Genomic DNA, 71,489 nt, shown 5'->3' with positions numbered 1-71,489 from the left:
TTTAGTTCATTCTTGAAATACATATTCAACATGTCTGTAAGACAATTGTATCAATATCAATCAGTTATTGTTTCACTGGTTAAACAGCACGTAACTACAACATCATGTAAATTACTGAGCTTAAGAATTAGTGGTAGACCTATATTCAACCATAGGCTACAAAGCCAAGCAAGCTGCAACCAGTCTTTATGAAAACTAGGCTAACAACACCTTCCACACAGTCTTGATATGAATCTGAGTTGGAAAGTATGTGGATATACTGAATATATATTTACCCGAGAGTTAAACTATTCCTTTAAAACTACCCTTCTTGTTTTTGTATTATTTGGTATTCTTTACTTTTAGCTTTGTATATAATACTTGCAACAAAATACTTTGCAGCTGCACATATGTACATTTTGTGCTTGTGACAAATTTAACCACAATCCAACATATTACTTTCCAGTGCAGTAAGATAAAAGTAAAAATACAGTGAAACTCACATCATGAAACTTTGATGCTCTCTGCAAATTGTCTTTTTTTGGTAATTGTAATGTATTTAATGGAAAACTGGTAAAGAATGGTGATAGGTTAAATCTTCCTATCAATCCTGATCCCAACACAAACACCTGATGGTGAGATGAGCTGTGAAATCCCCTCTGTTCCATTCATCCATATGTGGAATATACAGTATTGGATCCTCACAGAGAGCACATGTCAATCTCACAAAGCACAGGCCCACTTACAATTACACAAGAGCCTTTGCTGGATTTAAACCCCACCACCACTCACCATGCTCACATCCACATGCGCACTCTGTCACTTCACTTCAGGCACACACACACACAAACACACACACAAACACACACACAAACTCTTCTCTGGCTTTTCGCTGCATCCTGACACGCACAATCTCTGGAAGGGTTCGCATTTACGCCCCTGGTGCCAGCTCGGCTTAGTCACCTGACTTAAACCTCCTGCAGGTTTAAGGCTGTGCTACTTGGTGCCAGTATATCTTGTCACGCGCAGCTTTCACTTTTAAGATAAGTTAAAAACGGCTGTCCTCCATCCTCCATTTGGCTTCAGTATTTGCTGACATCTAGATGGAAATATTCAACATTTTGACCTTTCCTTGCCCCGTCTCATTGCTGGCATGGGCAAGTTGGCTGTAACTAATATGGTTGTGCAACCTTAATAAAAAGTAATGAACCAAACAATATTGGTCAACATCAAATCAAAGAGGCCAAGATATCCTGTTTTAAAAAACATTACATTCCTATATTAACAGTACCATCTTTTCATGAGACACTTCCTTTCTGATAATCACCCACATCTTTTAAACTCCTCCCCTCCAACTTTCAACACAGGCTTTTATTCCAAGCTGGGACAACCCTGGTGACATGGGGTCATTCTCTTAGACCTGACAAAGCTCCTCCAGAGCCTAATGTTTTCACAGGGTGAGTAAACCTAACCATCACAAGGAAATTGAACTTCATGTGTAAAAGATAAAAGTTCAGAGGAAGCAGGCGGAACCACTTCATCAACACACACACACACACACACACACACACACACACACACACACACACACACACACACACACACACACACACACACACACACACACACACACACACACACACACACACACACACAGCTGCCATGTTCTCTCCGGAGGACCCTCAGGGAGATGCACTCTGGAGGAAACCTATTATCAGGTCAGGAGCAAACACACACTCGACTGAAATAAGGCTTTCATCGTTCTATTTAAAGCTCTGATGTAGCTGAATGAAGCAGAGCAGAAAACCGACAAACACACACACACACACACACACATGATGGGATGTGTGAGTGTGTGTAATGATGTATGTGTATTACAGGTAGATAGATGTGTGTATGTGTGTGTGTGTTTGACTGCGCAGATGGTACCATCAGCTGCTGTGTGTGTGAGCCATGCTGCTCATCACACTGATGATGTCCCACATCAGCCCAGCAGGGCCACAGCACAAGTACGATGTCACACCTAAAGTAAAATATCAGCAGCAAAACCTGGGCAGTTTTTCAAACATGATTAGCCTTCCTATCGTAACAGATTTCACTAAGTTCAGCTTGTTTGTGTGTTAATTACAAACATATATCGTCTCTGGCATGATGTGTTCCTTTGCTCGGCCGCCAAAAATGATTTGTTTTGAAGGAAACCGCTGAGAGTGACGAGAGGAGAGATGAAAATAAAATCTGAGCATGTTAGAAACAACAGCTGAAAAAAAAACTGGGATTGTTTTTCACCACTACATTCCTCCCTCATTAAATCAGCCACATGGATTTCACTGTATTGTTTGGTGAAGTTTGTCTAAAGCCATGAATTCATGGGCAAACAATGAGGAGCAGCTGCTTAAGCACTGACCGTGTGTGTGTGTGTGTGTGTGTGTGTGATGACGGCATTTTGACCTGTTTGAAGGTTATTAGTTGAATCAGAGGGTTAGTTTCCTCTACGTCAGTGAGTGTCACAACGATAGGAGTTTAAAGAGGAGTCAGCTCCTTAAACGGAATAAGAATTATGTAATGTAATGTATGCAACGGCATTTATGTCCATGATGCCCTTGAAAAATATGTTCCCAGTGTTATCAAGCTGCGAATGAGCAACTGCATCCGGGGAAAACGGCTTAAGTAGCCTAACCATCCTGAAGCTGCTAATAGTCACAATAGCTGCTTTCAGACATGCACAGAACTCCAGGGATCCTCCGGAGTTTCTCCAGAGGAGGTGTTTGTGTGAATGCAAATGTCTGAGTGAGAGCCTTTGGAGTTTCTGCTGACTTCCTTCACCTGGCCCCCCAGTATGAAGTCCACAGAAAGTCCACAGATGTCGATGTGCGGACACAGACACTTGTAACATGCGACAGACGCAAAAATTAAAAAAAACTAAAAGAAAACAAATGTCTCCAAATGAAAACGCGGAGCCATACACGTAGAAGACAGACAGTGATGTCAAGAGTTTTTGATGATAAGGGCCGTTGATGGTGTTGATGAGCAGAAAACAAATCCATGTGACATCTGCAGCTAAGTGAATACGTTACTTCCTGCCTCTGCCTGCCGCGCCACCCTGCGACTGAATCCTCTGGAGAATTTGTTGGTGCTCTGAATGCGTCAGAGCAGAGAATCTTCTCCTGTGTTGTTCATGTGTGTGTCCTTTTGAGGACATGTCTGAAAAAGGGCTAATGTGATGAAACTGTCTTGACATGGAAGTGACATCAGATGGGTTTGCAGCTTGTATCTTTTAGATGAACTATCTCATCGTTCCGATCATGTCAGTGATCAAAGTTTCATACTCAAAGCACTCATAGAACGTTGAAGACATTGGTATTCATGTCTTGGTGTTCCACCACACTGAGGTTCCTGAAATAACACTGAAATACTAACCCCCACTTATACTGTTGTTTTCTCGTTGAAAGTAAATGAAGTTTCTATAAAGGCCCGAGTGTGAGAGACTTAAGGAAAAGACTTGGACGCTCTTGCACACAGTCTTCTGTTTTCAGTGCAGCGAGAAGACAGAGGTCAAACCAGGAACTTCTAATTAGAAAGGAGGATCAGCAGTCAAGCAGCAGTGAAATTCATAGCAGCTGAGCAGTTAGTGCTATTTTTAAATATGAAAGTGAACAGCGGCTGCTGCTGTGACTTTTGTCTTGCATAGCTTTAAAGCTGCAAATGTCTGGGTGCATGTTTCTCTGAGGCGGGAGGCAGAGACAGATCAGGTCAGTGAAACACCAGATGGTTTCTGGCTGAATGAGGACAGATGTGCAGGACAAACTGAAGCCAGTGAGAAACACCAGAGGTAAGCGGTAGAGTGAATAGTTGATATCATAAACCCACGTAGTCTTATTATCAAATATACAAAAATACAAATATTTAAAAAAAATTTTTTTAAAATGCATGTTCAAACAAATCTGCTTTCATTGCATCTAATGTTACAATACATTTTCTAGTCACATCACAACTCTCCCTGTTCTTTCACATTTCAGTTTGGTTTCTCTGCCAATTGTTCGTCCTAACATCGTGTGAACAGGAATTCAGTTTCACTACAAGTTTCACAGTTTCACGATGGACAGAGAGGACTGTGGTGGACAGAAGAAATACGATTAATCAATCAGAAAATAAAAGCATATTTTTATTCTGCTGCATATTTTATTATTTTAACCTATATAGTGGACTCTTTGTTTCCTACAACGCATCTTGAACAGTAGCGTACAACCAATGGTCACTAACTAGCCATGCAATGTGGAGAGACTAGAGAGGAGAGGTCAGCAGGAACAGCCCAACCTGTCATACAAACCTAAATATGAACAGACCAGCTCATCACAGCACAAACTGCAGCAAACAAGTTCATTTGTACTTTTAAAGATGGTCACTCAATGCAGTGTAAAACAAACATTCAATTGATTTCAGACTGATGTCTCTGGCCACTGTCCTCCTGTACTGACAGGTCAAATGGTTGTGAGGACAGTGGGAATCAGTGAAGTGTGCAGTAAGAGCCCACAGCCATGCTGGCAGCTCTGTAGCTGCACTTAGCTATAGTGGTTACGTAACATGGTGCCACTGACAATGCTGATGTTTGGCAGGCAATGTTAACCATAAACAAGACATTAGTTTAGCTTGTTAGCATGCTAACATTAGCAGTGATTACAGTGGTCGTGCAGGTACTTGATCCATAGTTTGTGTATAAAGATGGATGACATGAGAGGCCCCCAAAAGTGAAGCCAAATCATTTTGATCAGAAGATATCTAAGTCTAAGTTTTGGGGTGAACAATCGTGGCATCCCAGGAGCCACATCTTGAGATAAGATAAGTTAAGATAAGATAAAATAAGATAAGATAAGATAAGATAAGATAAGATAAGATAATCCATTATTAGTCCCACCATGGGGAAATTTGCAATGCTACAGCAGCAGGAGTCAAAAATAGGCATCAGTAAGTAATGATAAGTAACATGCAAGACTTAAGTGTAAAAAAAAAGTGTGAGGATATTCATGTACAGTGAATGGATTGCACATGAACCAATGTATTGCACTAACACCCTCCATAATGGGTGTGTGTAGTTCTACTGGGAGGTGGTTGTACTGCTGCAGGAAGGAAAGACCTGCGATACCTCTCCTTCAGACACTTAGGGTGGATCAGTCTGTTGCTGAAGGAGCTGCCCAGTGCTGTGATGGTGTCCTGCAGGGGGTGGGACTGGTTGTCCATCACACAAAACAGCTTAGCCATCATCCTCCTCTGTCCCACCACCTCCACTAGGTCAAGGGGTTATCCCAGGACCGAGCTGGCCCTCCTAATCAGTCGGTCCAGTCTCTTCCTGTCAGCAGTTGAAATGCTGCTGCCCCAGCAAACTACTCCAAAGAAGATGGCCGATGCCACCACAGAGTGATAAAAGGTCTTCAGGAGTGTCCCCTGCACTCCAAAAGACGTCAGTCTCCTGAGCAGATATACAGTCTGCTCTGGCTCTTCTTAAAGAGTGTGATGGCATGATCCATTCCCGGGCTGTTCGCCGGGCCGGTGGTGATGGGTGACTGAGAGCTGGGGGCTGTGGAAAGGGGTTTGGAAGAGGAGGTGGGGCATTGTACTGGGGGAGCAGGTGAGGGAGGTTGCAGCTGGACAAGCAGGATGGGGGAGGGGAAGGCGCCTGATCAAACTTGTCAAAGAACAAGTTCAAGTTCAAGTTATCCACTTTTGGTCCCCTACAGCCTGGGACTCAGCTTTCTTATGGTCAGAGATTGTTTTCAAACCTTTCCAGAAACCGCTGATGTTGTTCTGCTGCAGCTGGTCCTCCATCTTCTTCCCCTCCCTGATCCTCCTCCTCAGCTCCTTCTGAACAGCTTTCAGCTCCTCCTTCTCTCCTGACCTAAAAGCCCTCTTTTTGACCTTGAGGAGGGCTTTCATGTCTGGATTAATCCATGGCTTGTTGTTGCAGTCCTGGTGGGTACAGTCTTCTCCACACAAAAGTTAATGTAATCCGTAATGCAGTTTGTGAGGCTGTCAACGTCCTCCCCATGATCCTCGCAGAGTTCTTCCCACACAGTTGACTTGAAACCGTCCTTCAGAGCCTCATCCGTCTCATCGGACCACCTCTTCAATGTGCGGGTCACAGCTGGTTGCCTGTGCACCAGAGGTTTGTACACAGGCAGGAGATGAACCAGGTTGTGATCAGATCTTCCAAGGGGGTGGGGAGGGGTGTTGGGTTATATGCCTCCTTGGTGTTGGCATAGAAACGGTCCAGTATTTTATTGTCTCTGGTGAGGAATGTGACGTACCGGGTGAAAACGGGCCGAGTGGAGGATGGAGAGGCATGATTAAAGTCCCCAGAGATGAGGAGGGGAGCCTGTGGCTGCTGTGTCTGCAGCCTGCTCACCACAGAGTGCAGGACATCACTGACTGCATCAGCGTTAGCAGAGGGGGGAACATATACTATCGCGATAACATGCGAGAACTCCCACGGTAGGTAGGGGGGTCTCCTGCTAACAATTCAATGTCCCGACAGCAGTGCTGTTCTTTAATAGTGGTGTGCCCATGAGTTACACCATCAATCATTCATACAAAGTAGTCTACAAGGAAGTACATGACAAAAAGTGCTCGGAAACAGTCACCAAAACAGTATTTGGGGAAAATATCAATGATTTAAATTCACTGCAGTGGAATTTCAATAGCAGTTCCCCAAATTTGAGAGTGTGTAAGAATGACTGTGTCCTGTCAGACAACAGTGAGCTAAGACGTCAGTCTGCCGCAGCTGGATGTGATCAAACACTGAAATATCAGCAAGCAGTAATGAAGACTTATCATTACAATTTGTCACTCCCACCCCGATCTCTTTTGTCCCCCCTCCCCCCTCTGTGTCTCCCTCCCCCCCGTCCTCCTCCCCTCTGCTCTGCTGAGTGCTGATAAGACTCAGGTCGGCTGCCGGGATCGTCGACCACAGGCCTGACCATGAAAACAGCCCCTCCATGCTTTTGTGTCTCACTTCATAATGTTTGGACTCGGTAACAGACTTAATCACGTTTAAAAAGTGCAGGATGTCATTGTGTGACAAAACCATACAGCAATGGTAGTGTCTCCTCTAAGAAAACACTAACACTGAGCACAGTATTGACCGGTAAATACAAATTGCTCGTCGGGCTAAACTGCAATGTTGGTCTGTGCATAGATGACATCACTGGGCAGATTTTAGCACGGCTCATTTGTTTATTTGTCCTCAGTAAGACCTTTGTGACCATGTGAGTAATACATGGATTTTCTAATATGTTATGGGGGGGATGGTTCATTATAACAACCACTCTGAAAGAGCTTAAATATGATGGTTACACAACTGTTCCTGGTCTCTCTCTCCTCTCTCTCCCCCTTCTCTATCATTTTTAAGGTCTCAACCTCCCAATGTACAGTGCCATGAGATAATGTATATTATTGGCACTATGCAAATAAAATTGAATTTTATTGTATTGAATGGAAGTGCCATGATGTTGTAGTGCCACAAAACACATCTGATTTGACAGGATACCAATCATTGTGAATTTAAACTCACTGCAGATTTGTAACTGTAAGTTCCTTTTGATTTCTTCAGGAAATTATGGCACAGTTATACAAATATTTATGAAAAAAGATCAAAGCTGTGCAAAGAGAACATCAGACAAAAATACCCTGAACTGAGCATGGATATTACATACACAACACTTGACACACATGAAAGTCAGACTGGGAGGTGGGCCACTATCTTTGAATCAGTGTGTGTGTGTGTGTGTGTGTGTGTGTGTGTGTGTGTGTGTGTGTGTGTGTGTGTGTGTGTGTGTGTGTGTGTGTGTGTGTGTGTGTGTGTGTGTGTTTCAGCTGCATAGTGAGGTCATCTATCTCACAGGTATATGATGATGCTGACGCAGCACAGCTGTCTACACACAGGCTCCATTATCACATATTTTCACCTGGTAGAAATATTGCTTGTGAGGATATCTCCAGGTGAATCACATTTGGCACTTATTAGTAAAATGCGAAGGAACAAAAATATGGTCCGAGAAACACATTTTCCAAGATATCTCTACAAACAATAGTGAGCTCATATTGATCAGAAAATGATACCTGATTATATGACGTCATAGGATAAGTGATGTCGTGAAGAAGTCACCATGGCTTCATGCATAGCTCCAAAATGCATTTTTCCAGGTATCTCTGCATCCTATACAGACTCAACATGAAGCTTACACAGATCAAAAAATGATATAGAAAGAATTATGTCATTCCGACATCACTGTGAAGTCAGAAAATGACATTGTATAGTGCTGTAACATTTTTCAACCACTAAGATTAGAGACACATTCTTCATGTTATTTTGATTGAGCAATTTCATTTGTCTTCATCATGCCATCATGTGGTATAAATGACATCATGATGATATATTATTCTATAACAGCAGTATTATAAAAAGTTTTGTCTGATTGGGGTGAATAAAGAGTGTGCAATCGTCGTCCCTCTGATTTTCATTGTTCTTGTTTCACTTGTCGCTCTCCTGTTTAGGATTCAAGCCTTTTATCATCATCTGTGGTGTTTCCATCTGTGACCACAAAACACAGGTGACCACACAACGGTACTTCCTGAGGAGACACTGAACCTGCTGCTCTCACTGTGCCCCCTGAAGCCAAGTGTACAGCCAGTGGGCAGTTATGCATTACTTAGAAGTAATGTGATTTTCAGTAAGAAGTAGTGTTAAGCTAGTACAGTTTGAGATTCAGCGGCTGCAGCTACTGATCCCAGTCAGGCTGTTACTTCAGGATTCCACCTAGTTTAGTTCCAAGGTCGAAGGGGAGTCCCTGAGGATGCGACTGCAGGAGAGCTGTGTGCATCCACTGCGGCAAAGCAGATGTTAGCAGCTGGAGGGCCAGTAAACACTCGGGGCTGCGTAATGTTAAAGCCCAATTTCTCCCTTCCTATTGCAGTGACGTGTGGAGGCTGTGGGGTTGTTTAAAGCCACCTTTGACAGCGCTGTCGAGTAACAAAGTCTTCTGTGATATGTTTTGTTGCTGAGTGATTCGAAAAGTAATGTGTTGGATGTTTTCACGAGTAATTCGGCATCAGTAGGTTTTCAAGTAACCGTCCCCACATCGATGTGAGCACAGAAGAAGGGTTTGTCCAACTACCTGCCAAGCACAACTGTGTGTTTGACTGTTCACTGATAGGAGCAGAAGTATAAGTAGTAGGGATATTGAGCTATACAATGGTATCACTTCCTGTCTGGGTCTGCTCTGCCTTCAAAGAATCTTTACAGAAATGGAATCTTAACATATCTTTATCTCATAGCTCGGTCCATATTAATAATGAATTGTTACTGGTTGTAACTTATTAAAGGTATCCATTCAAACACAAGCCTGCCCCTCTGCCCATTTTCCTGTCTTTGTTTCCTTTGTCGTTCTGCCCATCTCTCAGCCTCTGTAAGGGCAGTGTACTGAATGAAATCTACATGTAAGAGCACACACACACACACACACACACACACACACACACACACACACACACACACACACACACACACACACACACACACACACACACACACACACACACACAGCCCATTAGAGTACAAGCAGCCAGTGCACTATAACTGGCTGTAAGGCTCGGAGGCTTCGAACTGGACTCGCTGCAGAGGACATGTCAGCTCAGTGTGAGTCACTTCAGTGAGTCACACAGTAAAAACTCATGTATGTTGACCAGGGCACACAAAGCCCTTTCCGCTGTTTCACAGGATATGTATTTTTAAATGTTTATCTAAGGAGGGTTTTTAAGCATGCATGCACTTTTTCAGTAGTGCCTTAGTTCGCTGTTTCACTCAGACCCTACTTAATCATCCTATATACACATGTAGAATACTCAAAGTGTTGCACTGTTTACCTGATACAGAGTCAAATGAAAGAGTGAATGGGATTTTCCATTAGGATAATTCACTACATGTTTTGGGGGAAGATTTAATTTGGATTAAACATTTGAGTGAATTAAATAATGTAATAATGATCAGACACATCCATCCATCTATCTATGTAAGAGAGAGAGAGAGAGAGAGAGAGAGAGAGAGAGAGAGAGAGAGAGAGAGAGAGAGAGAGAGAGAGAGAGAGAGAGAGACATGAGAGAGAGTTGTAAAAGGGCTGGGAGTCACATAGCAATGCATTTGCTTTAACTGTATCTGTGGCTGTTCTGCTGTCTGCTCTCTATCTGTTATGAGCTACAACCAATCTGATGCCTGTGTGTTAAGTACAGAGCTATAGTATCATAAAAAGTACAACATATTAAAAGTATTCTAGTCCAGCCTCAGCCAGTGGTTCAGAAGTGTTTATGTAATTGCTGGAAAGTTGATCAGCTCTCCTCCGTCGCCTTTTTGTTCCAGTAAATGTGTTTGTGTGTTCACAGGAGCAGGAGCAGGATATCCTGACGTTTCCACACACACACACACACACACACACACACACACACACACACTAATACACAAGCGCCAAAAACACAATGCACACTCAGACTAATGATTTTCTCCGTAATGCTACCAGGCAGAAGGAATTGTCCCACCCTCATACACTCTTGGCTCTTGTAAAGTCACGCTGAGTATGATGTAAGTGTCTTTGCTAGTTTCCGATAATTGCAGTTGCCATTTTCCCATCCAGCGCATTTTTTAAAACAGAAAATTCCCTCTCATTCTGAGCGTCCATGGGCGTGTTGGACCTGAAATGAGGTGAGGTCAGGTGTATTGTTGGTGCACTGATATCTTGAGGCAGTGGAAAGTCATTGACTAACAAAATCCTCCTCTGAAGTCAGTGGCTCAGTATTCTGCTGTTATTTTAAGGCTCATCATCGAGATAGTAACATGTTCTCACATAGTTTCCTCTTGGACAGTAAGAGAGCAAAGGCTCATGGGACTGTTAAGTGTCCTCATTAAATGTACTTGTTTCGATCATTATTTTAGTCAAATTAATGTTCTGGCCTGGTTCATGGGGTTTTTATGTTAATATCTTCAGGATAGTTTAAAGTAAATGTTCACTTATAATGTGACTATTGGGTATGATGTCAGATCCAGTCACTGGTTCAGAGTACCACTGCGTGTGTCAAGTAATCCATCCTACCTGTTTTCTTGTATAGAATGGACGGGGATGTATAGAATGTGGGTTGTGAGCAAACATCAGATACCATCATCCAACCATCATTCCTTTGCATGAGACTCACCACAGATTCAATCCAATAAAGTGCCATCTCACTTTAAAACAGAATAGAAGATGCCACTCTGACTGGTTTTAATTTCTCAGAATTCACACTCAACCCAAATGAACCATGTGCCTGGCACAGCAAACTCTTTTTCCGCCATTAAACTAACAAAAGTAGATTTGGACATGAATCGAATGACTTGCTACAACTTTAGACCTAGAGTCTGTTAAAATAGAGCCCTGTATCTTAGAGGATACACTGTCCTCTATGTCCACATACCATAAAGAGCCCACAGACCTCCCATGCTCTCTTCTTCCTACTGTCACACACTATGAAAAGACCACACACTCTATCTCACAGTCCTCACATACACACATGCAGATCACAGACAGAAAAAAACATATCACTTCAGCCAACTGGCTAAAAATACACAACACTGCTTCAGTCTCAGAGAGATGCTCTCTCTCTCTCTCTCTCTCTCTCTCTCTCTTGCACAGCGACAAGCACAAAAAGTTGTTACTCTCTGTTGTTGTACTCGGTACACTGCAGTTCCTCTGTGTTCCTTCGGTTCTAAAAGACAAAGTCAATACACACACACACACACACCCAGCACTGGATGTGCAGGTGCTGACTCTGCATGTGTTGTCATATCAGTAACATTGCAGTAGTGAATTTTGCTGTGTGCTATCTCTTAGCTAACAAGATTTCACAGTTTGAGTGAATACAAACTGAACCTCTTAAATGTTGTAAAGAGAAAGACGCATGTTGATATGTGATGGCCAGCTCTGTCTGACTGTGGCCCTCATGTCAATCATCTGCTGCACTCCAGAGACTCAAGGCTGAGACACTGTTTCCACAAATGAGCAAAAGTAAACTGTTTTCCTGTTTTAACTCAAATTCAAAAAATGCACGGCTGCTGTAACAATATTTTTACATCGAAAAAGTTTGACTTCCATTTTTGTTGTTAGTGTTGAATATTACCAAACAAATTAGAAACCATTAAAAATACCACAAAGGTCAGCCTTGGGTCCGTGCAAGTAATATTTCATTATTTCTTCTTGTATATTTGTACGTCAACTCTCCCAAACTCAAAGTCTTGTCCACTCTGGATCGCCAGAGTGAAAAGTTGCAATTGTATTTTCAAGCAAAGCTATTTTTACAGGACCGTGGTGAAACAAATCCTCTCTATGAGGTGTTGTGTGCTCAGAGGACCTGTGCTCCCACCTCGGTCAAACACTCCAGGATAAGGCCTGCGCTAAAATACTGTACATGCATTTAGGTAATGTGAGAGACCGACGACACAGAACTCCACAGCGGCAGAAAACTTCAGCAGAGTGTGTGTCCCTTCGTGCACTTCATGTCTACACAGTGTGAGTGTTGGTGTGTGTGTGAGCCTCCTCTCACCTGGGCCATGGTGTTCAGCAGGACTTCGGCTGGCTCCTGGTTCTCAGCATGGCTTGGCAAACGTCAGTCTGGTTCTTTGTAGATGATGTTGGGCTTTTGATTGTGATAGTTCCCTCACACACACACACACACACACACACACACACACACACACGTCTGGCTTTGCTTGTGTGTTTTGAACCCACACGCTCACTTACACCTCCTCCTCCTCCTCCTTCTCCTCCTTGTCCTCCTCCTGTGTGACAGCACCGTCCTCTGAAACGCTTGCTCCTTGAAACACAGTCTCTTTCTTCTCTCTCTCACCACAACCTGTGAGTAATCCTCTTTCTGTCTTGTCAATTGACACAGGGGGAGAGAGAGTGTGTCCCAGGAGCTTGTATCCCTTTCTTCCTGCCCTGCACGCTCCTGTCTTCCCTGTTTCAGTATGTGTTGGGCTATAATCTGGGCTCACACTGCTCTTGCCTCTCCTTTTCCTCCTCTCCTCGCTTCCTCTCCTCTCCTCGCAGCTCTCTCTCTCTCTCTCTCAGCTGCCACCCCCCCCCCCCCCCCCCCCCCCCCCCTCTCTTCCTCCCCACCACTAAAACCCTCCTGCTTTTTCCCCTCTGTAACTGTACACAGCATTAGTGAGAGACAGTGAAGAGGAGGGGTGGAGGGATCAGCGGGATAGAGCATGTGTGTGTGTGTGTGTGTGTGTACCATGTGACCTGATGGTGTAGTAGGATTCCCCCAGCAGCTGTCACATTCATTCCTTCATAGTGCTCCAGTATATGAGGTTCATGAACTTCCATTGAGGACCAGTGTTGATAAACTGTCAATGGAGCATGGATCTGCTGCTCAAAGAGAAACACAGAGAGGGACTTACGGTCATTTACTGTACGTTTAATAATTATACACATCTATTGTCTACATGTGGTCAGATATTTACACACCCTGACATGGTAAAACCTGTGAAAAAGACATTTACTGCTGCAAGAATCAACATTTTAAACATATATTTAACAAATCGTGATCATTGTGTGAATAGGGTCAATTGTAGTTACAAACCCATAGAGAATTATCATCATCTCAGCTGTTCAGAACATGTTAGCACCTTTCAGCTCATTGTTTTGGTTCCGCTACTGACAATTCACAGGGATTGTTCCCTCATATGAATCACCTTGTCAGAGTCAGGAATTCAAAAGCATGAACACATTTAGACCATTGAACACCGAGGTTCCTGCTCTAAATATTAGTATTGCTGCAACCTTTTGGAGAGTTGTGTTACAAGCAGGCAAGCAGGGCTGAACAACCTGATAATGCTGCTCCCATGGGCTGAAAGTCTTTGCATTTTTGCTGCTCTCTGCCTGGACATCTTCACCTTCCTGCCCTCCTTCCTGGGTGAGGGAATATGACGGCTATTCCTTTGAACTGACAGTAAACATATCAAATATGCCAAATGAAGGAATATAACCTGAAATTATTGATTCTATAGTATTTCTATGGTGAATGGAACACTCCAGGGAAAATGCGGAATTCTGAATTCTCCCGCCTAAATTGTTAACCCTTCCTGGCTCATTGTCTGGACCAGAGGAGACCCAGGGGAGACTTTGTGCTCTGCTCCAGGGCCGAAGTTGGTGGGAACTTGGTTTGGTCTTTCGTCTTTGGGAGTTGTATACGGCAGACAGCCATAAGTGAACATAATTGCTCAACCATACTGCTAAGCTCTAATTTGCTGAATTTGTTCCTCCCTCTCTCTCCCATTCACTGCGTACACAACGTACACACTCAACAGCCCCTAGTGTAACAACACACTTGTGTAACAGATATAATAAATCACACACTGCTAATGCTACCTCTCATCGCTTATGAAGAAAAGACTGTAAAAGTAATTTTATAAAATGCAAGTACAGTTTCTACGCCATTGCACGTTTATCTATCTTCTATTGTAGTCTATATATACTGGTCTTTGTCAATGGGACACCGTCACACTCTCGAAAAGGGGTCAAGTCAAGCCACAAGAGGGCAGTGAAGTGCAAAATGAAAGCAAAATGTTGGCTAATAACTCTCCCTGGTTGAAAAGTGGCAGAGAGGAGATGAGCAGCAAGGCACATTTTGTAATGCTGTATTCTTTGTGTGGAAATAAAAGAGTTGTGGTCAAAGTAACATCTAGTGTTACACACGTCTACTTCAATACAATTCTAATGATACTACTTACCTTTTTTGTCCTGATAGAACACTACTCGTACGCATGTAACCAGTATATATATATACTACTATAGAAGATAGAAATCTAATACTGACTGGACTGGAACTGAATTTTAACAATCAGGTGTTTTATTCTAAGTGTGAAGTTTACATTAGGGCACACTTCCATGTTCTGGAGGTCATATTGAATGCATCACTGCGACAGAAGAAAAGTAGCTGACAGAAATAACAGAATATATTGACATAACGTCGCCCACTCTGTTATTTCATAGAAACACACACGAGAAACACAGTAACACACACACACATACACAAAGTCATTCTATCCTTGAGGAATGAGGAAAAGGACATCCTGTGGTGCTTCCCCCGAGCTGTATAGCTGGAAACTCCCAGCCCACAACAACAGGAACGGGCAGGCTGGGCGACCACCTCGGCCCACTGCTCCCCACTTCAGCAGTCAGCCTGATTACTGGTGTTTGAACCGCAGTTTATCGTGCTCACAGGCACATGGCCAGGAATCCACCACATACTGCAAACATAAATGACCTTTCAAGTTATTATTTTCCCACAAAATTATTGCTACTGGACTATTTAACTTGGACACCTTCTTACCTTTGGACACGGAACACTCGATTACCGTGTGTCTGGGGTCTGTTTAAATCAGCTGTGAGCTTCCCTGGAACTCAGTGTAAACTCAGATGAGATCAAGTGTGTAACTGTCACAGAGGACATGAACTGTGGAAGGTGAATGGTGCCATCTGGTGTGCAGAGATCTCATGAACCTGCTGTACAGAGCTGTACTCTGATCCCAGGTCAGACACTATATTAAGGATCCCATTGTGAATTCTTAATGGTCTTTTTTAACTGTGTAAATCTACAGGCACATATCAGTGATTTGTTTATTTTCTAAAGTTTTCAATGTCACTGTCACATCAGACGTGGGTAAATGAAGAAGATGACTGTATACACACACAAATGGATGGAAACAGTGTTGTTGCCAGTGTACTTTTAAAACCCTGTTTAAAATTGTAAATGTTTTATCTGGTGTTAAAATTTTGGGATGTGTTGTGTTGCTGAGGAGTAAGTTCACAGAAGAGTACTGGGGTTGAACAGTAGGTGGCGGTAATAACGCTGCTGATAAATGCCACCAGAAGAAGAAGGAGCTGTCTGTTTGTAGCATGAGGATCACAGACTGTTTTGAAAATGAAGACACATGAGCCCGTGTCAGTGCCTCGTAACACTGGTCAGTTGACTGAAGCGTCTCACTCCTGACAAACCAGCGGGAGTCACTGACCTGTGAGCAGCAGCTGCAGGTGGCACAGCTCCTGGGGACTGTAGGAAGTGGAAGCTAAGCTAACCATGCTAATTGAGCGGTGACTGACAGGAGGAGACAGGAAGGACAAACCGTATCCGCAGGGTAAGCGCTGTAATGGTTCCCGTTAGATTTGTCCACAGAGGATGGAGACACTTCAGTTTTTGACATAATTGTTGTGACGCTGTTGTAATGTCACTGGTGATCTTTGTGTTTAAGCCAATCTCCAGATGTTTAGATAGATAGATAGATAGATAGATAGATAGATAGATAGATAGATAGATAGATAGATTTACTTTATTGATCCCAAATTGGGAAATTATTGTGTTACAGCAGCAAGTCAAGGGTATTGCACATAGAGCAAAGTTTTAATAAAACAGATACGAAGAATTCAAATAGCTCAAAATAAGTAAATGAATAAATCAAATGTACTCAAAACTGTACAAACTCCCACAGTAAATGATACACAATAAAGTACTAGAATACACAGTGAAGTACTAAATATAATAACGAATAATCCTATAAACAAGAGACTAGATACAAGAGATGACAAACTATGTACAATAGACACGTGTGCACAGTTGCAGTAGTTTGCATTTAAAGACAATGTAATGAGGTAGGTAGGAATATGACATACTCAAATATAATATGAATATAAGATGTGCAAATTCACAGTTATTGCAGGAGTGAGCAGAGAGTTTTGGTGTGGACACAAACTGTACGGCTCAGGGTTGTGAGAGTTCACCTTTCGACCGAGGTGAGGAGTTGTACGGTGTTAATGCTGCGGGCAGGACAGATTTCCTGTATCTGACCTGAACCAGTCTGTTGGAGAAAGTGCTCCCCTGTCTGTCCACTATCACAGGTTCGTCAAAACCTTAAAAAAAATTGTTGTCACTAAAAAGTGACGTTACAATGTCGTAACGCCAAATGCACACACGTTTAGCTCTCCGCTTATAAACTGTTCCGTGAGACAATATAAACCTTTACTAAGATTTGAAACAGTGAAAGTAATTACACAGGGATTTGTGCCACGGTAACAACACGTTACCAAAGTGGATAAAGAGCACGTCATATCACAGATCAACCCCAGGCTACGCAAAGGTAAAAGAGATGTGATAGACACCACAACTTTATTTTAAGAACAGCAGAAGCTATAAAATATGTCAGCATTCAAAATACAACATGAAATACACTCAAGTTCCCTAAATTAACTCAAGAAGTCATGGCCAGCCCTGGGATAAATATAACATTGATCTACTGCAAGTTCCCCAAACTCCGCGACACAGTTCAGACAAGTCATGGCTGCAGTGCATTACATGATATTTCCTACAAAAAGCACCTGCATCATCAGATGAATGATCCCCTGCTCATCCAACACTTCTTCCTCTAAAATCACATCTGGAAACTTGAGAAATATGCAGAGAAGCTTAACAAATCCAGCAATGTTGATCTAAAAGCACCTTCACTCATTTTGCATGCAGTAATGCCACATAGGGCTCCAACCTGTTGATGTGGGTAAGTGATGCTATCACTAGAGCCTGACTGATTTATCTGTTGGCGGATAAACGTTGAGCCTTTCAAAGTATCAGCTTTTATGTTTGCCGGTATGAAAACTTTAAAAGAAAAGTGAAAAATGTTTTACCCCTTAATATCGGCATCAGCCCACAAAAAAAAAATTTAGTTCAGGCTCCAGCTGTCACATGACCAGTCACATGATTATGTGCAGGATGTTTACTTTTTAGCAACAAACAAAAGAAATCTACTGTGAGGTGGATACATACTTTTGTAGCTTCATAACACCTGATTTTGTTATGCTAGAAAATCAATGGTTTATGAAGTTTGTTATTAAGTAAACAATGATAAATTGGGAGTTCCATCTTAATTTTGTTACTTATAAGTCTACAAATATATTCAGATGATCAAGAAAGAGCAGTTTTTTTGTATATTGAATTTAAAACTCTTGCAGGTGTGACTGCTTTATTCATTTATTGACATTGAATTCCCGCCCTCAGTTTTGAACGAGCTTCGCCTCTTCATGATATTTGTTTTAAATGTCTTTCAGATCTCCAGTCCATTGTCCCGAGTCACGTGTCGTCTCTGTATGTGGACAGAGTGAAGGAGCATCTCAGGACACAGGAATTAAAGTTGGAGCTGCCGAGCAATCAGGATTAACCCGTGAGCTTCAGGGCTCATTTCTGCCTCAGACACGCCGGCACCCACGAACTCTCACACCTCAGCATGGTGAAGACAGCAAAGATGGAGCTGCTGAGAGCGCTGATCACTGAGTGTTTGTCAGCAGCTGCCGAGGAGATCTTCAAGATCGCAGAAAGAACCATCGTAGCGTATGAAGAGGAAATGTCTTGTTCAAAGTGGGTGGTGGACAACCACTGCAGACTGCTGGATGTTGCCAAGTCACATAGCAAAGGTCAGTTTGTCAGATGTTTGTTTGGTAAGGGAATCACGACTTATAGCAAATAAAAAAACCACACAAAATGATTTCTGCTCAACTGCATTCTATTCATGAGCTAACATTTGAATAGGGAAGCCAGTCTTCCTTCATCAGTCTTTCAGGGACACAGTATATATATGTAACACAAATAAATGAATATAATTCAGTCAGGAACACTCACGTCATGATTAAGCCATTTATTGCAACAAAATGTAATTACAGTTGGGCTCGGCACTGATGGTTCCACTTGTTAAGATGCTCTCTGGCCAAGCAGCTTACCAAGCTGAACAGGCAACGTAATTCAGGAAACCCCCCCCCCATACAAGAGTGAGCCCAAAGCAAGACATTGAGTAACATTTTCAACATTTGTGGTGGAGGCAAAAGTTCCCAGCAGCAGCAGTGTGAGGAAGTAATAGTGTAGTAAGGATCAGTGAGGATCATATTTGAATGGACCGCCTTGGACTACAATCAGCTGACTGTCAGATGATTATAGCCATGTCCTGTATCAACTAACACAAAGCTTCATTTTTAGATGAGATATTTAGACAGGTAAGATTTACATATCTTCCCATCTGGCTGCATTACATTACGGACTATATAAGGAAATAATGAACACAAAAAATTTCTTTGGATTTTTGCAAATGTATTCAAGTGATCTATGCTAGGCAGTTGACATTTCAAGCTGAAAAGAGCCATTTAGGACAAGTTTGTGAAATAAGCAGTTTGGTGAATCGAACTTTGAACATTCATAAAAGTACATATAGTGTGTTTTAGGATAAGAAAACGCTTTTACAGTTCAGTAATTCACACATTCACACACACATTCATACAATGCATCTATGGGAAGCACTTTTTCTATGAGGGGCAATTCTGGTTGAAAAGGTCCAGCACCTACTGTAACTCTCAATAACATCTGTAAAATGAATCTCTTTTTTTCTTCAGACTACCTCCAGATGTCTGCCACTGATGTGAAGCTGCAGTGTGCCCAGCAGCAGCCTCCTGCCAGTATCACTGTGCGGTGGGAGGAGCCAGTCAACACCTGGTCGGAGCCAACAGAGAACAACACACATCCACACACTTCTCCTGAAGATGAAAAAGATCAATGTGATCAGGAGATTCTGATCGATATTGATGAAGATGATGATATAAAGCAGGAGTGTGACCCGGACATGCATTTGAAGGAGAAGAAACTTTTTAAATGTCCCATTTGCTTCAGTAGTTTTTCTTCCAAAAAGACGATGGTACGACACGTCAAGAAGCATCCAGAGGACAAATCCTCGTCTTACCAGTGCCAGTTCTGTGACCGCTACTTCTGCCACAAGTCTGAATTCATCATTCACACCATGATACATAAAGGCTCCAAACCTTACAAGTGCCAATACTGTGACAAAAGCTTTGAGCACAGGGACGGTCTGTTCATTCACAGACAGAAACACAGTGAGGAGAAACCATACCAGTGTTTGAGTGAAACGGTGGAAGCAGAAACTCGGCTCAAATCCAGGACACCTGTGAGTAAGATGGAGGAAAAGCCGGAGCTGAGGTGTGGTGAATCAAACGTGAAGACATTCCCACTAACTATCACTCCCTATGACAGAAGTGAGTTTGAGCAGGAATCTCTGCAGCCGCTGTGTCTGTATCAAATCCAGACTGTTGCTGACATAGATGAAGAATTCTCAGCTGCACTCCCAGTGGATCACATTAAAACCGAGCCGACTGGAGCTCATGATGGAGTATCAGGCACCAACACTGATAATCAGCTGCTCCTTCCGGTGAACCCCGGTGAGCAGAGTGATGTTGGGACAGAGCCCAACCATCTCAGGATAAAGCATTCCCTGCCCAGGACACTCACAGGAAAATCTACCGAGCTCATGATGCAGTTTGAAGCCGGAACAGCACAGAAACCCTACAAGTGTCCTTGTTGCACCAAATGTTTCTCCTTGACTAAGACCTTAATAAGACACGTAAGGATCCACACAGAGGAAAAACCTTATCAGTGCCAATTTTGTGGGCGAAACTTCTGTCAGAAGTCAGATCTTGTCAACCATACAAGGATACATACAGGGGAGAGACCCTATCGGTGCCATGAATGTAACAAATCCTTTGCTCAGAAAGGCAACCTGGTGGTCCACAAGAGGAAACATGCAGTGTCAGTGCCAAAAGTGCAGCTGTAACTGTTTGGTCAGAGGTTACCACACAGAAGTATGGACGTAGCCAGAGAGTTGAAAAGGTTTTTCCACAACATCTTGGCAGAATGTGGCTCGGTATAAACCTCAATATTTTTGTGGAACCACCCAAAAGCAATGAGGGTTAATATGGGATTAATGAGGCATTTGTATTCAATGACGTTGTGGGGGTTGGGCTTGGGTGTGTTGTTTACCCCAGACAATACAGTGCACTGTTTCATAAGCTGCTTTCAGACGTGCACTGAACTCCGGAGATCCTCCGGACAGTCTCTGGAGGGGCTGTATGTGAGAACGCTAATGTCCTAGTGAAAGCCTCTGGACTTTCTCCGGCCAGCCCCCAAGTATAAAGTCTGCAGAAAGTACAAAGGAGCTGATGTGAAACACCACAAGAGAGTGGGCGTGGAAATCTCTCGATTCTTGGATGCATCGCGATGAGGACGTGCAGACGACTGCAACAATGCAGACGCAGAACATAATCGATTCATGTTTTCTGCTCAGTCATTGTTTTAGTTGTTTTCCACCGCTGAATAATTATAACAGCGCTGCTTCATGATCAGGACACACAAGTCCGGTTGTCCTGTGTCTGTGTCTCTGTCGGAGTCTGCTTCCTCCTCACTCCTCCTCTGACCTGCGCTCACTTTACACTTTAACATAAAGACCATCACTGATCACAAGTTATTAGGACACGTACAGGACTGACGTTTACTTTGAGTTCGTAGGATTCGCTCTAGAGTTTATGAGACGCATGTTTAAACCTGCGACACAACACAAGACGTAACGTGACGCACACAGTCAGGACATCAGGGTTAAAGTGAGCGGAACGATCCGGAGCCATGATCCGATTTTTGAATTGAAAACCTTATTTTGTAAATTACAGCACAATCTGTAATCCTTTTTAAAGCACTTTCCAAATAAAAACCGAGTTCATGCTTGTCTGACTGATTGTATGCAGTGGCAGATGTTTCTTGTTTCCATTCCAAAATATAGCATGTTATGCGTGTGTGAAATTTGGTGCAGCTTGATTGAATATAAGAGGATTGTTGGGCCTTGGAGGAGTTATAGTGCTGTTCTAGTTTACAGCTGTCATTATAGTTAGACTCTAAAACTGCACATATAACATTCAAACAGCAGAACTTAACAGAACCGCCTGTAGGAATCCCCCGTACAGTGATTCTCCTGGGAAATTATGTTTTCTACTCAAGGTGAGAGTAAAAATTAAGTTTTGATGTAGCTGCTGTGGACCTGAACACAGCGGCATTGTTCCCAATTGTTCCCAATGATTTCAAAGAAAAAACGTGAATGTGCTCACTTGTGTTTCCTGGGACGGCTCCTGTTTGGTGTCCCACTGCACCTCTTCACTGTATCTGATGCCCGAGGACCATGAGGACTTTATCAGACTTCACACAGCTCCCTCTGAGATGCTTATGCATGTATACAGTATTTCTGTTTTTACAGTTGCAGTATTACTTTCTAACACCCGGAAACAAGAGATGATGTGGGATATTAGAGCAGTTCTGTTTTTAAGTGCTTAAAAATAGTGGAAATTAGAGCATCTTCCATTCCAGAGTTAGCTGCTGTGAAGGATCCAGTCTTAATCACCAGCCACACCTTAGATTTGTTTAGTGATCCACATTGGTCTAGAGTTGGTCTCACCGATATCTACAGTGTTTAGAGAAAATGTTGACCAATCAGAGGTTGTGGCTGTGGCTCAGAAGGAGAGCGGTTTGTCCACTAACCTGACCGTAGCTGGTTTGATCTCCAGCTCCAACATACCATTTTGACAAGATCAATGTAATTGTAAGTTGTAAGTACAGCCCAACATTTCCCATGATTCATTGTGCTTTAGTGACAAACTGTTTTTGGAAGAGGTAAAAATACATTTTATTTTGAAATGTAAGTACTCAAACAGCTAACGGTACGCATGTTATAAAAACATGTTTTCAACATTTTTAAATCAACTGAAGAACATTTTCGTCCGTAGCTATGTTAATAGGCGACGGCTGTAATGGCGGGACAAACTCGTGACACAATAGGTAGAGCAGGCCCTCTCAATCCGGAGGATGTAGCCGACGTCGGCCGAGTAGACCAGGTCCTCTGCAGGATGTGCTGTGCCTTGTTTGTGGCGAGACTGTTTTGTCACCTGTTGTTTACAGCTTTAGACTGCACTTTATTTATGCCCTTGAAAAACCTCTCGCGCTCTGACAGTATTAAGCAACAAACTTGGGTTACCTAAGTGACAAAAAGTCTCTTTCTCCGGTTTCGACAGTCCCGCAACACTGTGACACATCCTGTGCAATCAGCCACCATGTGTCACCATGTGTCGCCATGAGTCACCATGAGTCACCATGGACAGGTAACAGCACTGTGATCACTGACAGTGAAGTCCGGGTTCTACTAGAAGGGATCTCTGTGTGTGGTCTCTACATGTTGAGGTGGAGGATCTGTTTGCCAAAACAAAACAAACTGCTCCAGTGTGATCAGCATCACAAACATGATGGGTTGGGAAGTGGTAGAGGACGGATGTATTCAGTTTTTATTGTAATTGAAAATGTTTAATTTAATATTAAGGTTTTTAAATTGAATGGTTATTCGTTTGTTTTTATAATTTTATTGTGCTATATGTGTTTCTACATAAACTATTAAAATGTACATCTGTTCAGTTTATTGTAAAGGAAGTTTTTGTTTGAACAATCACGTAGACACTAGTATTTGATATTCTGGCTCATAATCGAGGAAGAGAAGAGGTTATCTTCTCGTCATAGCTGAGAACAATTCCAACCCCAGGAGACATTTCAGCCTCCTGAGGCCTGAGGATAACTTCATTATCTGGCTTCACTGAGCCTGACAACTACACTCTTGCTCCAGAGCAGGTTTTTGTGTATTTTAAAGTTACTGTGGCGATTTACCCCAGTAAGAGGTGGACCAACCCTGAGAACCCATGCAGGGTAAAACCTGAAGTTACATCTCTTACCAGGAGTCCCAGTTTGTAGTACAGGCTTCAGGAGGCACACACAATGCTCACTGGGTCTGTGTATTTGAGGCTGTAATACAATAATGTCAAAAGTCTGAGAGTTGTTAGATTGACACATTGCAAGCATTATTCTTTGTGAATGCACCTCACACACATTCATCTTTGTAAGCAAACTAACCACGTGGCTACATCCCAACAACATAATGAACAGAAATGCAAGAAATTCAGAAAACGGAAAGTGATCTTCAGTTACTGCTGAATATTTTTTTCCCCAAAGGTGGACTGCACGCACATCAGCCAGGTTTAGTTTCAGATCTGTGTAGAAGGAAACTTCTTAAAGCTGCACAAGATAATATTTGAGTAATTTGTATTAGTTAAGTGATTTAAAATAACCTAGGTAGTAAAAAGACAGCACATATATACATACATATAAAGATACAATACTATCATTGGACAAAACAATCATGTCTTTCATGTTGTAGTTCTAGATTTGTATCTATATCTATATTTATATATTAATAGGGAGAAGATGAAGAGAGAAGAAAAGACAGAAGAAAAGAAAAGGCAAATAAATGAATAAATAAACAGTTGTTGGACGTTAGGCTCCCCATCCCCCCCATCTCCTCTCTGCCTACATTCACATTCCCTTGACCCAGATGTACACACACAAACACACACATACACACAAGGTTAGACAAACAAGCAAATTCTAGTCAATACAGATCAAATTAACATGACACATTTACAAAAAAAGAAAAAGTGAAACTAAATTATATATATATATATATATATGTTATATAAAGACAACAATAAAGGTGATGTCTGTCAAAAATAGGAGAAGGGGGGAATTTAATTGGTAATAAATTGTTAAGCATAAAAGAAACAGGAAAACAACAGTAAGACTTATGATATTACATAGGACCAGCGGGGAGGGGTTAGTGTTGAAGATATTATTGAAAGGGTGATCAAATTTCTCCAAAGGATTTTATGTTTTTTAAGAAATGTTTTAAATTTGGATGGTCGGTTAATAGATTGAGCCGGTGAATAACAGATACCTTGGTTCTATCTTTCCAGTTGGAAATGGTTATTGATATTAATATGAATGGTTTGACATGGGAATGCTGCAGTGACCAGAAGTCTGCCTGCAGGTCTCCACTGTGGGGTCACTTCCAGTCAGCTCCACTGACAGGACAGGAAATACAAGCAAAAACTACAAAATAAAATAGTTTAGACATTTTCAGTGGAAGCAGTCTTATCACTAATTTATATTAAATTAACGCGTCAATATTTATCATAAACATGAGTAAGTTATTAAGTTTGTCCTGTCTATGCAGCACATAACATGGTTAGCAAAGCCAGTGAAGCAGTGATTCTTCTAATAACAGTATCTCCATCTCCATCGATTCATAGAAAGACATAAAGCTTGTTATACATACACACGTGTGTGTGTATATATATCAGATCAGATGAGCATTGGAGTAATTTAAAGGGCAAAGCCAGGTCTCTTAATTTACTGCAATTACTGCAGGGTGGTATTATGGAAAGAGGATGAATGATTAATACAGAGAGCCCTGCAACATTAATAATGGCTGAGAGGATGAGGAGTACTTCTAAATTAAGACAGAGGGTAACAAAGTGAAGCACTAGGTGGAGGGAAGTTAATGAATTTGTTGAGACAATGAAAAATAAAAGGTTTCGATGTAGCCTGTGACTCAAGTTGATAGGATAAAATAATTACAAAATGCTTTGAGCCTTGAAATAATGGCTGCTAAGTGTCTTTGACAGCATAATCCTTTGAGACGGGTGGGGGTTGTGGCCTGTGGTGGTAATTTTGCATTGAAAACAGGGCTTTAGAATACCTGGTCAGGTAAGAGCCAGAGGAGGCAGGCATGCACCACCACCACCACCAGATTAGGAATGAAAACATGACAGTCTGTATGTTCACCCTGAGGAAGACATTAGGGCTGCATTATTTTTAAAGTAACAAGGTTCAGTGTGTTGTGTCATTTGCTCCAACTGCTAACAAATTGGACATGATCTGAAGAAGCATTAAATGGTTATCTACCTACTTATCTATTTGTATATGGAACACATATCTCGCAACTCATTTTATTTATGTGTATTCTTAGTGGGTAGTGCAATGTCCAATTTGGTGCAGTTTGGTGTGTGTGCATTAACAAAAAGTTAAACTAACAAGCAACCAGCGCTTCAATATCCGACTGACACGGACAAACAGCACAGGTTCCGATCTCTGTCATGGCGACAACATTCATAGCATCACTTCAAAGTAAAAGCAAAACTTCAGAAATAGCCGACGTGCAATGTATGAAAAAACAACACCAGTCGAGTCAATCATTCAAACTTGTATAAGCCACACGTGAACAGTAATAAAACAAATTCAACAAAATTTCAATCGATGAAAAACATAGACTATAAAATGTTCATTGTAGACAAACCAGGTAGAATAAATGCAAAGTTTTCTAACTTCACTCTGATTCATAGACTGATTAAAAAAAAACTCTGCACGGAAGGTCCAGCACACAGTATACTGACAGTATATTGGGAAACTAGTGAAAGCTCCAAATTGGCTGTGCTGTTCTCATAGAAAAAAAGTGCCGCCCATAGATGAATGTGTGTGTGAATGGCAAAAACCTGGAAAGTGCTTAGAGTGGTCATCAACACTAGAAAAGCACTTTATAAAATACAGAAGATTTACCATAAAAATGTTGTTTTGTTTTTTTATGTGTCACAGACACTCCTTTCTAAATAGAACATTTTATTCTTGTTGGTTAATGGTTGGACAACGAGCATTGGGTATCGCTGAGAATAAAAGCTCCAAATGTTCATCGCTCCTGTATTGCTATTCTCACAGGGACCCCCCCCCCCCCCCCCGATTTTCATGTTAGAGCTTTTATTCCATGTAGAGATTCTGCCCTGATAAAAGCGTTTTAAATAAAACATGTAGTGATTATTATCACCACAGAGGCAGTAGGAGAAAGGCTGGAGTGGATACACACGGGCAATCTCTGGCAAGGCTAAAAACAGACGTTTTACTCACAAATCCTGCAGAGTGGAAAGCTGAAAGCACTCAGGACCTGGAGTGCAGCTCTTCACCCACCGTATAGTTCACAATAAAAACTCCAGGGCAATAAGTCAAGAAGTACAGTTTTTCCCGTTGACTCAATATCTGATTTAAAATTTGTGCTCAACGACTTGACTCACAGATTTACATTGACTGAGTTGGATGGTTCATACAGTATATTTTTGCATTTAAGGATTTATTTCATTATACTTTCCTGAGTTTTAGTTGCAGTTAAAAGTTACGTCATTGCAAAGCTACAATGGCAGCATACTGAAATACCTATACATGTTGGCTAAACCAAAAATACCAAACTATTAAAGAAATTATACGTTGGAAATAAGCTCATACATTATTTACAGACTTGAAATTCCTGCATTCAAACAATGAAGTCCAACATTGCTGGGTCTGAATCTTCCTGGGAAGCTCTGAATCTTCCTGGGTGGGTTTGACATTTCCTGGGTGGACAAGCCAAGGAGAGCATAAGTATGGAAAATTACTTTATTACTATTTTTTGTAAACAGGCATCCCATTAACTGTGAAGGGAAAACGGGTCTACTTCACTATGTCTATCTGCCAGTGTCTGTGAAGTAAAACTGAAGACACCTATTCATTTTTATGGGAGAGACACACGTGGCTTGTCACTTCAGGTAGAAGAGTGGAGATGCCTTCCTCCAATGGGTTGAGCGTGTCCTGACAATTGAACACCTCAATGGTCCTCTGGAACACAGCATGTTTAAAATGTTACGTAAAGGAACACGGAGACAGAAACACACAGGGTCAAAGCTGCCTTACCTCCAGGCCCATCAGTAACTCCTCTCTGGGTGTGGTCAGCACGAGCTCGTAGAGTCTGTGCTTCTGAAACAAACTGCAGCCAAGACAACACGAGTTCAGCTGCAGCACTTTCATCATTAAAAACACAACATTGCCTACCGGAACACAAGCTATCGGTTATACAACGAAACCACGGTACATTGTCATTTTTAAGTAAGCAATGTAATAGTGCTATGTTGTCGACCTGTCCAACCTGCCTCTTGCCTAATGTTAGCTGGGATTGGCTCCAGCCACCCACCCCCCCCCCACCCCCAAGACCCTTGAGGGATAAGCAGTATATACGATGGAACGGTGGTAAATTATATTCCTCGTCAAAATGAACTTAAAGGAGTGGGAGTAGTGGGTTAACTCTGGGGTTTGTAGTCATGGAAAGCAACTCTGTTAATTAACTGTGCTTAAGTATTCCAGCACATATTTAAGTTTGTTTACACAAGTAATGATAATTAATGAGTTATCTTTTATACTGTAAAATGATAAGATGATTGCAAACATGATGTTTTGTCACAGATTGCATCAACCTAATACGGTATATTATAGAGTGGTTGAACTGAGATCCGGCATATCATATATAATTTTATGTTTGTATATTATTGAGTCATTAATTCCTGTCTTTATTTATTCTTAATTTGTCCATCTCTGTCGTGCATAGACAAGCTTGGAACATACGGTATATGGATATTTCTTCCTGATACACTATCGTGTTAGGATCTTCCCGTACCTGTTTGTGACGTAACTTATGAACTCTTTGGCTTCTTTTCTGTCCAGAAGTGAAGTGGTGTCTCCACCTGAAGTCCAACACTGGCATGCAGGAGCCAAGGCCTTAGCAAACTCCATCAAGTTCTCCAGCAGACCCATCTGTTTCCCTAGGGTATGATGAGAGAACACACTGATTCTACTTCTGAATGATGGATAGATGGATGGATGGATGGAGGGATAGGTAGTTAAGTAGATGTCTTACCTCTTATGTTGTCCATCAGCATGTGTAGCACAGCTGTTGTGAAGGAGGTCTGTGCGGGGCTGAACTTCTTCTCTTTAGTCCACCAGAAACCACAGACGTAATAATCCAGCAGGGCAGCTTCCTTCATACATGTCTGATGGTTCCTCAAGCCCAGGATCTCCTTCAGTTCCCTGGAGTATTTACACAGTGAACCACTTTAATGCTAATGAACGCACTGGGTCAAAATGATAAATAATGAACGAGGCCAGCATTTCTCTCTTAGGATTGTTTTTCCCGGCTGTATGAAGAAGGACTTGAAACACGTTCGTGTTGGAAAACAAAATGTCTTCAGACAGATTTGCTGGGTTTACTGTGGTCAATATTTGGTCCTTGTAGGGAAAAGACTGACAATGTGACAGTGATGTCCACAGAGTCGGTGTTAGAAAGACTGTCCTGGTTTATGCATTGATGACTGGCTCTTACAGGATCCCCATATAGATAAAAGAGTTGACAACAATGTGACTAATATATTATATATCATGTATTATATATTATGTATTGTATATTGTATATTATATATTAGTGGAACGATATTAAAACGCAGAGAGAACTTCACAAAGCATTGAACTACAGCCAGGTCCATCACTTGTTTGTGTCCCCCTGGAAACATTTCTGTTGTTGTTTTCGCTATTTGCAGCGCGTTTCTGTATTTGCATGTGTTGTGACTTTCTGCAGCTCATGTGTTGTCAAATTGATGAAGTTGTTTTCTTAATTTGCACACGTTTTTCTATTTGCATGTGTTTTCTTAATTTGCAGTGTGTTGAGCTCTCTCGGCCACTGTGAAGTTAGACAATTTTCCTAAAACATGACCTATATACAAACTTCAAGACTGTGTTATGTGCACAACAATTGCATACAGTCCCTGGCAATGAAATTCTCGCTGCTGTGGGGTGCAGATTTGCGGGGATACTCAGGGGTACTCAGGGATACTCGGGGATACTCGGGGATATTTGGATACTCAGGGATACTGGGGGATACTCGGATACTCAGTGATACTCGGGGATACTCGGATACTCGGGGATACGCAGATACTCGGGGATACTCGGACACTCGGTGATACTCGGGGATACTCGGATACTCAGGGATACTCGGATACTCGGGGATACTCACGCCTCCAGCTCGGCTGCGCTCCTCCGCTGCAGCGCCACAGTTCTGAGATGAGGCGGCTCGTCCCACAGGAGAAACGCTGGGGCCGTTTTCTTCCAACACACAACACAGTGTGTTAATGTCAGATAAACACGACACAAACACAACAAACACTTCCTCTGATTACCTGCGGCTCACTGTCCTCCACCTTCACCGGCTCCTTCTTTTCACGACGTGGCGCTCCAGCCGACATGTTGACGCTCTTGTGGTTGCCGTAGCAACAGCCCAATCAAAACGGAATGGTACTCGCAACTACCCCGTGCTTTTATTTTGAAGGTATAATCATTGTGTTTCCGGTCTGCTTTTTCTAATCTGTCCTCAGTGATTCTCAAACTTTATTTTAAAACCAGGTTAAAAACTTTTTTTTCACAAGTGCCTCTAACTAATCTGTTTTGCATTTGTATTTGTATTAAAAAATATTAATTTTCATACAGATCTATCCTTTTATTTTTTTCACCTCAACTGAATTGTATGTAAAGGTCAACATGACAGTAGCATCAAACTTTTTTGACGTTTATTTTTCCTACATAAATTATATTAATGCAACTTGGTAAGCATTAATGCAACATTACTATTATATGAATTGTTGTTGCTATCATTAACCCTTTGATACACAACATGGGTCAAAAGTGACCTGGCTCAGTTTTTATTTTCATCATTCAGTGTTTCAGGTATTCCCCAATTAACAGTTTTTTGATCATCACAAATACTTTCTAAATTTTTACTTTTGAATAAAAATCATTTTTCTATCACTACCCTTCTAATGAACAACATGGGTAAAAAATTACCTGTATTAATTTCCTGTGTTATTTCATACATGGCTGAGTGTTTCTTTGCTATATATTTTATAAATAAATGTATGTTCATTTAATATTATAAGTATTCATTAAATATCTTGTTTTTGATTACCACAAATCATTATTTTACTTTTTCCTTTCTTACTTTATAAACAAACGTAAATTTTGTATTTCTACATCAGAATACAGTATGTATTCACTGCGGAACACCTACCATTCATTTTACACAGCTGCATTTGCACATCTGATGCATGTAAGTCTTATTTTACAATCCATTACTACAGAGAAAGAGAAATATGAACAATACTAACTAGCTATTAGCTAGCCAGCTTATTTTCTGGCTAGCTAACCATAGCTAGATCAACAAAATAAAATTCAAAATATTACAGTATATACTAAATAGACTGATTGATATGCATTTGAAAATATGCTTTTGATTTTTTTATCCAGAGAGTTAGTATGGCTGGTTGCAATCATTTCAGACTTACAGTTATGCTTTTTTTCATAAAGATGCTGTATGAAGAACAGGATGAGGAAAATGAGGAGGCAAGTCTTGGTCTTGATTCTGAGTCTGAAATCTCTGATGCTGAGGACCTAGACTTTGTTCCACAGGATCAAGCCGGAGTTGTGGGTGTGTCTTCGAATCCAGCTCTTGTAAATACAAAAGGCTCCTTTGATGATATAGAAGACTCATCTTTGATGACATCAAAGGGGCCTTCTCCTAAATGAAGAAGGAAGAATGATCTATAAAAGAATGTAGCAAAGAAACACCCAGCCATGCATGAAATAACACAGGACATGAATACGGGTGTTTTTTTGTACCCATGTTGTGCATTAGAAGGGGTTTGCATTGCTTGTGTATCAAAGGGGTAATTACATCTTTATACTCTTATTGTTTTCATTATAACTAGTCAGAGCTGAAACCTGATGAAGCACAACTGTTCCTGGTCTTTCTTTCCTCTCTCTGAGGATGCTTTGAGATAATGTATATTATGATTTGGCGCTATACAAATAAAATTGAATTGAATTAGTGTCACTCTATATTTTCCCCTGGCCATCTCACCTGCTATGAACCCTGTCTCCTGTATAGTTCAGCTGCTTCCAGCCTGCAGTTTTGAATAAACTGACTGGTGAGACTACCCTTTTGTTTTTACACTTATACCTGCACTTATGTTTTATTTACTACAGGACACATTCTGCAAACCACACTGACCATTATTATTAGCGTTGAAGTCCTTCCCAGATAGCGTACGGATAGATGTTGGGCCACTTCAGGCAATGATGCAACACATCTGACATCTTCTTGTGGCTGGAACAAAATGGATGTGACTCAGCCTAATGTTGCCCACTAAAAGGGCAAATGTGGCCCAAATATCTCAAAACAAATGTGGGCCTCTTTTGGCAAACATGCATGCTGGTGTAATACTGTGCACCTAAAGTGATCCATGTGGTAAATAGTGAATATGGCCCGTTTGGCTGACAGGCGGTATTGCAATGGCTTATTGTGGCCTAGATCTGGGGTCTGCTATCTGGGCCACAATAAGCCAAAACAAATTTTGCTATACGGTTATATCCTTCTTTCCTTCATCACTTACCTCCACAACATGCTTTCTTTCCCTCAGGTTTAACTGACTATATGTTGCCCAACTTCCTGCTCCAGGCCAGTGGTGATCCTAACTTGTATTGGCCCCTGGGTGAGCTCATATGAATGAGCTCATTTTAGATAATCATAATAATCACAAATGTCAAAAATAAAGTACTCAGGATATATACAATTGTAGTATATACATATTAATAAAATAAAGAATGATCACAAATTATAACTGATCACAAAATATAAAACTGAAATTAAATTAAATTTCACAATTCCTTTATCACACAAATATAACCTTATTATTATCAATCAATCAATCAATCAAATTTTATTTGTATAGCCCATATTCACAAATCACAATTTGTCTCATAGGGCTTTAACAAGGTGTGACATCCTCTGCCCATAACCCTCAACAAGAGTAAGGAAAAACAAAAAAACAAAAAACTTTTAACCTCAGAGAGAGCCACATGTGAGGGATCCCTCTCCCAGGACGGACAGAAGTGCAATAGATGCCACGTGTAAAGGAGAACATCATCAAGATAAAGGTTTTATCAGCATTGATAAGGGTAAACATTCTGAAGCATAACTGAAGGTCAATGAATTGATGGATTATTGTCAGTAATGGTCGAGTATCTGAGGAGAAATATAATATATCAAGCAGTCTTGTTGTAATCATAGTCCATGGTCAGCAGCCACCACGATCATGATCCACCATCAAGATCGGATGCCACTATAGTCCACAGTCATTGTCCACTGCCGCCATCAGGATCCACCATCAGCTGCCACCTCGATCGTGGTCCACCACCACTATCAGATGCCAACACGATACAGGATCCGCCATTATTATCACTGTCAGCCAGCTAGATACAGGATCCGCCAATATGAAGTCTGTAAATACACACTTAAATACATTTCCCATATTATAACACTCATTCTTGCCAGAAGTGCCTCTTGCCTCTAGATTTGTATTGAAAAAGATCTAGAAATGAGAGTAGAATGAGTAGAATGAGGAGTTACTAAACTGCACAACCGCTGCCATTAGATGCACTAGATCAGGGGTCGGCAACCTTTTGGAGTGCCAATGTGACATTTTCTTGTTAATTAGTGTGCCATATCAACATTTTTTTAAATATTAACTTCTATTATTGAACCACATTAATATTTCCAACAGACTTGTCATTTTATTCCATCCACATTGGCTATATATAGAACAACACTAAAGAAACATGTTTATCTCATTATGATTGCAATAATAAGTTTGTCAATAACCCCACCAACCACACTTGCGAAAGCTTGCTTCACTCGCATGTTTTTTGGCAGTGGCAAAGACTTTGAGAGAGTTGACTTGCTTCCCATACCTGGACACTGCACGTTTGATTGATTCTCCCTTGTCTGCCTGATCTTTGAAACTTCTTTCGTGCTTTGTCTCAAAGTGGCGCTTAACACCGGACGTTCGGCACCACTGTTGTTCACCACTAGATCCTCCGCTACCCTCCTACCCCCACCTCAAGCTTTCAGTGGTGAGACCTGAGGTTGACTTGCCTAACTCACAAACTAGAACTAGGGAGCATTGCAACATGGTTAACCACACAGTGACAATGTATCATTGGCATGACGTGCCAAAGAGTGTGAGAAAGCTGATGGTGTGAATGCAACTTTTTTACTCTTGGTGCATGCTCCCCGTGCTGTTCCTGATAAGGTGGCACCATGGGGGGCTGCCCCTGTCACCCATATCTGAATCCGCCACTGCTCCAGGCACAGATCTACAGAAATCAAGTCCCATGAGAAGGGATCTATTTATTTATTTATTCTTTAGGGATATAACTTAAAAGCAGCAAGACCCTAAGACTTGTTATTGTACAGAACACAGTGATTCAAAGTACACAACTGCACATCTGTAGGCAACTTACATATTATCAAGACGGGCCAAACACTACAGCAAGCAGAAAAAACAGAAGTGCAGCAGGTTGCGGGAGGCGTGCGCCTGCTCTACTTCCCCCTCTTTAACACTGAACCCGCTCAGACCTTTCACATATACAGTAACTCCTCTGTCCCCTGCAGCACAGCTCCTCCGCTGCTTGTGCTTCCCAAACTCCGAGCTTAGCATCATGTTCTTCAACTCGGTCAGTGCTGTGGTGACCAGGTTTCTTTTTATCCTCATCTCTCTCATTGGGGTGTGGAGTGTGGTGTCGGTGAAGAAAAATGGACTCTACTGGCTCCTTACCCTCCTCTACCTGCCTCTGGTGGCAGAGCTGATCCTGACCCTGAGGAGAAGGAGTGGAAGTGGTTACAAATGGTATAAATGTAGTCCAGTTCATTATTACTAAAGGCTATTGTTATATAATTCATTATTATACACATAGTCCATGTTAATAATAGTTTTCTAGAAAGAGATTGGCTTGTTGTAAAGGGAAGGGAAGTTGTAACAATAAGTGTCTAGTGTTGTCTTATTTCCCTCCAGGTTTTCTCCAGCTATCGTCTTCTTCCTCATCAGTATTGTACCATCATTATGGATTTTAGAGCTTCACCATCAGGAGAACAAAGACAATGACTCAAGGGTATCGTCCGTGTTCTGTTTGATCTTCTTCTTTTCTGCTTCATGCCATGTGACTGTGTCCACTGAAAATATCAACTTCTTGTTCTAGTGTGACAAACTGAACTCATTGGACAATATCAAGAGTCCTTTCAGTATCTGGAGCAATGGCAGTATGGAATCCATGGTAGGTAACAAGATTATACAAATATGTATTGATGCTCATTTAAAATATGCAAACCTAATCTTTTTAACTTGTCTTTTTAAGTTTTGCCTAATAATCTTTTCAAATTAATGACAATACTTCAGCTGTGTTATCAATGTGCTAATAATTATCAGTAGTTACGATACTACTATTACAATATATACATACATAAGCAGACAGTTAGTGTAAAAGTGCTCTACGTAAATGCATGCAATCACGTCTGTATTCTTATTTATTATAATATCAGATATGAGAGTGTCAAATATAAACATTATTCGTCAGTAACTGACTGATACATGTCTTTGTTTTTGCTGCACATTTGCTTTTCCATGTTCTCACACATGTAGACAGTGGGACTCCTATACTTCCAAGAGTTAGTTCAGTCAAGGAGGCTGTTATAAGGCTGTGGGTGTTTTCCACCCTTATAACCTGAGCACATTCATAGAGACTTCTACTTTTAATGGAACGGTCCGCCCTCAACATAAACAACTACAAGCTGAATACAAAAAGGCTGTGGCACTGTGAAATATGCTCTATGTTTTAACCATGTTTTCCAGACGATAAATCAACGGTACTCCTTTAACTGAAATGTACAATCTTTGATTTCAAACACACACACACATATATATATATGTATCTTTCCAAGAAAAATTATTGCATTAGGTGTTCCAGTAAATTCTGTTATTAACAGGTGTTAACATTCAAGATCAGTTGAGGAAGATGTTGTCAAACTGTGCTGTCTTGCTGATGACAGATCAGAAAACATGTCAATGCTTTAGATACAGTGTAAGTATTTTGTACATAAGCTGTATCTGTTCTGAATAGAATAAGTAGCGTATTGATTAACTGAATCAATCAGATGAGGAGACCTGTGCAGTGACATCACTGACTCTCCGTTCCACCTAAAGAGGGAGAGAAGAACTTCTACTGTTGATATTTTAAAGGCATTGTCTGATTGATGAACATGAGAAGATGTACTCTGTACTACATGTAGTAGGGCCATGTTGACCCAGACTATGTTAAATTAAGTCACTTTAGGAACCAGAGAGCAGAACACAGAGACAAATAGCATTTTAAGTTGTGTTATTTCAACTTGAGTTGAAGGCCAGCGCTGGATAATCAGAACTGCAGTGAGGGACAGGCGAGGCACACTGGAGACGGCTGGGCAGGGCAGACAAACAGAGATCCAAACAGGCAGGAACAGAGCTAGACGGGTGGGACCACTGTGATTCATAGAGTTCCACTGAGTGCAGGGAAAACTTCCGTAAAGAATATTAGAGTTTAATTGGCCATAGCAGTGTGCTGAGGGAAGACCGGAGAGGTGGCTGGGCCTATTGCTGCCTTCAAATGGGGTCATGTTTCTTGTGTTCAGATAAAGTGGATGGAAAGTAAATATATTGTATATTTATTAGCATTGAGTTTTTCTTTAGAATTTTACTATATGAGAGGGGAAAATGTTAATATTTCAGCATTTTCATTTTTTTTTTACGTCAATATTATGCCTTTGCATTTCCCAGCTTGCTAGCCTTGAGCCTGCTAAATTGGTAGCACCAGTGACTTTAAGACACCAACAGTGACATCAATATCATCCTTGAACACCAAGCATATGCACGACTTCCCGCAGTGTAACCATGAGCTCACAAGTTTCCATTTAGAAGGAAAGGGAGGGGAAACCTGCTTCACTATAACAGACTGGGCCTCTCAAACATTTCATCTTGTTTTATGACTTCTGTCATTTTTACACACACAGATCCACTTGTGTGCCAACAAGTGGATCCTGGCCTTACACCAGGCCATGCTCATCTTACTGATCGTGGGGAAATGGCTGCTGCCAATGGCTGCAGAAGTGAACAGAGACCAGCTCTCCCAGTTACTACTCATCTTTGTGGGCACGGCGGCTGACATACTGGAGTTCACCTCTGAATCACTGTCTGACATCAAGTGAGTCACAGGGTGCAGGATGGGGAGGGATGGAAAGTAGCTGAATACATTTACTCAAATACTTAAATACAATTTAAAGGTCTTTACTTTTCATTTTCAGATGCTTTCACCCCACTAATATTTAGAGAGAAATATTTTTGTATTTCTACACTGGAGTATTGGTATTTTTAGTTAAGTAAAAGATCTGATTGCAAAGGAAAGAAGGATGTTGTTATGTTTAATTTGTTATCTCATGAAAGCGTGTGTTTGTGTGTGACACAGGGACAGCAGTCCAGCCATGGTCTACATCATTCTGGCTGTGTGGACGTGGAGCATGCTGCAGTTTCCACTGCATCTCTCTGGTACCATGAATAACTGCATAAGCATGTTCTGAAACATAATTAGATATTCTGCAGGTCGATAGGTATGTATAACAACTCCTTGTCCTGTCCGATGTACCAGACAATGTCCTGAACAGACTTCAGTATGTGCAGAACTCTGCCTCCAGGGTTCTCATCCACACTAAGCCCTGACAGCCCATCACCACGACCCTCATTCACCTCCACTGACTCCCGATCAAGGCCTGCATCATCTACAAACTCCTCCTCCTCACCTATAAATCCCTCCATGCCCGAGCCCCACCATATCTACCTGACCTCCTCCACCCCTACACTCCGCTCAGAAGGCTGCGGTCCTCAAACAGGTTTAATCTCCATCCCCAACAAACTGAGAACCTCTGGAGACACAGCCTTCTGTGTCGCAGCCCCCACCCTCTGGAACTCTCTCCCCGCTGAAACTGCAATGCTGCATCTCTGGACAGCTTCAAAAAACTCCTCAAACTCCACCTGTTCACTACGGCCTTTGCCCTCTGCCAATGCTCAACCCGCCATTGGTGCTGTTTATTTCTGTCCTGTTTTGTGCAAATTACTTTCTTTTCTCATTTGTCCCCATGGACACATGTAAAATGTCATTGGGTCTCTTGAAAGGCGCTGTATAAATTCAAAATATTATTATTATTATTATTATTATTATTATTATTATTATTATTATTATTATTATTATTATTATTATCAGTGCTGTTTGTTTTGCACAAATACATTTACACTCTGCACACTGAGAGCTGAACCGTTTCCCAAAACCCAATACATTTGCCAACCCTGTATCTTTAAGGTTATGTTCATATTTAACTAATGTAGTGCAGGATATTATTACCAATAATAATAATAATAATAATAATAATCAACATCATCATCATTATAATGTTCAGTAAGTGTTGGAAGTGATATGTTTGAGGTGGTGAATCTGACATCCGGACCAGAGTCTAACTCCACTTAACCCTTGTGTTGTTCCTGGGTTGGATTGACCCAGAGTGTGTGTGTGTGTGTGTGTGTGTGTGTGTGTGTGTGCGTGTGTGTGTGCGTGCGTGTGATCATACGCAAGCCCTGGCCGGTCAGGGTTAGGGTTAGGGTGACCCAAGGATTGTCATTATCCAATTCTCCTGGGGTAATTAAGACCAATGGATTGTCATTCTCGATTGTCATGGGAGGGGTCATTTAGACCCCCAGAGAGGGCGCTGTGGTGCTCTGTGGGGTCATTTAGACCCACGCCTGATTCCAATTGAAATCAAGGGGGGGTACATTAGACCCACATATAAGTCTCAGTGTGCCACTCTCTCACGGACCATGGCACGATGTCGCGTCAGGAGCGTTTCACCAGAGAACAGGTTCTCCAACAGCTATTCTCCAAGCAACCATCCTCTGAACCCGAAGAGGACGCGAAAGAGCCAGACCGAGAAGCGGACGGACAAGGAGATGGAGAAGCAGACCGAGAAGCAGACAGAAAAGCAGACCGAGAAGAAGACAGAGAGGACGGAGACAACGGCGACAACGGCGACGAAGACGACGACGGTGACTACGAAGACGACGATGGTGACGAAGACTACGACCCAGTGGGTGATGCTTCTGCAGATTCTTCATCCTTGGAAGAAGAAGAAGAAGAAGGAGGACAAGACCACGGCGACACCACCACCACCACCACCGGACTCGTGAAAAGAGAGACCTTCCCGTCAAGAAACGGGGAAATAACATGGTCCTCGAGGGCGTACGGCCGAGAGGAGGGCCACTGCTCCTCCTCCTCCTCCTCCTCCTCCTCCTCTTCCTCCTCCTTCCTGCTCCTCAAAGCGGGGTCCCCCGGGGCCCCACGATCCATGCGAAGTCACGCACCGGTGACCTAGCCTCGACGTTCCACCTGTTCATCACACCGACGGTAGAGAACATCATCCTGGAGATGACGAATCGGGAGGGTCATCGAAAATACAGCGACGAATGGAAAGGGATGGACAAGACCGACCTGCGCGCCTACGTAGGGCTGCTGATCTTAGCGGGCGTGTACAGGTCCCGGGGCGAGGCCGCCGCCAGCCTGCCCTAATATGGGGTGGGCTATGTGAGGGGGCCAACAGCCGGGGGAAGCAGGGACAACACAAGGGTTATCTTAACCTAACTATATATACTATATATAAATCTGAGCTTGCCCCACCAGAAAAAACTTTTACTTTAGAGACCCTGCTTTGTGTTTGTTTAGATTAGCAAATACTTCCAAGAAGGAGGATTCCTAACTTAAAGCAACTTTTAGTATGTTTATTGGTATTTCTCTAATGGAAATATTGCAGAATACATCTTAGCTACAGGAGCTGGTGTCAACATGTTTTCTCCTCTGTTCAACAGTCATGACTGCCCCCTCAGAAGACCTCTCAGAACCTGCTCCCTCTCTATTCTCCCAGATCAGGACTGAGGTCTGGAGCACTGTGGAGGCTTTGTTTATCCAGGACGGGCCTTTCCTGGTGGTCCGCCTCATTGTCTTGATCTACTTCAAGGTGATCCACCAGATGCTGATCTTCTTCGCCATTAAAAACTTCCTGGTTGTCATTCTGAACATCTACCGGCTTTCTGTCCTTGTCTGTGACAAGAGCTCCCGAGTGTCTTTTCTTTCTCATTAAACATTCACAATGGTTCCTTAACACTTGTCTTCTTCCTCGTCTTTGATGGTACATTGTGTTTCTCATGGTGTTAACGCTGCCAACTGTTGATTAGGCGAATATGGTGAAACTCATTGAAAACAGGACTCCATAGCACTACTTGTGGTCGATAACTCCACAGGTTTACTCCGGGTTTAAATCTGTTGACCCGTTACAAAGCCAACCAAGCAGGAACCTGTGAAAGTGTTACAACATGAAGCCCCTGCACGGTTTAACTCAGACTACGTCAGCATTCAGATCAACCTGCAGCTTCCAGGGAGGTTTCAGAGAGATCATCATATTGTAGAGTCTTGTCTCTGTGATTGCTAATCTCATCCACTTCAAACCGAGGAAGTTTCATTTGATGTCAAAGTGAGCAAATTGTCAAACCGGGTAACAGGCTCACGACAAAAGAAGCTTTTGATTTCCACTTTGACACCAAATCCTCCATCTTGTTGGTCAACTCCCCTCTGTTCATGTGATAAGACTCTGTGATGTGAGTCTGCTGCTAGATAGATAGATAGACAGACAGACAGACAGACAGATAGATAGATAGATAGATAGATAGATAGATAGATAGATAGATAGATAGATGGATGGATGGATAGATAGATAGATAGATAGATAGATAGATAGATAGATGGATGGATGGATAGATGGATGGATAGATCAATCAAGCGTTTATTGTTATTGAACAGCTGTACAACGAAACTTAAGTGCAACTCCACAGTTAACCAACAGTTAAAAGAAAACAAAGATAAAAGGTCGACCAACAACTCGTCATGTAAAAAACAGTCGTAAATAAATAGATATTGCATAGACGATTATAAGATAAACTTAGTATAGCACTTACACCAGGATAATATAATATTTATGCACATTACCCATGATACTGCATGGGTAATGTGCATAATGCACTGCATAGATAGATAGATAGTTAGATAGATGGATGGATGGATACTTTATTGATCTCGAAGGGAAGTTCTGAGTATAGACGAGTTTAAAACGTACTTATAATGTGACCTTTCTCATGATAATTATCGATGTTGACTGATATATAAATGTTTAATTTGATATACTTTTGGTCATATGATCCAGCCCTAGTTTGTAGTAGTGGTCGTCATCGTGACAGTAGGAGGGTTGAGCTGATGACGTGCTGTGACATTGTCCATGGAACAAAACAACACTGGGTCATGTTTCTCTCTGATAATTGAATCAAATGAATTGAATGAAATGATCCAGTCAGATCGGTAGGAAAAGTTCTGCTCTCAGAGAGGCTGATCACACACGTGGCTCTGAACTGGATCCCAACGAAGCGACGCTCTCTCACTGACGATCTGCTCGGTGCTGAAGTGTGACATGCAGTCCCGGGGACTTGATCGTGTGTTAACCGTGACTCTGAGTACACAGTTGGCCGATTTGCCTTTTTTCTCGACTCGCTCATAACAAGAATCGTTGCCATGGCTGCCACAACCCGCAGCTCCCGCACGAACCGCCCCACGCACCGCCTCCGCCGAGCCGCCTCTCCCCGCCCCGGCTCCCTACGTAACATGTGGCTCATCGGTAGTGGAAACCGGAGCGCAGCCGCTGTGTCCACTGACCTGGATCGAGCGGAGCGGAGCAGGCTCTGGATCGCGCTCAGCTGTGGAGAGGAAGCACGGCAGGTAACTGAGTGCACACACACACACACACACACACACACACACACACACACTCGGAACATCTGTATCTGGCGTCTGATCCACTCACGGCTAACAGTAATTGTTCATCCCCTGGTTCAAATCACAGCCAGGGCGCACACGCACAGTCACTATCGCTGATACAGAAATGATACGCGTGCGTCGCTGCTGGATAGAAACGCCGGGTGAGCCGGGAGCCCTGACAGTTCGCTCCCTCCTCTGCAAAAAATACATATTATTGTCCGTGATGGTGTCCACCGCCCACACTCATGTGTCCTCCCCAGCTGGAGGACAGATGTGAAGTCTGGGTCAGGGCGCCGCGGCGGCAGACGGATCTCCACCTCTGATTTTTCTTATCGCCAGCTCAGGGTGGAGATGGAGTCGGGACCGGGAGGCCGTGGCTGCCCGTCACTGCTGCTCCTGCCGCCGCCGAGCTGCAGGAAGAGCACCGGCCTCCTGTGATCGCATCCTCCGCAGCTGCACCGGGACTGCTGGGGACCCGGACCCCGGAGCACCAGGCTGACTGAGCACCTCTACATGGACCCGCAGGGCGCAGGGTAGGGGGGCGGCAGGGGCCTCCGGGAGAGACCAGGGCTTCGCAACTCAAGTGTAACTCCACTAAGGCTCATGGTAAGTTATTGTAATATTCATTCATATTCCATCACGCATTTTACTTCAGTGAGCATCACTGCTTCCACGGCTGCATGTCCGCGTCCAGCTACATGGGGGCATACCCACTCACTAATTAGACCAAGAATAGAAAATATAGAAACACAATTTGAGCAACACAACAGCAGGTTGTCTCAGCTGATTCTCAGTCAGGTGCAGACATCATCATTAAGAGACTGCATCCCTCTGTAGATGGAGCGAAGTGTTAAATTGAAAGTCACAATCACACGTTTGCTCTGTCCACAGCACCGGACACTCCTCTAGCTCTGCATTAGCAACTGGTGATATGGGGTTTAACACCCAGGTTGGATCCTATATGTTGTAACACAAGATTAGGTCATAATACAGGTTTGGCTCAACGTCTGGATCAATTCAATACAGTTCTATACAGATGTGAAAACAGCTGTACAGAGTTTCCCGTGTCTTGTTAAGTCTGTGAAAATAACTAGTAACATCACCTTGACTCGTGAGGCTTGGGTTTTTTTTTAACAGAAAACCTGCATTGCAAACTGGAGGTTTGGGGTTTGCAGGATGTGGGTATACTCATCAGGAGGGCTGGTCTGAGGCCCCTGGGCCATCCAGCAAACAGTGGTGATAGAGCATCCTGTCCCCTGAAGGGTCTGGGGCAGTTGCCCGCTGTCTTGTCTTGTTTTCCTGGGTGCACTTAGCTGGTAGCACCACTGCTGCTGCTGTTTTGGGTGATTTGTATAAAATGAGTGCGACACATTCACTAATGTCGTGTCTGTATTTAGTGATATGCAGTATCTGCAATGTCAATATTGGCTGATTTGTTGTTATCTTTTTCATCATGTATCTGTATCAGTATTTCTGTGAGTTCGGTCAGTGAAGGTTAAGGGCAGAGGCTGTCACACCTTGTTAAAGCCCTATGAGACAAATTGTGATTTGTGAATATGGGCTATACAAATACAATTTGATTGATTGATTGATTGTTTCACAGGTCTTGACCATTAAGAGCTCTAGTTAAGCCTGAGTCAAAAATGAGTGTATTGGTGTTTTTGAGAGGGGGCGTAGTTGAAAATCAATTAGGCATTGTAGTAAATGATGCCAGTCAATGAACGAATGCCCTGACCAGTCCCAATACATCCTCAGCACATCCCTGTGTCCTAAACACCCAGGATCATGTGTCCTCATGAGCGCTCAGTTCAGTGTAACAGAAATATAAACAGCAGGACAGAAAGACATTATTCACCCACCTCAGATTGGAAAAGCGATGGATGTTTCTACCTTCCACAAATCAAACGTTGAGAAGAAAGTGTGACAATCTTTCAGAAATAAACTTTATCTGGAGTCCCTGTAACACATGTGAGCTAATGAAAAGCTCTGATGCCATGAAAATGTCTCGTTTATACGCAAGCCCGTGCATCAAATTCCGAACAAAGAAACCTAATTAGAAAATCTTACGTCGTGACACAGCACATGGTTGGTCAGCTGGGATAAGTGTGTGGCGAGCACATGATCTCGGCTGCTGCGTGTGCACGCCTGTTTTTTGTATTTTATTTCATGGGATCTGCATAGGACTTAATCAGTCATGCTGTGTCCAATAGATGGGTTGTTCAGTGGAACGTGATGAGAGAGCATGCTGTCCCGGAGAGAGAGAGAGAGAGAGAGAGATGAGAGGAGGAAGACATGACAGTGTCTCTAAAATACAAGGCCTTGGAACACAAAGGAAAAGCGAGTTGACGCTGTCGTAAAGACTGAGCCAAGTTAGCTCTTGATTTCTGCCTCCACAGGAATCTTCAGCTTGAATTATGCACATGCAAGAGTGAGCCCCAGTGAAAGGGAAGAGGGACTGAACTGTTGTTTGAAGGCACATTTTGCCTCTTAACACAGAGGGAACGCTAGACCTGCCTTGGAGATGCACATCACTTATACTGTATGAGTCACTTTCTCTAAGCTTCCTCCACATCCCTGCCTCCACAGCTCAGTCATCGGAGCTTGGTGCAATAATATCAGTGCATTTATATATAACATACATAGTTAATGGTGTATTTGTTGGCCACTTCTTGAATTCTCGAACCCTCGCCTTTTAAAGAAATAACACTGTTAGACACATGAACGCATCTTCTTCATTCATTACTGTCATTACTTCAAACCGGACTTGTCCATGTCAGATGAGAACCACTGGGCCGTGCATGGTTGTCCTAATATAAGGAAGAGAAATGATTCAGTCAGATAATTGGAAAAAAGAAAAAAAGATCCTGTTCTGCTTTCAGAGAGGCTGATCCCACGTGTGACTCTGAACTTGATCCCATTAACATGTATTCACTGATGATCTGTTACACATTTCAAAAACTTGTGACCTCTTGGATTTTACATCGCTTAGTTTTTCTTTTTTAAATGATAATCATAATTGTAGATTTAAATGAATGTTTTAGCAATTTGGGAAATAACTCTTCGACATAGCTTTGCAATAAAAAGGTCTAACATGACCCATTGCAAACAAAGATAAGCCAAATTATTTGGAAGACAAGTCAAAGTCTCACTGGTAATATTTTTGTTCAAACAGCCGTTTAGATGTTTGTTCCTTCCCCCGGATACGACTCATGGGAGCATCTCTTCAAAAAGCGCCCCCTCTGGCAGCAGGCATACGGGGCCTTCATCGCTATGACGACAATAATAAATTTGCGGTAAAGGTTGTGGAGCGGTCATAGATAAAAGAAACAATGATGACTGTCTGTTTCACTCAGAGATGAACAGCAGTCTCTTGTGTTTTGTCGACTTATCCAAACATCACAACTCCCTCCTAAGATTTTGAGACGCTGCCTCTGCACGCAAAACATAAACTACATGCGTGTTCTTTGGATCAGTAGTTGACTTGTGACTCTCACTCTGCACAGTATTAGGCCTGATTACATGAGACATGTATTCCACATAGTGAAAGGCATGTACTGTATATGTGCTTTTACAGACTCTGGGGGTTCTTCTTAGTCTATGGTCACAAACTTTTCTAGTCTTCATGACCACTCAAAGCTCTTCCCAGTGCATATTTGCTATACACCCATTCACACACACACACACACACACACACACACACACACACACGCGCGCGCGCGCACACACACACACACACACACACACACACACACACACACACACACACACACACACACACACACACACACACACACACACACACTAATACAGTGCATCTATGATCAGCACTTTCATCTATATCACTCACACACTGCCAACACAGGGACGATTTGGGGACGATATCTTGCTCAAGGACAATCTGGCACGTGGAGGCATGGGGGAGACTGGGATTGAACCTACAACCTTCTGGTTTTTGGATGACCCGCTTTACCTCCTGACAGCCACAGATGCATACGCACTATTGATACACTATAGTCTCAAAATTAAGGGAGAAAAGTGCAGTGCCATTCAAGTGATGTGATCTTTTTATGATGTCACGAGTGACAAATTCAAAAGGTAACAGCAAATACAGTTTACAGTTTAAACCAAATAGAAGAAGGTTTGTGTGTTGATTTTAATAGGAGACATCAGTGCATACTTCATTTCCTCAGGTCTTCAGAAATACAAGCTCTAAGTCGAACCATGGTATGATGTTTTGCTTTTACACCACATGTCAAACAATTCAACCTTAGTTTGATGATCCTACACACATTTTCCCTGTTGTGTTGTTTTGGATTATCCAGGGTTTCTTTGATAAATGTGGAGCCTTCCTCTGTAATGTCCTGTCATGGACACCAGGTTCCCTGAAAGTCTCCCTGTCCTCCTTCTATCCAGAAGTGAAAGCCAAAATATTCTTGATACAAACGCTACCTGCACAGAAGTAACCAGGGAACCGCAGTAGTAATGTCCCGCCGATACACATGCTCCACCAGTCGCAAGTCAGTTTCAGCTGTCAATCGTGTCGTTTCAAGTTTTTATCGCATCAAATAACTAATTAAAACCAAAGTTACTGGAAAAGTTATCACTTATAAAGTACATACATCAGTGTGATTAGAACTACCATGGAGGAAGGGGGAGGGGGTTATGATTTTCTACACAGCCAGCCACCAGGGGTCGATCAAAACACATTTGCTTCACTTTTGCAGAGCTGCCATGTCGTCTATCTTTATATAGAGTCTATTGGCTCATGAACACAGATGTAAAACAGCTCCAGTGATTCCTTTGGGCCTTTAGCTGTTTCTCTGAGCTCCTTCTTGGACACACACACACACACACACACACACACACACACACACACACACACACACACACACACACACACACACACACACACACACACCCACACACATCTGACTCCAGTGGGCTTCTGTCAACCGAGGTGCTCACAGATTTTATTTTTATTAGTTAAAATAGTGTGTTTGTTCACGCCTGGACATTTTTGAAGGCAGATATGCAGATAACTTCATGCAACTGCCACTTCTACATTTTGAAGTATTAGAAGCTGCTCCCTCTGTCAAACAAGAGACTGGACTGACCTGCCCACCTTCCAAACATGAGTCACAACCATGCTCACAACCCACCTCTTTAAACTGATAACAGGATTAGATCATTTTATATCTCTATTCATTTGTTTTTATTTGCTTTCTCTATTCCTATGGAAACCTATGGAAAGTATCTTTAAATATGGTTAAAATCACACAATAATATGATAATAATTATATAATAATAACAATAACAATATAACAATAATGTGTATTGTTGTTAATATTTCTAGTTGAGCAAAAATAATACACGCACAGGGGTTACATTTTCCCAGTGAGTCGGTTTAGGTTTCTAAACCCTGGTGTCATGTCAAGAGATTTCATTAATGCACTCGTACTGAAAGAGGCTTGAGTAATTGTGCAGGCTTTTGGAAACATGCAGCACACTCCAGCCTCCAGCAGCAAGTCTCCAGGCTTCATGAAGTCACTCTGACGAGCATGATTGAGGCTGGATGCTCAAATCCCAATGGTGCATGGAAGCATTGTTGCAGCAATGCTGTCTGTATGCACAGAGGAAACATTACAATTTTTTTTTTATATGCACTCTTCTAACTCTTTGCTTAGTGCAGCATGTTGGTGTTAGCATCAGAAGCTGTAGATTCAGTGAATAAGATTATTCAATATCTTTGGAAATGCACTTTATTGGTGAGCGAATGTGAAGATAAATATTAGTCCCATGTAAATGTATTATGTACTTCGCATAGTGTAAAGATAGCTAGCCTGACTTCAAACACATACAATTTGTTTGCTTTACTTGTGGAGAGAGAGAGAGATTCTGATGTTTACAATTTGCATGCATTCGCATCATCAGATAACTCTGGGCAATTGTATTATCTTGCAGAATGTGACCTGTGGCATACACAGGAGTATGCATAGCGTGAGCTGCATGTTAGCAGAGCACCAGCAAGCGTGCTCCATCACTGTTACGCAGGATGCACTCAGGCACAGCATTGAGTGGTAGGTCACCCGCATTTTGGATGCATAGTCACTGGAAGTAAAATACAGGGATAGAGACTCGAAGCCGAAAAATACTGTGTGGGTCCATTGGTGTTTTGTGCTGTTACTGTGTGCAGTGTGGTCAGCTGGACTAATGAAAATAGGACTGAATCTGTTCCATCAAATGACTGAAAAACATAGCTGAAATCCTCTTTGTTTTGTAAATTTGGGTTTGTGTGTGTGTGTGTGTGTGTGTGTGTGTGTGTGTGTGTGTGTGTGTGTGTGTGTGTGTGTGTGTGTGTGTGTCTACAGAATTAAAACGCATGGACCGATTTTTAGCTAACTTAATTTTATATATTACTTGGGGTGGTATCTCCAGATGATCAACTTTTGGAGCTGATCAGTCAAAGGCCTCTGTCACCAGTTTCAGTCTATATACATTTCTTTTTTCAGAATTATTTGAGGTCAATGTGACCTTTGACCACTGGAATCAGTTCATCTTTGAGTCCAAGTGACAACTGAGTGACAAGTGACAACAAAAACATGTTTTTTGAGGCCACCGTGACCTTGACCTTTGACAACCAAAATGTGTGAATCTAATCTGTGAGTCTAAGTGAACATTTGTGCCAAATTTAAAAGAATTCTCTCAAGGCGTTATGATAAAGTGTTCACAAAGCAAAAAGGGTTTTTGACCTTTAGCCACCCAAATTCTGATCAGTTCTTGAATTGCAGTGAATTTTTGTGGCAAATGAAATGAAATTCCCTATTGGTGTTCGTGATACATCACATTGTACAGCTCATGCAGGGCATGCATCGTCCCTCCAGTGCTTTTTATTTGTTTGAGTGACAGAGCAGTCTTCCTCCAACCAGAGGGTCGGTGGCTCTAATCCCAGCCCCCGCCGAAGTGTCCTTGGGCAAGATGCTGAACCCTGAATGGCCCCTCATAGATGTTGAATGCACTAATTGGAAGTCGCTTTGGATAAAAGCGTCAGCTAAATGACATGGAATGTAATGTAATGTGTGAGACACCCATCTTAGTTTTTTTAAAACATCTAAGTTACATATAATGCTTTCGGACTCTGATGTTCACATTAAGGTTACTAGTGCAGGTTCTCCTGGCCTGTGATAATGCTTCGGATCTTCTTCACAATTATTTTTGTCATTATAATAATAATAATAATTACTTTATTGTATAGCACTTATCCAAACAAGGTTGTGCTTCACAAAATATATGGCAAAAAAACGAATGAATAAAAATAAAGGGTATTCAATTTAATTCAATTATAAGCGCCAAATCATAACATATTAAGGGTGAGACCTTAAAAATCATAGAGAGGCCCAACAGTTCCCACAATGAGCAGCACTTTGGTGACTGTGGAGAGAAAAAAAATCCCTCATTAACTGGAAGAAACCTCTGGCAGAACCAGACTCTGTGTGGGCGGCCATCTGCCTAGACCGGGTTGGGTGAGCAGAGAAAAATGAGGAAAAGAGGAGAGTTGGGTGGCAAAGAGGGGAGAGAAGAGAGGGGGGAGGTAGAGGTGAGAGAGACCAGGAAGTTGAGTCACCATCATATTTAAGCTCTGTCAAACTGCTAGTTGATCTGGACCAAAGATCATTATTTCTGTTTTGTTTTAATTTAGCCAAAGGACGTTAAATGACATCCATTTTTTAATGGCAGTTAGGCACTCTGTTAAGACACTCCAGCTACTGAAATTGTCTGGCTTAAAAGACAGGTAGACTTATTCCTAATGGCAGCATGTTCAGGGAAAATAAAATGGGACCAAGAATAGAACCTTGTGGCACCCCGCACATCAGTGGAGCCGAGGATGAGACATAGGTTTCTATTGTAAACATACAATTCTTTGTCTGAGAGATAAGAATCGAACCATCAAATGCAACACTGAGGTCAAGGAGCAATAAGATGGAGCAATCACCAGCATTGGCAGACATCAATAAATCATTTGTAAACTGAAGAAGAGCTGTGTCGGTACAGTGTCGTTTGCAAAATCCCGACTGGAATTTATTGAAAATGTTATTATTGTCACACACAGCTAAAAGTTAGATTAGTACCACCTTTTCAAGAATTTGGGATATGAATGGGGTTTGGAAATAGTCCTGTAATTCTGTAGGAGTGATTGATCCAAATTTTTGCTTTTTCATTAAAGGTAGAATGCCGGGTTTCTTAAAATGATCAGGGACACAGCCAGAAGAAAGAGAGCAATTCATAATTATGAGAAGGCTAGGACGAATAGCACCGATCACTTTTAGGAGTGAGGTGGGTAGGATGTCAAGAGGGCTGGAAGAAGAACGCATGTGAGACACAGTATAGATGAGGTCAGAAAGAGAAACTTACTGGAGAATGTTTGGAATAACAGTGGTAGTAGGTATAATATTATTCTGATGTCAACCATCTTATGCTTAAATAAAGATAAAAACTTTTCACAGTCAGAATTTAATATGGCTAGCTGGGGAGCAGGAGCAGGGTTTATGAGTCTATTAATGGTTTTAAAAAAGGAATCTGTGATTATGTGATGCTGGTGATTAGTTCTGAGAAACAATTTGCTTTACTTTACTTTTTTCATTGTAATAATAAAAGGAAAATGTACAAATGAAACATGTGAATCAGCAAACTTCTGACAGATCTTTGCACTTATCGTTCAGATCATCCTCTAATTTTTTGTTACTGAACAAGGCCATAATGCGTTTTTTACTTTATTATCATCAATTTTTGTGGCTCTAATCAGTCATTGTAAGCAATAATTCTATGTACTATTCTTCATTGTTCTTTTTGTAAACTTGTGTCAACCTGCAGGATTTGAAGAGAGTGTTGTCCTTCCCACCATACCCTGGGGATTACCTGCATCCAGTGGTGTATGCCTGCACTGCAGTCATGCTGCTCTGTCTGCTTGTCTCCATTATGACCTATATCGTCCACCATAGGTAAGAAGAACATTTGTAGAACAATTGCTATGTGGTGGAGATCTGAAAATTAGCAAACAACAAAATTGTCTTTGTATATTTATTAAGAAGACGCTTTTGCCAAAGGATCGGCACAGAGCTCTGCACAGCTCACTGTCAGAGAGTCGAGAGCCGATAAGAAACAAAGTCATTATTATCCACTTATAGTGAGAGAAATGACCTTGGATGAAGCAGGTGGTTTCCTTACATGTCATAGGGAGGGAAGGAACACCAGATAAGAGCTTACTGGAATGAACAATTTGTACCAAAGAGGTATTTGAGAGTAGCTGAAAAATAAAGAAAGAAGAAACATTCTTAAAACTGTCTTAATACAGTAGTCACATGCCAATATGTATGTTATTATTGGTGGATGGACAGATTTATCTACTTTCCAAACAGTGTGGCTTAGAAATAGGCAGGATTTTAACTTCTCTCTTTTTTCAGTCAATACACAATTAGTTTTGTGCATAAACAACCAAGTCCAACATGTTAAGGAAAGAAGGAAGTGTGATGCTGTACCCATTTGTATTGATCTCACTATGTAGAACAGGTTGTTCATTTCTCAGAAGGTCAGGGGTTCGATCTTCCTGTCCACATGTCAAATAAAGACAAGACAATGATCCCAGAATTGCCCCTGATGACCGTGCCAACAGTGTGTGACAGGGTGATTGATAGAGACGTGCACTGTATGAATGTGTGTTTGTGTTTCTGATTGGCTGAATTTTAAGTGGTCACTAAAACTATAAAAGCACTAAATAAATTAAGTCCATTTACCATTGAATTATTTTCTAAACGTTTGACTGAACTGGTGAATGATTTTGGTCCAAATGCTACAAATTATTGAAAACTGTGCCACAGTAATAGTTAAAAGCTTACCTAACATGGACTTTATTAACATTATCATTGCCATCTTATCAATGCTGTAGTTGTAATTCAGAATTTCAGAAATATATTTCAGAAATTATTTCCATTAGTAATTATTATTTCTGAATTCTTTCCAAATACAGCTGCACAGTTTTGCCCTGAAGTACTTCTCAGTGTGAAAGATGACACAATGTTACAGTTCAGCACTACTTTATTCTTTTTCTCTCACTTCATGCACCCAACATCTTTGTAACTTGTAACTCTGTTCACCGTTTGCAGTGTGATCCGCATCAGCAGAAATGGCTGGCACATACTCCTCAACTTCCTCTTTCACACGGGACTAACGTTTGGAGTTTTTGCTGTTGGCATCAATCAGATCAACCTGCCTTTTGTGTGTCAGATTGTAAGTATTGTGTTTTCTCGACTACATAAGTGTGGTGATATTTTGATGTTTCTGCACAATGTGATGGTCCTGAGAGAGCTGTTGATCAAGCACTTCCAGTCGGTTCTGAGTCAAATGGGCTTCACACAAGGTGCCGCCTGGTTTGAAATGTGGTTGAGTTTGAGGCTTGCTGTACACTATTGTGTGGCTGTTTGGATGTTACATTTCCCCTGGTTCAAATACACATGGCGTTGTTTGTAAAAGTTATTCACTCCCATAAGACTGTCAGTGTGTTCTTGCTATGCCATGCTGCTGCTCTGTGAGGCTGTAATAGTGCAAAGTGGTGCTTTCAGCTGAATGCTAACAGCAGCGGACTGACAATGCGCACTTTGGCAACGCTAAAATTGATGTTTGGAAGATGTAACTGTTATAAAATGTACCCGTTAACTGGATACATTTGCAGATTGAGTCTGGTTCTGCTGGAGGTTTCTTCCACTTAAAGAGGGAGTGCTTGCTCATTGTGGGAACTGTAGGGTTTCTCTCTTGTTTTTATGTTATGTTTTCATTTGGAAATTAAGTTCAAAGTATATGCTATTAGATAGATTACCAATTTAAGGAATGATTTGATATTTCGGGGGAAATATTTTCAAATGTTATTCTTCCTGCGAGTGAGATGAGAAATCAAGTATGAAGCTGGAGCCAGCAGACACAAGTAGCTTAGCTTAGCATAGAAACTGGAAGTGGTGGGAAAACACTGTAGTTGTGACCAGGACATTCAATTTAGTCTCATAGAAAAGATTGACCATAAATCTTGGGATTTGAATTGATATTGAAAATAAACAGAAGAAGTTGAAAATCTAATAAAATTGATAGTGTAATTATTTTAAAACAAGATTTATTACAACAATTAAATAATAATGTAATAAAGGCAACTTTATTAGAGTACTATATTGGCAGAGGATGGCTTTGGAAACATCATTTCCTTGTTGTTCTTGTAAATAATTATATTACGACAAGAACATTGATCACAACTGTTGGCCAAAATAAGAGGGATTTATACACTGTAATAGGAGTGGCTTAGTATAACTCTCACACACAAGACCCTGATGTTGAAGTGTGGGTGTGCAGCATGTCTGCTTTGAAATATCACTTTACAATGAGGAGACAATGTAGTCGTTCAGAGACCAGTGAATTAACAATAAAGTCCCACTTAGCATCCAGTATCAGCAGCATCTACAGTCATCTGACTACCTTTGTTGTCGGCTTCACTTAGCGATCACACTTGCAAAGCGTCTAGATGTGTCTGTTTGTTTCTTCCCGGGCCATCAGCTGGGTTGGGTCTTGCCTCTCTTGCCAGGCCCATACTTTTATTAAGTGATGAAGGGATTCCAGTTGATGACATGAAGAGGAATAAATAACTGGTTACAACACCAAATTATCAGAAAAACAAGACTAGGCTACTTTACAATGAAACCAGTACCAGTGTTAATGTAAAAAAGTACGCACTTTGTTGTTCTGTTCTGCAGATGAGGGGTCTCTCTGTAATGCCGGTGCCACGGCACAGCAGAAGGAGGTTATAGTTAGTTTGATTGGTAAAATGACAAAGGTTACTAGGTCACTTGCAGTGATATACTGTAAATGTCTCAGGGCAGAGTTCAGACAGGAATGTGATTGTGGAGGCATTTGAAGGGTTTATCTCAGGATGATCCTCACAACTGAGGTTCACATTAACAAACCTGAATATTGTTAATGTTATGAGTAGAGCTTGTGCCTTTCCTTCTATGAAAAGTCACAATGTCTTACCAGCATGGGAAGCAGAAAGGTCAATTTAGTCAATTTGAACATTTTCACTCAGCACAAAGAGCAGCAGGGTAGATGGGAATATTAGTATTGCATGTATTTGGTCATCCTGTGAGGAACAAGATATTTCACCCTGAACCCAAGTGAAGTCATCCTTAGATTTACATTCACTATGGTTCAGTATATTTAAATGGACTGCAAATGAAAATGTTGTCTATGCCAAGTAACATAAAGTGCTCATTGCACCATGGGAGTTGCCCCAGCAGTCTAGGTCTATAGCAGCATAACCAAGGGATGGTTCAGGACTCACCTGAGTTATACTATATATTATGAGCTTTATCAAAGAGAAACGTTTTAAATCTAACCTTAAATGTAGAGGGCGTCTGCCTTCAGAACCCAAACTGGGACAAAATAATAGGATAGATCACAATTTGTGGGCTATCTCAGTTTTATGTACAAAACACTAATTTATACATACGCTACATTCAATTCATATTGCTCTTTATCTGTGTTAGGTTGGCATTGTGCTCCACTATGCTTCTTTGTCTACCATGCTGTGGCTGACATTTACAGCTAGGAACATCTGTAAAGATGTGTGTAAAGACCCACTTCGGGCTCAGAACAGGAATGGGCCGGCCAAGACTCGCAGCAAACCAACCGTCTTCAGGTAAGCCTTAAGATAGTAAAGTTTATGTGCTAATTGATTAAATGACTTATACGTGTGTAAATTAATTGTGACTTCTTCTCTGGGTTCTTTTGTCAAACAGTATTGTTTTTGAGAGCTTGAAGTAAGAAATATGTATTAAACTGTGTTGTGGGGGGAGAGGATTAGAGCAGTGATGCTTTTGCCCTTGGATGTATTTGTATCTTTTGCAATATCCTCGGCTGTTTCTCGGAATGAAAAATGTACCTCTGCAGAATTGCTGACTTGCAAAAACCGTTGACAATACTCAGCCGCATGATTCTCCTACTTGCTTACCCTGTAAGCACCAGTGGACTGTTCTCAGTGCAGTATGTGAGTGTGAAGGTCTGTGAGGGCAATCGATCAATGTCAGATGACTGACATGACTTTGGTGAACTGACAGTTTTGAAATACACACACCTGTGTATACAAGGTCCCACATGCTGTATGTCAGGGTAAAAACCAAACCATGAGTCCATGGAACTCTGTGATAAAGCTGTGGCGAGGTTTAGATAAGGACAAAGGTACAAAACCACTTTTCAAAACTCTGAGTGCTTCCAGACAATGGCCCCAATAACTGTGAAATAGAAGAGGTTTAGAACGAGCAGGACTCATCCTAGAGTTGACTGTCCAGACAAACGGGGTAACTGGACAAGTAGGGTCAGTGTGGTGGTCAAAAGTTGCAGAGCTTCAGTCCTCTGCAGGGATGGAGATGGCTTTATCCAGTGCTGAGATTTCTGTCCGGTAAATGTATGAAAATGACCACATATGTAAATATTATTGATGTAAGTAATCAACTGGGGAAGGTCTATGGTGATATCAATGAGTTAAAATTTTATCGGTATAATGTTTAGTATTGTCATTTAGTTGGTGAGATACTGTCCTTTGAGTCAGATGAATTTTACTAACAAAATCCTCAAATGAGCATTTGTACTTTCACTTTTTTTGCAGATTTTATCTTGTCAGTGATGGAATCCCTCTCATAATTGTTGGAGTTACTGCAGCATTCAGTATGGATAACTATGGCAGCAGGGATGGTGCTTTGTAGTAAGTACTCATTATCTCTGAGCAATCACATTTATGGTTGAATGAAATCAATGATTAATGCCTCTGTGTGTATTTTTCAGTTGTTGGATGGCATGGGAACCAAGCCTGGGAAGTTTCTATGCCCCCATGTCTCTTCTGGTCTTGGTCATGTCTGTGTACTTCCTGTGCACCTACATCCAGCTCAAACGCCATCCGGAGAGGAGGTACGAGCTGCGAGTTCTGAGTGAGGAGCAGCAGCAGTTATCATCCAGTGAGTCAAACCATCACTGCCACATAGATACTGGTGGAGCTTCCGGCCTTGCTGTGGACTGTCCACCATTTGCTACAGGTGTTTCAGTGCTGGCCAATGAGCACTCGTTTAAATCTCAACTCCGAGCCACAGCCTTCACCCTTTTTCTGTTCCTGGCTACCTGGGCTTTAGGGGGATTGGCTGTATCAATGGGACATTTCCTGGATATGATATTCAGCTGCCTGTATGGGGCTTTTTGTGTCACCCTTGGACTCTTTCTTCTCATACAGCACTGTGCCAAACGTGATGACGTGTGGCACCGCTGGTGGGCTTGTTGCCCATCCAAGTCCAAGACAGAGAATAGGAATGGGGGAGGACAGAGCCAGAGGCAGGGGCTCCATCAGCCCCACTGCCACCTAAACTCCCCCTGCTCGGGCAAGCAGCTCTCCCCTCACCTTATGCAAAGTTCTTACCACAAAATGTCACCACCTCCCCAGATCCCCTCACCCAACCACACAGGTCCATGCTGCGTGGCTGTGATGAGTCCCGTTACCACAGCCTCACTCTCACCTCTCACTGAGCCAATGCCTTCACCACGTCCCCAGTCCCTCCTTGATGACCTGCCTCGTCCTGTTCTGCCCCTTCAGAGCTGCCTTATCGATAGAACAAAGTCATGCTCATTCAACCGCCCACGTCCATGCCTCCAGGACTACCGTTCTCACATGACTTCCACCAGTATGGATGACAGTGTCCACAGCTCCCACCTAGAGAGCCCTGCACATCACCTTGAAGGCGCGCCACTGGTTTCCAACAGCCCACACCCAGATATCCAGCTTCCCTGCCCCAGCCCTCACTTGGATAAACAGCTGCTTTCCTGCCACAGCTTGCAACGCCAGACCTCCTGCCATAGTGTACAAGACTCAATGACTTCCTGCCACAACCACCCACACAACATGCAAGACAGCATGAGTTCCTGTCACAGCCTCCTCCTGCCTTCTCATGGTGTCCACGCCTGTCAGTGGCGCATGTACAACTCAGCTGATCATTCTTCCACCACAAGCTGCTGTGAAAAGCCTGATCCTTTCACCTTGCAGTATCAGCAAGACCCCGACGCTTACAGCTGTATGCCAAAGACAGCAGACAAAGAAAAGGATAAACTCTGTGTAGAGGTGGAGCAGAAAGGTTTCCCAAGGAATACACTGCCTCGGCAGCATGCCACCATCAGCCTACGAGGCACCATTGCCCGTAACAGGAGCCTGCAGGAAGACAGCCTGTTTGGTTCAGACGTCACGAGGAACATACGGACTGGCCCTTGGAAGAATGAAACCACCGTATAGTTTTCTTACACTTGTACATGTCAGAGCCCTCAGCAGCCCTCGAGTCAAACTACTCCCTCAGTGTTAAGTGAGTGTCACTGCCTTCAGCTTTGCCCTTAAACTACAGGTTGAAATTTTCAGCGAGGCCTCATATCCTGTTGATATTTCAGAACCCTTTATGACAAACTTTGTGTGTTATAAGTTAGTTTTATAAGGAATATTCAAACATGAGAAACAAAAATAATTAACAATGAATATATTTTATGCTCCATGCAGTTTAAAGTTGCAGTCAGTATTTTACAGCTTGTTTTAGGGGAAAAGCTTAGTTAGCAATGTCTGTTAATGGGATCAGTTCATCTCAGTTGCTAGGGAATGCTTTGGACCTGTGAAGATCTTTACTTCTTTCACTGCCCTTGTTGACTTTAAATACATATTCTCTCAAGTCTTCAACGATTCATACACCCCTTTGCAAGCAAGTGGGAAAATATGAAGCTTCCATCATCTTTCAAATGCTGCACATATACTTGTATAAATGTGGGTTTTCAAGGAAAGGTCTTCACCTGTTTGGACCCAATCCAAAGAAAAAGGGATCCCACCCAAGAGTGACCCAAGGACAGTGAGAGCTGATCCGAATGGACCATGAGATAATTAGACCTGATTTAGAAAATGGTCAGTATTATGCAAAGAGGAAGTATCACTGATTGCACCTTTAAATACGTGGATAGATCTGTTTTAAAGGGGTAATATCAAATTATTTACGTTTAAAAACGATCTATAATGCTCTTCCTTATTGTATTATATTTAGTGTAACAGTGTTGGATGTCCATATTAAATGTGGCCAATGTATCAGTGAGGTAAGGATGTGTTACAGTAATCCCTGTGAGACAAAATCTGAAGTGAAAAACTGCTCTGAATGCTTAGTTTTTCCTTTTTTGTGAAGAGCAGGCATCTGTCAGTCACACCATCTGCACTAACCACAGCTCATTCTGCCTTTGTTTAGCCCATAAAATGTGTGGAATATCAGAGAGACCAGATGGACGTCCAAATTGAATAGGAAAAGGTGGAGGCTGTACTTTGAGGCAGTGGAAGTATTTCCCTGAGATGAAACATGTAAAAGACATTAGCAAGGTGTGTTTTCATCTGTGAGTACGTGAGGGAGTCATCTGCAGCTCCTCTGGATGCATGGCATTGCCACTATCTTGTCAAAGTGTTTTTGTCATCCGGTGTCACTGCTATAGTAACGTGGATGTCAGTCACTGAGCCGGAATAATCCGCGTGTCAGATAAATGGATTGGTGAAGCACCCCCTGTGGACCCAATCTCACTTCAACTTCTAGACCTCAGCAAACTTCTTGTATTTATCTGGAGGATTAAATCAAATCTGATCATTTCCAGCAGCACAAACAGTCAATGGCAGATTGAAGAAATTGAACAGTCTGTTAGTCTCTGTCATCAGGAATAGTAAAAAACAAACCACCTGGAGAGCATTGAAGGCCAGCATGCATGTTTCATTGCATCAGGTTAATTTCCCAAGTCAGGTTTTTCCCAAACCATGAACAAATGTTTCCCTGAATCAACATTTCCATGAGATCTTTTAGATAATAGGGATGATTGTGCAGTTTGCTATCATATGATCAAGTGAATGCACAGTGAAAGCAGTATGTTCCAGTGTTATGCCAAATTCTGCCCACCTGCAGAGGCTAGTAAAAACTATATGGATTATTGACAGGCCACCAGCAAGGTGAGAGAGAAAGAGAGAGTCGGGCAAAGAGCACTGCACACAGCTCTACAATGAAGAAATATTTTGTGTCATTATGATAAGTGTTAACAGTTTTTGTATGATTATAAATTAATTATGGTGGCTGCCAAAGTCAGAATCCCCAAGGTCTATCTTACTGCATCCAGAAGCATTTTGGTCTGTGATGTGTTGATAACACCTCTTGGAAATCGAAAATGAACTGAGAGGTTCCAGAACCATTTGCAAAAGCAAATTGGCCTCACAATGCCATACTAGGAAATGAGCATAATAGGTCCCATTTTAAACAGTGAAAAATTTACTAAGATTATAACAGTTATAAACAGTTTTGATGTTTTGTCAAAGACGTCTATGAATTGTGTAGATGTGTAGTTGTGTATTAAATGTATTCATGTTAACATCTGCACTGTAAGAGAGTTGAAACCTGGGTGTGATTGGACTGTCCGAGTCCTGGAACATGGTACAGAGAGTACCATGTTCTTTTTTTTTAAAGTTCCATCAGCCCACTGATGCATTGGACCACTGGGATTTGTCCCAGTGGGCTGTGTCCTATGGTCAGTCTGATAATGGCACAGCGGAAGGGGGGTAGGGAGTAGAGATCAGAGATTGCATTGTCCTGCTTCTTACAACAGGGGTGGACACTCCAACCTTCTGGGAACATGCTGCCCATCACTGGTATGAATTTGACTGGTGGCCAGTTTTCCTACATTGCCCCTTTAAAAAGATCTATATTTGTTAATGTTATGTTTCTGATGCCAACAGACACAATATAATTCTGAATATGATTGACACATGTGAAAACCGATTTGAATCCGTGTGAGCATGTGTGTTTTTATGTGTGCAGTGCATGAGTAGGTACATACAGATGTGGTGTGTTTGTGCTGTATATATTTGTTATTATTGATCCACCTTGCTGACTTTTACATTGACAAATATATTGATAAAGATTCATTTATGAAGTGTATGTACATTTTCTATGGAGACACTTTGTGTATGCTGCCAAAAAGACTCTTGTCTGATAAAATGTTGCACTAGTATGTAATATAGTCACCTTCACTTGGTGAGATAACAAGTCAAAAGAAAAGTGCAATGTGCTACACAGCACAAACTTTGTACAGTGCCAAATTATGTGCCAGTTTTCACTGTGATGAAAAACTCCACACAGCCCACTCTTAACATTGTAGCATCATATAAACTTGAACTCAGGTTTCAGAAGATCATCAGCAACCCCCTCAAGTTGTTCCACAAACTTGAATACATTTTCTCCAGAGAGGTGTTTCAGAGTTGTTGAGCCTCGATCACATAAATAATGATCATTTGGGGTTTTCATTAAATAGTTTAAAGTGGCGATAGACAAGTGATTTGCTTTGAATTATCATCATGAAGTAAATGTTGATAGCACAATGTAATGGCTGTAGAACAATGACACCATTAGCATTTAGATATGTTCCCCATAAACCTCACTTTCACTATGCAATTCTCGGCTGAAATTTCGCTGCAAAACTGAATGCTTGATGCACTCGTGCAAAAAGGAAGTACGTCTCCCATTGCTCAACCAAAACAGGAAGAGGATGTCACTTATATATTAACAAAAGCTGCCTGCTTGTTAATGCAGCTGGGTGGTTTACTCCGCCTTTATCATAGCAATCTTGTAAGTGGAGATAATCATAACATTTCTGTCTGTGGATATTTATATGAACAAGTATTTACAATCAAGGTCTCGCCAGTGCGGTTCTTGTCATTTTCAGTTTGCATGTTCTCCTCGTGTCGAACTAAATTGCAGTAAATCATATTATTGAATCGCAACACTTGAAGAATTGTAATATGTAAAACTAATAATACACATTGAATATTTACACAAGTATCATGATAGTCTCCAATTGGGAGATAAGTGTTTCCTGTCAGCCCTTATATAAGAATTAATAGACCCACGCTCTAGTTACATGTATTTGCATGAAGCAATGAAGTACTTTTACTGTATACAAAACCATGCTTTTTTCTTCCCTCATCTTTCCAAACTAGCGTTGATTGTTTTGTCTCTGTGTTGTTGGTAGTTGCTCCGTTCTTTGGAAAAAAGCTAGTGCACAAACACTTGTGTGTGGATGGGTTGTCTATTGCCACTTTAATAAGTCTAAGTGAAGCAAATATGTAAACTACAGCCAGCAGAGGTGATGAACCTAGCTTAGCATAGACACTGGAAACAGGAAAACAAAGCAGTTGTTAAACCAGACATGAATATAGAGAATCACATGAGCTCAGATCTGGCTTTATAAAACCGCTTCATCCTGTGGAGTTCATTCTTGATTGCAGAAATACTCTCACAAAATAAAGTGAAGTCCTATTTAGTTTTCATAAGGCCGTCATTGGCAGGTGATCAGTGACTTCAGGTTGCTTCGGCTGTCATGGGTTTACCTCATGTGATCACCATGGAGCTAACTTCATCAAATCCCTGATATGTATGGTATCATATTTGTTTCATATCCGAGCACAGAATGAGACATTTCAGCATATAGAGATAATAAATTAGATTATAATCATATTAATATAATATAAATATATATTTATATATGTATATAAATTACGGCTCACTGAAGATTTAAATGTGTGCGCTTTTTTTCTCGGATTCAAATACATTTTTTGCCTGATAATAATTTCTCTATGATATACTTTTTATTTGCAAAAATCTAAAAATGTCCCCTTGCAGGCGCAGGTGTGAGACACAGTACATCTGTCCCATACAGATGCAGCTCTGCAAAAAGCTTGAGAAAATACTTTTGGTTTGTTTATTTCATCGAGCTTGATCCTTGAGATTTTGAGATTTTGTTTTTTTAGGCTTAACTTAATTCAGACTCGCCACATTAAAAGATGCTCTTCTGAACCTTCTTATTGAAACACCTCTCTGGTTCATGGTATTTAGCAACATATTTTGAATTTCACTCAGTTAAACTCATCCTTACATTTTATTCTACATTTAGGCCATAATTAGGCCTTCAAAGGGACACTGTTAAATTCAAAGAGGGATGTCACCCTGTCATATATTGTAGATTAAACACAGATGTTCACTTTTATGTCAACATATCCCAGTTTGATGTATCACAGGCGTGATCGTCAAACGACACTAACCTTCAGCCTGACGTTGATGACTGTGTACATGTGATGTGTTGTTGTGTCCCAGTGTTGCGACAGCTTTAAACCCAGGGACAGGGATTACCTGTCAGCGTTCAACCGATACTGAAGGATACTGTCCAAGCATGAAACCATTTTAATGTGGCATTTTTTTTATTTCTCACGTCTATTGTGGATTTTCAACAATGTAAAGAAACAAGTGGACACCTTGTGGGACAAAGGGAGTGCCAATATGAGCACTGTGTGTTGTCTGCACTCGAAATAAAGATTTACTGTGATACACAGCATGAGTCATTGTTCAAAGGACCATACCACTGACGTTGAAACGATTCATAGTGAATAATGTATCGTATTATTTCCAGTTTATTGGACCTGAAACCTTGTTTCTTGTCATAATTATTAATACTAAATAAAACAGCATATATAACATGATTGACATTTAAATGATTAACAAAATGACAAACGTAAAATGTGTAAATTTAATCTGTGAATATTTGTTTTATTTTTAGAAGTCCAGATGCAAATGTACAATTAGGTACAACTCCTCGAGATACTATGAACGGGATGACTGAGCACAGTCAATATGTAACCTGCTAAACTAAGATATGTTAACATTTAGCCTGAAGCCCCCCCCCCCATACAGCCTCAAAGACATGAAGCGTGGCTGTCAACTCCATCATATGTATAAATCTAAGAGACTGTCGGTTATTAACATACCTGAAAAATGTTTAAAGACAACATATTTAGTTGGTTTTCTCACAATATCCACTCATAGAAAGTAAAGTGTAATAAAAAATCTTATGGGTTTGTTAAGGAGATTTACTAGAGTCATTAAACAAATGATTTGCATTGACATGCATTCGTGGATAGGCAGCGACATTCCTTTTCCGGCTGTAATAGCTGAAACCCACAACTACCCACAATGAGCCACAACTACCCTATGTTCAGTCTAAAGGGTTGTGAATACATGTTTTACACAAAAGCTTTTTCGTTATTTTCACCCAGTGACACAACAGTTTGTGACTTACCGTTTGACGGAGTAGACTAACCACTTCATTTTTACAGTCCAAAGCCAACACACCCAGAGCTTAAAGGACTATGCCTATAAATATGTTATGAAAAGTCGTCAGTCATCTCCTGCGTTTGTGTCTGAGCATCCCTAATGATAATGCTTCAAGTGGAGATCTTCTCCATCCATCCATCCCATCCCCCACGCAGTGCTCTCCTCCACAGCCACAGGCCACTGGCCTGAACCACTTCAGCAGCAGAGAAGTCAAAAAAATTATGCAGATGTCCCTGATGTGAACATGACCTATTTTGAAGCCCTACAGAGGCCTGCAGACCTGGCATTCTTCCTGCTGCGCTGGCCTATTGCATGCACCTGCCTACATGACATGACATGCTGTACACATAGTTATAGATCACTGCTTTTAGTATATTATTGTATATTTCTGTACAATAACTGCAGAATTGCTTCAGAAATGGCCGGTCTGTCTCCTGCACTGCCTCTTCTCTGGAAATGTTTCTGCAGTTTCCCCACAAAGAAAAGCATTTTTATATTTTTCAGGACACTTAATGTTGAACACGTCTCCTCAATGGTCACTGATATGAATTTAGATGGATTCCTACGGATTTAAATATTTAGGTATAATACTAACAGCTCTCCTGGAAAGGGGGCAGGCTATAGGCCTTTACACAACAGGGGCTTGAGAAATACATGACACAAAAATGTGACTCACCTACATGTATTTCACATCAAAACTATTCATACTGACAGGGGTGCAAATTTGCATCAGTTGCTAAACTTTGAATAAAAAGCTAAAATAGACTGGTACTAGAAATTCAGCATTAACCTGTAATTAAGATTTTTACCTCCAAATTTGACAAAAGATGGATACATCCATTTTACAAGATAGAAATAGAGATAAACGTTCCACTGCTTCATGACCGAGCTGAAGCACGTCATACTGTGTATTAGGATGTTTGTGGGACCTGCATCTAAGGTGGTAGACAACCATGACAGTAAATCTGAGTAGTTTTGAACAGGCACAGAGCAAATCTGTGCAGGAGCTATTTTCCAGGGTGGGAAGGGTTTGAAGGAAAGCATTGTGAAATCTCAGCGTGAAATAAAAAAATGAACACTCTATTTGAGCATTAGTTGGTTTATAAGTGCACAAGCTACCAGAACATCCTCTGGCTAAAATTGATGCTTGACTGCTGGTCATATCATCAGATTTGTGGCCGCATGTCTGTCAACTGATCATCAATTTGTGCTGAGTTGGATCAGATGGCGGGGGAGGCAGTAGTTGTAGTTGTACACCCAAATGTGTAGCGGGGGTGAAGTGGGAATGCCTGGCTGAGATCTCCAGAACCCAACAAGATCTTCTCATGCCTCCCAAGATAGTTTGGAGACATGCGATTAGGCCATGTTGAAAGGCTCTAGAGTCGACTGCTCAATGTTGTGGTCAGGAGGTTGTATAGAGTCAAGCACTTCCTCTGTGGCAAGGTGTCCTGAGCTGCTGGAGGCCCTGGAAATGGTTAGTCCTCAACAAACCTCTTCAATAATGCATGAAGGTTGGGGATAGTGCCTGTGGACTGGTAATAAGCAATATACATTCTGTCCTGGTTGTTGATCAGTCAATCAATCAATCAATCAATCAATGAATCTTACATCCTCTGCACTTAACCCTTTTAAGGGGAAAAACATAGAAACCTCAAAGAGAGCCACATGTGAGGGATGCCTCTCCCAGGACGGACAGAAGTGCAGTAGATGCCACGCATAATGGAGTACATCAACAAAATAAGAGTATATACAACAATGATTAGAAGAGTTAGAACAGTTTGTAACATAATGGAAAGTAAATGCATTGAGGAGATATTGTCAGTAATGGTAGAGTATGTGAGTAGGCATATTGTATATCAAGCAGTTTTGTTGAAAAGAATAGTCCACGATCAGCTGCCACCACGATCAGGATCCACCACCACAATCAGATGCCACCATCGTGATCCACCTTGATCATGGTCCACCACTATCCTCGATCAGCTGCCAACACGGTCATGTTAATTGTGGGTTACTATTAGCATTACAGTGTTATGTTAGCTTACCTTATTTAAGATTATTAAAGGTAAAAGAATTTGCATTATTCAAAGTTTGTTGTCTTGAATTTACAATCAATGAATTCACTAACTGAGGGTAATTCTTCTGTAACAGAAAGCAAGTGGTGAAAAGTAACGACCTTAACATGAACAACCTTAAGACATTTACAAGAAACGTTGGGCTTCTACAGGGCTGCTTTCACCTCTGCTTTACTTCCTGTTCACAAATGAATGAACTACTCACGCTGATGCCGTTAAAATATTAAAAACTGATAATGATAACACAGTGGTGGCTGGTTGGCAATGCAGGTGACAATTATTGAAAACTGATTTTGACAAATGCAATTGACAGAATAGTTAGGATTGCATGTACAATTATTAACCACTGACAACATGTTCTTCACTTTGTTAGGTTCCAGTTCTGTGAGTAGTGTTGAACCTGTGTGTCAGTGTTACAGCACAGGCTCATATTTTCACCCTTCTGTGTTTGGACAAAATGGCTAAACAACACATATTTTCATCAAACTGGGTGGGAATATTACATGGGAGGTTATCCTCAGGTGAGGTTCTTTTGGAAGTGATCAGTCAAAGGTCAAGTTCAACGAAGTAGTCATAAAAATACATTTTCCAAGATATGGCCACAAGTAAAAGAGCTAGAGACCATCCAAAGCGATTATTGATGAGATCATTATTCCCTATTATTGGATATCATATAAAACTGAAAGAAAATGATTGAAGGTTATGGTCACGTAGTTAAAAGATAATCTTGGAAAACAAAACAAAGCAAAATATTGAATTTTAAGGGAATAACATTTCTAAAAGATCTTTGTAATGTCTAATTGTAGCTTTCCAGTCAGATGGACTGGCATCTAAGGCCACACAATGCATTTGGTATTAGTTAACGACGAAGGATGGTGATGTTTTTTATATTTACAGTTAAAGCAGCATACTATGATAGTTATGTATAATAGGTTATGCATAAGTATTTATGTAAAAAAATTTACTTCAAAGTTTATACATAAAATGGGAAGAAAATGTCAGACATGATCAGAAATCTGAAGATGACATTAAATGTTTTTGCTTTCACTGAAATGATAACAGTTTGTAATTTAAGTCAGATAAACAACACACAGTGAATCTTTCTGCTCACTGTATGTTGTTTTTAGAAAGTTAATTAAGTTTTAACAACATAACAGCATATGATTTAACAGATAATCCCAGTTCCTTATTGTTGTTCTTAAATCTTACTGTTTGGTTCTCATTGCTCTAAAGAAAGCTGTTATACTCAGTTTTGAAAAGTAAATAGCAAAAATCTAAATACTGAGTCAGCATTTACACTATTATTACTACTGATTTTCAGACCCAGATTAAAGATAAGATACAGCACCAGGTCTATTTAGCTGAATGAAATACACGAAGAACTTCATGTGCAATTTAGTCTTGTGCTGCCCTCATGTGGATCTTTTCAGCATCATCAACGTCCGCATAGTCCAATTATATTATTTCACCTCTGTCCTCAGGAATATTAACAAACTAAATTATCACAAATGGATGTTATCAGTCCATATTATCACAACTCCGAGAGTCTCTTAGGTTCAGGAGGCAGACATGTAAAGGTTAGAATTACACCTTTCCTCTTCCTTAGAGCTTAGAACAAGAACTGAATCAGGTGAGGTCAATGCTGCTACAGACCATGACTGCTGGGGGAACTCATGATCCACTGAGCATTTCTCTCATTCTCTCTCAACACCACTGAGCTTAGAATATTACTAGTTGTGAATAGTTATAAATACTTATACCAAAAATGTAGAAATAAAAATAAACACCACACTCCTTCCGTAAGGTATGTACATTTATTTCAGGAGAGTGAACCACTAAGATAAACAAAACAACACAGTACACATTGTCAACCTGCGAAAGGACATTTGAGGCACTTATAGCATGAGGAAAGATTCTAAAAAGATTTAACAGGCAGCTGGACAGGAACAGTTTACTGTACATCATGGGTTCAGCATTTGAGGGGAGAAACCTATAATATGGTATGTTGACGAGTAGAGCAGAACAGCTGACCAAATAACATGATCTAGTAGCACATCCCCACACAATGAGCGGTGTCAAGTTATCACAATACTTCTGAGAGCAGTGAAGAAAAAGCAAAACAGACGAAGGTGCTTGTAACGTAGTAGTGAAGCCATGTGGATCCGTCTCAAACAAACAACCCATCAGAAACAAACTGTTTGCATCCATTTGGCTGTGGTCAAAATCAGGCAGTCACTAAATCAAAAGCTATGCAGGCTTAGTAACAGCGCACATGTCAAATGACTGCACCGAGTTTGGATGTGAGGCTCATTTTTGTCAGCCGTGTGCAGCTCTATAGATCAAAACACAATCTTGACACTGTATTGGCATTAAAATGTTGAAATCACTTGCATTTTAGAAAATACAAATCACATTCATCACAAACCAAAGGAGATACAAATTGCAAAGATGCAAGTATAAGTAACCATGAGTTACTTTTTTTATCTTTTCATTTCAAGTATATTTGAGCAGTATTTTTTAGATGTAGCCCTTGAGAGTATGATTCCAAACAGCACAATTTATTGAAGAAAAATATTCACAACGTGACTATTTGGGGATAGGAGATAACTTAAGTCCTTAAACCAAAGCTATAACACTTGGGATTTCAGACATTTTACAAGCTGGCATATTTAACTTCAATTGTAAAGGGTAGATTTTACAAAGGTTCTGATTGAGCTGGGCTGTCATCTAAAGGGATAAACAGATGATGGGTTTTGAAATGGGGCTTCATTAAGAACATAGGAGAGTTTTTTTTATTTTTTAGGAGATAGCTACCCTGGTGTATTAAAAAACAGTCAATGTTCTGACAAATACACGTACTGGTTTCTCTATTAGAGCAACATACAGAAATATAAGATGGGTATGGATTTCAATACAGTACAGAGTTGGAGTTAGTTTATGGTTGGCGTGGTTAGCAGGGGAAACCGCTGGCCTTTCAATGTCCAGATATACACTCGAAGACACTTCAAGCTAACAGCTCTCCATGTTCCATGTGATTTATTTGTCATAAAGAATTTAGGGATGGCAATTTGCGGTTTTGGGGGGAGTTATCTACTGGAACCATTTCTTGACACACACCAGCCAGATGCAGTGACTGAGCCTCGTCAAGTTTGGCTGACATCGACTTGAGCCTGTACAGAGGCATAAACCAAATTAAATAAACCAAGTGTATTCAGTAAAATATAGAACAATCTCTTCAAGGAGAGCTTGTGAAAACAGCTGACGGACTGAGTAAAAGTTTTTCTAGCGACTCACAAATGAAGGAGCTCTAATATCGATGCTTAATCTATTGATATTAGTAATTTATTTAATGCATTGTTTGAATCAACTTTGAAATGTCCTGCTGAGGTCAGGACACCAGCTAGTGGAGGCTGACTGTTTTTAAAAAAAAACATTTAAAATATTAAAATATTTGCATGGCTTGCATTATTCACTCGACTTTGCATATTGAACGGAATAAAACATTCATTTACAGAGTTGGATAATCATGAAAAACAATCATTAACACCCAGGAAGAAAAAACTAAGTCCATGTCCTTTTGCTGTAAAAGTATGAGGTGTAAAATTGAAATAAATGTATGTACAGCATACTGAGCTTGAAGACAGTGAGCAGATTTACAGTACAACATGAATGCAATAAAAGGGGTAAGTGAAATATGTGGATCACCTTCAAGGATCCTACTACTCCTATTACGTCTATAGAGCAGGAAAACCAAAGATCGGTAAATATGAATCACCTCGCAGAATGTTTTACATTACCAAGAAACTTTATCGAACTAAAAACAGTAAAAAAAAAACCTTTTCTGCATTTTTATCTTGGGTCCATTTCACACACCTAGCTATTCCTGTACAGGGTACATGTTTTCTGCTGTCACATTATGTGCTTACTGTACATTAAAATGGTATGAGATGTTGGGGTGATCCAGCCAGCCCCTCTCATTATAAAAGTGACGTCTATCCGTTCTCTAATCAGCCCTAGCTGCAGTAACACAGGTTAAAGGGTCAAACATATGTTTTTACCATTTCCCAAAGAGCTTTTGTAGTGGTCCAAGTGGGTCATACAGCGTTATTTTGTAGCGGGTGGTGGAGTTACACAGGACTTGACATTCTTAGCTGGGCAGATTTGAACCGATCAAACATTTCTTTTGGTTTGATTCTCCCTGTTGGCAACCAAACCATGTTACAATATTAGTGTGACTGACAGTTTATAACACAAATTTACAGAAGAAAAAAAACGTGTGTGTGTATATATACTGCATTTTCTTAAATGTTGGCCAAGCATTCTATGCTCCCCATTTTAGCATATTACCTTTCATTATATTTATGAAGAAGCCTTGCTGTTTGTCTTATGTGATGTTATTTCACTACTGGTCCTTGTACCATTTCCTTTCTTTAACTTCTATAAATTGTTCTAACTTAGATGTTTTTCTGTTGTTTTTTTAAATAAATCACTGTTAAGCTACTCCCTATGAATAATTATACTTCCCGGAGGGGAATAATCATTTGGCCTTTAATAACTTGTTAAATTTAAGGATGTACAGTAATTTGTTACCACTGATCACTTAATATTTGGGGTACTTGGAGAGAATTTGTACCTTTCCAATAAACAATGATTTCAATAATGCAACTATTTTGTCAACTGTGGTATCTAAAGTTTTAACAGATGCCAAATCTTACTTTCAGGTCCCATGAAAACACTTCACTTTGACATTTTTGTATTTTCCGATACAGATTTTCATGTCATGTCTCTCTAGATGTTTACATCCTGTATCTGAATCTACTGTGAAGGAACATTACAACCCACAAAATGTTCTTCTCATCTTAAAGCAAATTTATGGGACTGTTGAGATGTTATCATTAAATTGAGATTTAAATGTGATTGCGTGTCTCACAACATGAACACAAGCTAAAAGCCTGAGCTGCTCACAACAAAACTTAAGTTGAATGAAATTGCATAGGGTGTATTATGGGCCGATCTTCATTTGTCAAGTACTTGCAGTGATTAATAAAGTATCCCTGTGTCAAAGATTCAGTATTTTGCTGCTTGCCACATTTGGCAGACTAAAAACATTACTATGAAAAATCTCAGCTCTGCCTATGACAAACACATGCTACAGGTTGACAAAATCCTCATTAGAAAACTAGACTACACCTGATAATAGTGTAAAATGGTATCCTCTTAATTAAAATGTACATAAAAGGAATTTTTTGGACAGAACATTTTTTTTACAACAAAAGCGCAAAACAATTGAACTTGTCATCAGTTAAGCTGTACAATAAAGTTTCCTGTCCTCATGTGCAGGATAATAACATATACAAAAGTCCCTTGAACTAGGCCTATGCTTGTTTGATATTTATGCGCAAAAATGGCAAATCAAATCAATATGAAATCACCTGAGTCATTTAATCCAACTAATATAACCTTTACTGATATTATCCCCTTTTTTAAGCCAGTGCTCCTACAACTCCTGATTACAGTGTACCATTTTCACAGTTCAATGTGATCTGTGCATGCATGATATCAATCATGCTACCAGTACATAAATTACCAGAATATGCACATATGAAAAGATAAACTATAATTCACCTAAGAATATGTATTGACATGTTCAGAACAAACATAATGGAAGGTCATTAAAAATATACAACATATATAATTTGTTCCACCTCATACGGACAGAATATGGAGCCATTTGAAGGAAATGGAAAAGTTTAGAACAGTTTATTCCAGTCTCTAGTTGCCTCCATGAGGTGCCGCTGGCCATGGCCAATCCACTCTTCTTGGCTGTTGAAGAGTCGACCACAAAACCAGCAGTCGAACACCATGGACTCTTGTCTACAACCTGATAAATTTTCCACTACCTCATATTTTTTTTTGCTTTTTTTCCTTAGCTTAAGTTTCAGAAGGAATCGTTCTCGGACAGAACTACGAACTGGCCGAGGTCTTGGATCATCGCCATGAGATGACACACCTTTGGTTGAGTAGTTCTTCCCTTGAGCACCAAGCTCAGAGAGTGCTTGGGTTGTTTTCTGACACAGAGAGACCTTAGTAACAGCACCTTTGTACCTGTTAACTACCTTCATGATATTGGCCACTTCGGGAATGTCAGCATCAGGATGATTGAGCACCACAACGGGTTGGTACCGACGAGGACATTTGACCTGCTGTAGAGAACTGAATGGGGCAAGTCTCAGTGTCCTTTCAACTTCTTTGGCTACGGGCTTCCATAAGACAGCAGTCTCTTTCTCAGTCAGTACTCTATTTGAGAGTCTTCTTGCTTTATGCACACTTGCTGGAAGTTCGTCAAACAATGGTTTTATGCGCCTTTTCCTTTGGCTTGGAGGACGAATTGGCCTTGGGGCTAGAATAGGCTTCTCTGCTTCACACGGTTGCACTTTTACATTCAGTTCAGTGGGTGAAATACAAGATCCCCTGACATCTTTCTGTGCAGTATTTTGGATGGTCATCAATTTCTTGACTCCATTGGAGGCATTTGCCTTAGTTTTGTTTGATGACAGCAGAAAGCACTGGGTCTGAGGTCTAGTGGCCAAAAACAAAGGTTGACTGCTTGAGGTGGGAGCACCACTTG

At 41.2% G+C, this 71,489-nt stretch overlaps 6 protein-coding genes across 9 annotated transcripts in view; 3 read left to right on the top strand and 3 right to left on the bottom strand.

The window, feature by feature from the left end:
- LOC117752378 (rho GTPase-activating protein 23-like) overlaps positions 1-13,070 on the bottom strand; it is a 64,365-nt gene extending 51,295 nt beyond the window's left edge. Inside the window, exon 1 of the mRNA XM_034569615.1 lies at positions 12,592-13,070. Coding sequence (XP_034425506.1) covers positions 12,592-12,600 — 9 coding nt within the window. The 5' untranslated portion in view covers positions 12,601-13,070. The remainder of the gene's footprint in view (positions 1-12,591) is intronic.
- Positions 13,071-15,930: 2,860 nt separating this feature from the next.
- Positions 15,931-21,396, top strand: LOC117752392 (zinc finger protein 569-like). 2 transcript variants are annotated; one of them, XM_034569643.1, is made up of 4 exons: positions 15,931-16,192; positions 18,150-18,512; positions 19,479-19,804; positions 19,895-21,396. In XM_034569643.1, the coding sequence occupies exons 2-4, from the start codon at positions 18,326-18,328 to the stop codon at positions 20,705-20,707; spliced, it is 1,326 nt and encodes a 441-aa protein (XP_034425534.1). In that variant the 5' UTR covers positions 15,931-16,192; positions 18,150-18,325; the 3' UTR covers positions 20,708-21,396. The 2 variants fall into 2 exon arrangements, with proteins under 2 accessions (XP_034425534.1, XP_034425535.1); XM_034569644.1 differs by lacking the exons at positions 15,931-16,192; positions 18,150-18,512 and adding an exon at positions 18,937-19,085.
- A 5,160-nt stretch (positions 21,397-26,556) lies between these two features.
- On the bottom strand, positions 26,557-30,005 carry cabcoco1 (ciliary associated calcium binding coiled-coil 1). Of its 2 annotated transcripts, none has more exons than XM_034569655.1 (6): positions 29,874-30,005; positions 29,711-29,799; positions 28,562-28,731; positions 28,322-28,466; positions 27,565-27,637; positions 26,557-27,227 (listed from the first exon to the last, which is right to left on the bottom strand). In XM_034569655.1, the coding sequence occupies exons 1-6, from the start codon at positions 29,937-29,939 to the stop codon at positions 27,126-27,128; spliced, it is 645 nt and encodes a 214-aa protein (XP_034425546.1). In that variant the 5' UTR covers positions 29,940-30,005; the 3' UTR covers positions 26,557-27,125. The 2 variants fall into 2 exon arrangements, with proteins under 2 accessions (XP_034425546.1, XP_034425545.1); XM_034569654.1 differs by lacking the exon at positions 26,557-27,227 and adding an exon at positions 27,366-27,489.
- A 4,177-nt stretch (positions 30,006-34,182) lies between these two features.
- On the top strand, positions 34,183-39,811 carry LOC117752404 (transmembrane protein 26-like). Its single transcript, XM_034569658.1, has 7 exons — positions 34,183-34,433; positions 34,599-34,695; positions 34,783-34,843; positions 35,567-35,613; positions 36,626-36,816; positions 37,078-37,157; positions 39,519-39,811. The coding sequence occupies exons 1-7, from the start codon at positions 34,246-34,248 to the stop codon at positions 39,788-39,790; spliced, it is 936 nt and encodes a 311-aa protein (XP_034425549.1). The 5' UTR covers positions 34,183-34,245; the 3' UTR covers positions 39,791-39,811.
- A 1,803-nt stretch (positions 39,812-41,614) lies between these two features.
- On the top strand, positions 41,615-57,738 carry adgra1a (adhesion G protein-coupled receptor A1a). Of its 2 annotated transcripts, XM_034569630.1 has the most exons (7): positions 41,616-42,117; positions 50,380-50,507; positions 51,669-51,792; positions 54,087-54,238; positions 55,205-55,300; positions 55,381-55,550; positions 55,722-57,738. In XM_034569630.1, exons 1-7 carry the CDS (start codon positions 42,115-42,117, stop codon positions 56,864-56,866), a joined length of 1,818 nt encoding a protein of 605 aa, XP_034425521.1. In that variant the 5' UTR covers positions 41,616-42,114; the 3' UTR covers positions 56,867-57,738. The 2 variants fall into 2 exon arrangements, with proteins under 2 accessions (XP_034425520.1, XP_034425521.1); XM_034569629.1 differs by having other exon boundaries at positions 41,615-42,117; positions 55,381-57,738.
- A 12,599-nt stretch (positions 57,739-70,337) lies between these two features.
- si:ch211-214e3.5 (zinc finger protein 518A) overlaps positions 70,338-71,489 on the bottom strand; it is a 12,014-nt gene continuing 10,862 nt past the window's right edge. The window contains exon 3 of the mRNA XM_034569617.1: positions 70,338-71,489. This exon is cut by the window's right edge and continues 3,270 nt beyond it. Within this exon, the coding sequence (XP_034425508.1) occupies positions 70,612-71,489 (878 nt within the window). The 3' untranslated portion in view covers positions 70,338-70,611.

The sequence above is a fragment of the Hippoglossus hippoglossus genome, chromosome 19, assembly GCF_009819705.1.
Source record: "Hippoglossus hippoglossus isolate fHipHip1 chromosome 19, fHipHip1.pri, whole genome shotgun sequence".
NCBI classification, from domain to species: domain Eukaryota; kingdom Metazoa; phylum Chordata; class Actinopteri; order Pleuronectiformes; family Pleuronectidae; genus Hippoglossus; species Hippoglossus hippoglossus.
The sequence above is the reverse complement of the archived record's forward strand: the minus strand, read 5'-3'. Positions and strand labels throughout refer to the sequence as shown.

Bases quoted from the DNA above. Each gene is read 5' to 3' on its own strand.
- LOC117752404 (XM_034569658.1), top strand. From the start codon at position 34,246: ATGTTCTTCAACTCGGTCAGTGCTGTGGTGACCAGGTTTCTTTTTATC. The intron at 34,844-35,566 runs GTATGGAATCCA...TGTTATTAACAG, and splicing joins CAGTATCTGGAGCAATGGCA to GTGTTAACATTCAAGATCAG. The intron at 37,158-39,518 runs GTACCATGAATA...TCTGTTCAACAG, and splicing joins GTTTCCACTGCATCTCTCTG to TCATGACTGCCCCCTCAGAA.
- cabcoco1 (XM_034569654.1), bottom strand. From the start codon at position 29,939: ATGTCGGCTGGAGCGCCACGTCGTGAAAAGAAGGAGCCGGTGAAGGTG. The intron at 29,800-29,873 runs GTAATCAGAGGA...GTGTGTTGGAAG, and splicing joins TGGAGGACAGTGAGCCGCAG to AAAACGGCCCCAGCGTTTCT. The intron at 27,490-27,564 runs GTAAGGCAGCTT...GCTGTGTTCCAG, and splicing joins AGTTACTGATGGGCCTGGAG to AGGACCATTGAGGTGTTCAA.
- adgra1a (XM_034569629.1), top strand. The intron at 51,793-54,086 runs GTAAGTATTGTG...TATCTGTGTTAG, and splicing joins TGCCTTTTGTGTGTCAGATT to GTTGGCATTGTGCTCCACTA. The intron at 55,301-55,380 runs GTAAGTACTCAT...TGTATTTTTCAG, and splicing joins AGCAGGGATGGTGCTTTGTA to TTGTTGGATGGCATGGGAAC.
- LOC117752392 (XM_034569643.1), top strand. From the start codon at position 18,326: ATGGTGAAGACAGCAAAGATGGAGCTGCTGAGAGCGCTGATCACTGAG. The intron at 18,513-19,478 runs GTCAGTTTGTCA...TTTTTTCTTCAG, and splicing joins TGCCAAGTCACATAGCAAAG to ACTACCTCCAGATGTCTGCC. The intron at 19,805-19,894 runs GACAAATCCTCG...ATACATAAAGGC, and splicing joins ACGTCAAGAAGCATCCAGAG to TCCAAACCTTACAAGTGCCA.